The sequence below is a fragment of the Salmo salar genome, chromosome ssa03, assembly GCF_905237065.1.
Source record: "Salmo salar chromosome ssa03, Ssal_v3.1, whole genome shotgun sequence".
NCBI classification, from domain to species: domain Eukaryota; kingdom Metazoa; phylum Chordata; class Actinopteri; order Salmoniformes; family Salmonidae; genus Salmo; species Salmo salar.
This window is the reverse complement of record NC_059444.1, coordinates 30,950,769-31,022,857: the sequence shown is the minus strand read 5'-3', so window position 1 is coordinate 31,022,857 and position 72,089 is coordinate 30,950,769. Positions and strand designations below refer to the sequence as shown.

Here is a 72,089-nt window from a genome sequence, read left to right as displayed (position 1 = left end):
ACACACATTCTCATTCATCCAAGGGGTACATGTAGGTATGTATTATGTCATCCCTGGATCAACATGTCCATCAACCAGTCAGACAGTAGTCTGCCTTGTGACATCATCAACATGTGTAAGATTTGAAATTCAAATCCCAGCCATAATGATAATCTGGGATCAACACAGCTAAATGGCAATCCAGGATCAAACATCCTAAATGGAGATCCAGTTGGCTAGACTGAGCCCGAAAGTTATGGTGAACATTTGTGTGTATGTGTACGTTTATATTTGTGTACATGAGTGTGTTAGGGAGTGTGCTTGGAAGAAGGTACATCCTACATGTGACAGAGACAGATTCATGGTCCCAGGGGTTGTTTTGGTTTGGTTGTCCTGACTTTCCTGAAACACTGATAATCTATTATAGACACTGAGAGGACTTCCAGCTGTACCTTGAGCTTGAGTGTCTAGTTATCCAACATGATGAGGTCCAGACCTCCCTCTTCTTTTGCTGTAGGTCCATTGTGCGTGTGTATGTGTGGCTGGTGTAGCCTACGCCTACAGTTCAGGCACTTGGCTACTTGGTTGTCAGCTATAACAGATCTGGGAGTTTTGTTTATTGTTCTACCTACAGTTCCTGTAACTGAAGAATAATCTCACTCAATGACAGCCCCCCCCCCATCTCTCTCTCTCTCTCTCTCTCTCTCTCTCTCTCTCTACCTATCATTCATGTGGTTAAACTGAGAGTCCAGTCTAGTCCAGATGGCGGATACCACAGGGTAAAAAGCATGTCCCCGTGCAGCTCTTTAATTTGCCAAGTGTTTTACTGCTGTTTTGACCACCCATGGAGGTATTAAAATTATACGCAAGCCACCCAGTAAGATGCCTTTCTTCCTACACATACACAGACATGCTGTACACACACAGTTGTTCCCCTAGAATACAGTTTTGGATGTTCAAGTCATTTTTACAAACACTTACGGAAGTATTTCTTAAAATAAAAAAACATGAGTTTCTCAGCTTTGACCGCTTTGATCTCCAGCAGAGATCGTTTGTCATGTCCAGCAGAGGTCAGTAAGATACAAACTAAATCCATATTTGAACACAATCTGATTTATCTGTACCACCTTCATTTTCTTTTGTTTGCAATCCTTGTTTTTATCAGTAAAACCATAAGGTCACTATTTTCAGTAAATAAAAAACTCAGATATCTATTTTTGGTTATGTTATTTAGGTCAGCAATTTATCTGATAGTTTCTAATAAATTACATTGAAGAATGGCAATTACATATTAACTAAATTTAGTAGCTTACATAATTCACCGTTTTATTACATTGGGATTTTATGAATCAAGAAAACATGTTGTACCAAAGAATACCCAGGCATTTTATCACATCATTTCATAGTATCAGGTCATTTGTCATTGCCTTAACAAACTTTTTCTAAAGCAATTGTAATTATGTTATTATGATATGTTTCTCCTTGAGTAATTGGCATTATTAACAGTCATTGGTTAGAGCCCACGCCTTCATGACAGTTTCGTTTCGGTGTAAGGACAAATGGGTGATGGTGGAACTGCTCTCTGGTCTCTCATGCTAATACTGTGTACCCTGTCTTTCTCCACTGCTCAGACGCCTTTGGTGAGGTGAGAGCTGAATAACAGCTCATAGATGGAAATACTGAAACCTTAGACTCTGCTTCCTGCGAAGGGGGGGGGAGTACCATGGCAAAACTTGTGAATTGCTGTTGTTGTATTTCAAGCCCCTCTCTCTTTGTTTAATAATCTGCTAAATGCTATTTTGACTTCACTCATGCTCTGCAATGTAGACTAGCTCTGGATATCATTAGATAATGTGGAAAATAAAAACAAAATATTAGATAAGGTGTTTTTATGTCAAGTATGTTCGAATTTCAGTTAAATCCTCTCATGCTCCATCATCATAGATCGATAGTTTTTTCTTCTTCTTGAAGACATTCAGTTATTTTTGGAGAGTCTAACTTTTTCTTTTTGAGTCAGTAATACTGCTTTTGGGGATGTTTTTGGGGATGTTCCAAATGGGATCGGTTTACAGTAAATTAATTAGTGTGTGTATGTATGAGGAGTCAGACCTTTTGTCTGTGTGTGTATGAGTCACTGACGTAACCGGGTTATTACAGAGCGTGTAGGTGGGGGAGTCACGTGTTCTCCTGTCTCCTCAAATGTCAAGCCCTTAGAGCCGTGCTAGTGGTCCCCCCCACACACACGCAAAGTCATATATCTGGGTAATTCTACAAGAAAGTCTAGTTCAAATGTGAAATAAATAACCTTTTATTTTAGCCCAGAGATTGAGGGAGAGTGATTGGACTTTTTAATTCACACCAAATCATCCGTGGTTTTGGTTTTGAGGGCCCACAGTGAAAGTAGTGTGGTTGAAGTGTGAGGGAAGTCACTCGCAGGGACCGAAACTCTGGACAATGAGAGAGAGAAAAAACAGGACCCTCATCTTTACTCACACTTCAGTGTACAGAACTGTCTAATTCCTGCTATCTAAATTCATGTTCTAATCAAATCAAATTGTATTAGTCACATGCACCGAATATAAAAGGTGTAGACCTTACAGTGAAATGCTTACTTACGAGCCCTTAACCAACAATGTAGTTTAAAAAAATAAGAATAAGAAATAAAAGTAACAAGTAATTAAAGAGCAGCAGTAAAATAACAATAGCCGGACTATATACAGAGAGGGATACGGGTACAGAGTCAATGTGCGGGGCACCGGTTAGTCAAGGTAATAGATGATAGATGATAACAACAGAGAGTAGCAGTGGTGTAAAAAAGGGGTGGGGGGGTAAATGCAAATAGTCTGGGTAGCCATTTGATTAGATGTTCAGGAGTCTTATGGCTTGGGGTTAGAAGCTGTTTAGACACCTCTTGGACCTAGACTTGGCGCTCCGGTACCGCTTGCCGTGCGGTAGCAGAGAGAACAGTCTATGAATAAGGTGGCTGGAGTCTTTGACAATTTTTAGGGCCTTCCTCTGACACTACCTGGTATAGAGGTCCTGGATGGCAGGAATCTTGGCCCCAGTGATGTAATGGGCCATACGCGCTAACCTCTGTAGTGCCTTGCAGTCGGAGACCGAGCAGTTGCCATACCAGGCAGTGATGTTTAGTCAGGATGCTCTCGATGGTGCAGCTGTATAACCTTTTGAGGAACTGAGGACCTATGCCGAATCTTTTCAGTCTCCTGATGGGGAATAGGTTTTGTCGTGCCCTCTTCACAACTGTCTTGGTGTGCTTGGACCATGTTAGTTTGTTGGTGATGTGGACACCAAGAAACTTTGAGCTCTCAAACTGCTCCACTACAGCCCCGTCGATGAGAATGGGGGCGTGCTCGGTCCTCTTTTTTCTGTAGTCCACAATTAGTTCCTTTGTCTTGAACACGTTGAGGGAGAGGTTGTTGTCCTGGCACCACACGGCTAGGTCTCTGACCTACTCCCTATAGGCTGTCTCATTGTCGGTAATCAGGCCTACCACTGTTGTATCATCGGCAAATGTAATGATGGTGTTGGAGTCATGCATGGCCGTGCAGTCATGAGTGAGCAGGGAGTACAGGAGGGGACTGAGCACGCACCCCTGAGGGGCCCCTGTGTTGAGGATCAGCATGGAGGATGTGTTGTTATCTACCCTTACCACCTGGGGGCGGCCCATCAGGAAGTCCAGGATCCAGTTGCAGAGGGAGATGTTTAGTCCCTGGGTCCTTAGCTTATTGATGAGCTTTTAGGGCACTATGGTGTTGGATGCTGAGCTGTAGTCAATGAATAGCATTCTCACATAGGTTTTCCATTTGTCCCAGTGGGAAAGGGCAGAGTGAAGTGCAATAGAGATTGCATCATCTGTGGATCTGTTGGGGTGGTATGCAAATTGGAGTGGGTCTAGTGCTTCTGGGATAATGGTGTTGATGTGAGCCATGACCAGCCTTTCAAAGCACTTCATGGCTAAAGACGTGAGTGCTATGGGTCGGGATTCATTTAGGCAGGTTACCTTAGTGTTCTTGAGCACAGGGACTATGATGGTCTGCTTAAAACACGTTTGATGAAAATGATGAAAATGTCAGTGAAGACACTTGCCAGTTGGTCAGCGCATGCTCGCAGTACATGTCCTGGTAATCCGTCTGGCCCTGTGGCCTTGTGTATGTTGACCTGTTTAAAGGTCTTTCTCACATGGGCTGTGGAGAGCGTGATCACACAGTCTTCCAGAACAGCTGATGCTCTCATGCATGTTTCAGTGTTATTTGACTCAAAGCGAGCATAGAAGTAGTTTAGCTTGTCTGGTAGGCTTGTGTCACTGGGCAGCTCTCGGCTGTGCTTCCCTTTGTAGTCTGTAATGGTTTGCAAGCCCTGCCACATCCGACAAGCATCAGAGCCGATATAGTACGATTCGATCTTAGTCCTGTATTGACACTTTTCCTGTTTGATGGTACGTCGGAGGGCATAGTGGGATTTCTTGTAAGCTTCCAAGTTAGAGTCCCGCTCCTTGAAAGCGACAGCTCTAGCCGTTAGCTCAGTGCAGATGTTGCCTGTAATCCATGGCTTCTGGTTGGGGTATGTAGTTACGGTCACTGTGGGGACGACATCATCCATGCACTTATTGATGAAGCCAATGACTGATGTGGTGTACTCCTCAATGCCATCAGAGGAATCCCGGAACATATTCCAGTCTGTGCTAGCAAAACAGTCCTGTAGCTTAGCATCTGCTTCATCTGACCACTTTTTTATTGATTGAGTCACTGGTGCTTCCTGCTTTAATTTTAACTTGTAAGCAGGAATCAGGAGGATAGAATTAAGGTCAGATTTGCCAAATGGAGGGCGAGGGAGAGCTTTGTATGCATCTCTGTCTGAGGAGTAAAGGTGGTCCAGAGTTTTTTTCCTCTGGTTGCACATTTAACATGCTGATAGAAAATTGGTAAAACATATTTAAGTTTCGCTGCATTAAAGTCCCCAGCTACTAGGAGCGCCGCCTCTGTGTGAACGTTTTCTTGTTTGTTTATGGAGGAATACAGCTCTTTCAATGCGGTCTTAGTGCCAGCCTCAGTCTGTGGTGGTTTGTAAACAGCTGCGAAAAATACAGGTAGGTAGACAATGTTGTCTACAGATTATCATGAGATACTCTACCTCAGGCGGGCAATAGCTCAAGACTTCCTTAGATATCATGCACCAACTGTTATTTGCAAAAATACATAGTCCGCCATACATTACCAGACGCCGCTGTTCTATCCTGCTGGTACAGCGTATAACCAGCCAGCTGTATGTTGATAGTGTCGTCGTTCAGCCACGACTCCGTGAAGCATAAGATATGACAGTTTTGAATGTCCCGTTGGTAGTTTAATCTTCCGCGTAGGTCGTCTATTTTATTTTCCAAAGATTGCACGTTTGCTAGCAGAATGGAAGGAAGTGGGGGTTTATCCGTTCGCCTACGAATTCTCAGAAGGAAGCCTGCCCTTTGGCCCATATTTCTCCGCCTTCTCTTCACGCAAATCACAGGGATCTGGGCCTGTTCCCGGGAAAGCAGTAAATCATTCACGTCGGGCTCGTCAGACTCGTTAAAGGAAAAAAAGTTACTTTCTGTCATAAGAGACAGTAGCGGCAACATTGTGTACAAAATAAGTTCAAAACTAAGTTACAAACAACGCAAAGAAACAAACAAAACACAATTGGATGGGGACACGTAAAACGTCAGCCTTCTTCTCCGGTGCCATCTTAGCCAGTATGTTTCTGTAATGTTATGTCTGCTGCTTTAGTGAGCATTGCCCATCTCCCTCAACATCATCGAAACGAAGGAGCTGATTTCGGAATTTAGTAGACAGCAGAGGGAGCACGCCACAATCCACATCAACGGGGTGCAGTGGAGAAGGTGAAAAGCTTCAAGTTCCTCTGAGTACACAGCACTGACAATCTAAAATGGTCCACCCACACAGTCAGTGTGGTGAAGAAAGCGCAACAGCGCCTCTTCAACCTCAGGAGGCTGAAGAAATTCAGCTTGGCTCCTAACACCCTCACAAACTTTGACAGATGCACCATTGAGAGAATCCTGTCGGGCTGTATCACCGCCTGGTACGGCAACTGCACCATCCTCAACCACAGGGCTCTACAGGGGGTGGTGCGGTATGCCCAACACATCACCGGGGATACATTGCCTGCACTCCAGGACATCTACAGCACCCGATGTCACAGGAAGGCCAAAAAGATCATCAAGGACCTCAGACATCCGAGCCACGGCCTGTTCATCCAGCTATCATCCAGAAGGCGAGGTCAGTACAGGTGCATCAAAGCTGGGACAGAGAGATTGAAAAATAGCTTCTATCTCAAGGCCATCAGACCGTTAAATAGCCATCACTAGATGGCCTCCACCCAGTACCCTGCCTTGAACTTAATCATTGTCACTAGCTGGCTACCACCTGGTTACTCAACCCTGCACCTTAGAGGCTGCTGCCCTAATTAAATAGACATGGAATCACTGCTCACTTTAATAATGGAAAACTGGTCACTGTAAAAATGTGTGCATACTGTTTTACTAATTTAATATGTAAACTAGGCAAAAAAAATAAACGTCCTCTCACTGTCAACTGCGTTTATGTTCAGCAAACTTAACATGTGTAAATATTTATATGAACATAACAAGACTCAACAACTTAGACATAAACTGAACAAGTTCCACAGACATGTGACTAACAGAAAAGGAATAATGTGTCCCTGAAAAAAGAGTGGGTCAAAATCAAAAGTAACACCCTCCGATCCAACAGATCCCAGACGTGCTCAATGGGATTCAGATCCGGGCTCTTCACTGGCCATGGCAGAACACTGACATTCCTGTCTTGCAGGAAATCACGCACAGAATGAGCTGGAGCTGGAGTCATGCTGGAGGGTCATGTCAGGATGAGCCTGCAGGAAGGGTATCACATGAGGGAGGAGAATGTCTTCCCTGTAACGCACAGCATTGAGACTGCCTGCAATGACAACAAGCTCAGTCCGATGATGCTCTGACACACCGCCCCAGACCATGACGGACCCTCCACCTCCAAATCGATCCCGCTCCAGAGTACAGGCCTTGGTGTAACGCTCATTCCTTCGACGATGAAAGTGAATCCAACCGTCACCCCTGGTGAGACAAAACCGCGACTCGTCCGTGAAGAGCACTTTTTGCCAGTCCTGTCTGGTCCAGCGACAGTGGGTTTGTGCCCATAGGCAACGTTGATGCCAGTGATGTCTGGTGAGGACCTGCCTTACAACAGGTCTACAAGCCCTCAATCCAACCTCTCTCAGCCTAATGCGGACAGACTGAGCACTGATGGATGGATTGTGCGTTCCTAGTGTAACTTGGGCAGTTGTTGCCATCCTGTACCTGTCCCGCAGGTGTGATGTTCGGATGTACCAATCCTGTGCAGGTGTTGTTACACGTGGTCTGCCACTGCGAGGACGATCAGCTGTCCGTCCTGTCTCCCTGTAGCGCTGTCTTAGGTGTCTCACAATAAGGACTTGCAATTTATTGCCCTGGCCACATCTGCAGTGCTCATTGCCTCCTTGCAGCATGCCTAAGGCACGTTCACGCAGATGAGCAGGGACCCTGGGCATCTTTCTTTTGGTGTTTATCAGAGTCAGTAGAAAGGCCTCTTTAGTGTCCTAAGTTTTCATAACTGTGACCTTAATTGCCTACCATCTGTAAGCTGTTAGTGTCTTAACGACCCTTGCACTGGTGCATGTTTATTATTTATTTATGGTTCATTGAACAAGCATGGGAAACAGTGTTTAAACCCTTTACAATGAAGATCTGTGAAGTTATTTGGATTTTTATGGATTATCTTTGAAAGACAGGGTCCTGAAAAAGGGATGATTATTTTTTTGCTGAGTTTATAGTACTGTATTCTAGTCAAGGCCATCCTATTCAACTATTGCTGTACATATACTATTCTATCCTGCGTATTCTACAGCTACACTACATTTTCTATCAACATACTGTAATATATATATATATATATATATATATATATATATATATATATATATATATATATATATATATATATATATATACACTGCTCCAAAAAATAAAGGGAACACTTAAACAACACAATGTAACTCCAAGTCAATCACACTTCTGTGAAATCAAACTGTCCACTTAGGAAGCAACACTGATTGACAATAAATTTCACATGCTGTTGTGCAAATGGAATAGACAACAGGTGGAAATTATAGGCAATCAGCAAGACACCCCCAATAAAGGAGTGGTTCTGCAGGTGGTAACCACAGACCACTTCTCAGTTCCTATGCTTCCTGGCTGATGTTTTGGTCACTTTTGAATGCTGGCGGTGCTTTCACTCTAGTGGTAGCATGAGACGGAGTCTACAACCCACACAAGGGGCTCAGGTAGTGCAGCTCATCCAGGATGGCACATCAATGCGAGCTGTGGCAAGAAGGTTTGCTGTGTCTGTCAGCGTAGTGTCCAGAGCATGGAAGCGCTACCAGGAGACAGGCCAGTACATCAGGAGACGTGGAGGAGGCCAACAACCCAGCAGCAGGACCGCTACCTCCGCCTTTGTGCAAGGAGGAGCAGGAGGAGCACTGCCAGAGCCCTGCAAAATGACCTCCAGCAGGCCACAAATGTGCATGTGTCTGCTCAAACGGTCAGAAACAGACTCCATGAGGTTGGTATGAGGGCCCGATGTCCACAGGTGGGGGTTGTGCTTACAGCCCAACACCGTGCAGGACGTTTGGCATTTGCCAGAGAACACCAATATTGGCAAATTCGCCACTGGCGCCCTGTGCTCTTCACAGATGAAAGCAGGTTCACACTGAGCACATGTGACAGACGTGACAGTCTGGAGACGCCATGGAGAACGTTCTGCTGCCTGCAACATCCTCCAGCATGACCGGTTTGGTGGTGAGTCAGTCATGGTGTGGGGTGGCATTTCTTTGGGGGGCCGCACAGCCCTCCATGTGCTCGCCAGAGGTAGCCTGACTGCCATTAGGTACCGAGATGAGATCCTCAGACCCCTTGTGAGACCATATGCTGGTGCGGTTGGCCCTGGGTTCCTCCTAATGCAAGACAATGCTAGACCTCATGTGGCTGGAGTGTGTCAGCAGTTCCTGCAAGAGAAAGGCATTGATGCTATGGGCTGGCCCAGCCCGTTCCCCAGACCTGAATCCAATTGAGCACATCTGGGACATCATGTCTCGCTCCATCCACCAACGCCACGTTGCACCACAGACTGTCCAGGAGTTGGCGGATGCTTTAGTCCAGGTCTGGGAGGAGATCCCTCAGGAGACCATCCACCACCTCATCAGGAGCATGCCCAGGCATTGTAGGGAGGTCATACAGGCACGTGGAGGCCACACACACTACTGAGCCTCATTTTGACTTGTTTTAAGGACATTACATCAAAGTTGGATCAGCCTGTAGTGTGGTTTTCCACTTTAATTTTGAGTGTGACTCCAAATCCAGACCTCCATGCGTTGATAAATTGCCATTGATTATTTTTGTGTGATTTTGTTGTCAGCACATTCAACTATGTAAAGAAAAAAGTATTTAATAAGATTATTTCTTTCATTCAGATCTAGGATGTGTTGTTTAAGTGTTCCCTTTAATTTTTTTGAGCAGTCAATATATATAAAAGAATGGAATTTAGAAATATAGAAATATTAGGACGAGCAATGTCGGAGTCCGGAGTGTGTGTGTATGTATATATATATATATATATATATATATATATATATATATATATATATATATATATATATATATATATATATATATATATAACACTCCGGACTCCGACATTGCTCGTCCTAATATTTCTATATTTCTTAATTCCATTCTTTTACTCTTAGAATTCTGTGTATTGTTGTGCATTGGTCGATATTACTGCACTGTTGGAGCTAGGAACACAAGCATTTCGCTACACTTGCAATAACATGTGCAAAATATGTGTAAGCGACCTATAACATTAGATTTAATCTGTACTACACTTTAGTTGGATAGCCCATCTATAGGTGCTCAACAAACTATCAATAGACTATCAGTAGCATGTGAGCTGCATGTCTGTTGACTTGCAACATGGAAGCATCTCCCTGTGTGATGCTAGCTCAGAGTGGTTCAACCTGAAAGCTCCTGTCTTGGCTGGCCTGGCCCTACAGTAAATGGAGACCACAGATAGTTTCCCTTCCCATTAGCCTGCCCACCAGTTTCGAGTCATGGGGAACAGGTGTGGTTTCTTCCCACCAGTGAAATATGACAATGGTGACATTTTCCTGACAATCCTGTCCTGACAGTTAGTTCGTACATGTGAAATTATAATAACCACTTTGTAATACACTGAATATACAAACCATTAGGAACACCTGCTCTTCCCATGACAGATTGCCAGCTGAATCCAGGTGAAAGCTACGGTCTCTTATTGATGTCACTTGTTAAATCCACTTCAATCAGTGTAGATCAGGGGTTCTTAAACTTTTTCAGCCTGGGACCCACATTTGAAATTCTGTGTTTTCCTGGGACTCAAGCTTAGGAAAATATTCAACTATATGTAAATATCGATACATTTCATTGCCCTTATGCCTAAAAAAAAAGCAATATAGACAAAAACAAATAACAATGAAATACCCATAAATGTCTTTTCATGTTTATTTTTCCCCATTAAAAACACTCTTACATACCTGTCTTGGTTGGAACTGTTGCTGTTAAAATACAATAAATAATTTCAACCTGAACTGGAATAAACGGATTGATCACATCACACAGATGTATAACAGAACACACACACACACACACACACACACACACACACACACACACACACACACACACACACACACACACACACACACACACACACACACACACACACACACACACACACACACACAGGCTTTTTGATCGTGTAACCCTAAGTAACAGTACAGCAAAACATTTATCAGGCCTACTGTACATCTTACTGTATAAATGATTGTTGATAGAAATTCTAGGTTAAAACTGTTGCTGTTAAAATACATATATTTTTATTCTGAACTGGAATAAACTGATATATCACATCACACAGATGTAGACCAGAAAACACACATACACACAGTCCTAATGAGAGGTGTGTGGCTGGTTGAAGTTTTCAACAAGCATGTCATTCTGGGCTCAGTTTTTGACAGGGCAACTCTTGAGGTCATGCTCAGCATTGACACAGTTTCTGTACATGAGAACCCTGATTTGCATAGGTATGTGGTGCCAAATTGGATCAGAACATCTACTGCTTTCTCAGTCAGGCAAGAGACTGCTTCCTGCTGCAGATGAGCAACCCAGAACTGTGTGTTTGCCTCAAAAAGCATCTTGCTTTAATCAGTTTATTCCAGTTAAGAATAAAAATTCTTACTTGTATTTTAACAGCAACAGTTCCAACCTAGACTTGTTTTCAACAATCATTTCTACAGTAAAATGTACTGTAGGCCTGATAATTTTTCATCTTCATCTGTAATGTTTCTTAGGGTTGCACTATCAGTAACTAGTTAGCTTGCTTTGGCTAACGTTAGCTATTAGCTGTGTAAATTGCAAGGCCAGGGCATTGTTTGAAAGAGAAACTCACATCTACTACTATGAGAGACAATAGTCCCTTATTTCTGCTTATCATCACCGGTTATAAAATTACAACAATGCCTAGCTAGTTGACTTACTTTTCCACTTTCGAAGCACTGTTTCCTGAAGCATTCTGCCCTGTAATGATATAACTCCCTGAGTGTACCGTTATGTTGTGCCTGGATGTTTGGTCATGACATGTCGTTTTATTAATTTGTTCATTTTGAGAGACTCATTACCAAGCACTTCCCCACACAAAACACATTGTGGGCGCTCCTCGTTATTCTCAAAGTTTGAATGAAAGAGACAAAAAGTCATCACTGTATTTGCGTTTCATGACGATTGAGCTGTCAGAACTTGTGGCTAGCATGAGTCTATTTCATGACAGTGGTGGCGAGTGGGAATGACAAGTCAGTGGCTTGAACAACAGCGCTGCAGCATGTGGGTCGCGTAGTGATCTTTAAGAAAACTGCAGAAAAAAGATCCGGTAAACCGCGAAGCACACGGGCATCTCCCTCTACCTCTCCCACTCGCCGAGCTGCCAAACTGAACAGAGACCGCTGCTAAGCACAGAGCTCAATGAACCGAGAGTGCACTTGCACTTGGCCAAATCAATTCCAGTTATTAATGAAATAATTATACGTCGCGACCCACCATTAACAGGTCCGGTAGCGACCCATACTTTAAGAAACGCTGGTGTAGATGAAGAGGAGGAGGCAGCATTTTTTTTTATCCCTGAGGCAATTGAGACATGGATTGTGTATGTGTGTCATTCAGAGGGTCGATGGGCAAGACAAAAGATGTAAGTGCCGTTGAATGGGGTATGTGCCACGTGCACTGGTTTGAGTGTGTCAAGAACTGCAATGTTGCTAGGTTTTATCATGATAAACAGTTTCCCGTGTGCATCAAGAATGGTCCAACACCCAAAGGACATGCCGCCAACTTCACACAGCTGTGGTAAGCATTGGAGTCAACATGGGCCTGCATCCCTGTGGAACTCCTTGTAGAGTCCATGCCCTGAAGAATTGAGGCTGTTCTGAGTGCAAAAGGGAGTGCAACTCAATATTAGGAACGGAAAGTATTCAGACCCCTTGACTTTTTCCACATTTTGTTAGGTTACAGCCATATTCCAAAATTGATTACATTGTTATTTTTCCTCATCAATCTACACACAATACCCCATAATGACAAAGCAAAACAGGTTTTTAGAAATGTTTGCTAATTTATCAAAATAAAAAACTGAACTATCACATTTACGTAAGTATTCAGATCCTTTACTCAGGACTTTGTTGAAGCACCTTTGGCAGCGATTACAGCCTTGAGTCTTGCTGGGTATGACGCTACAAGCTTGGCACACCTGTATTTGGGGAGGTTCTCCCATTATTCTCTGCAGATCCTCTCAAGCTCTGTCAGGTTGGATGGGGAGCGTTGCTACACAACTATTTTCAGGTCTCCAGAGATGTTCCGGACTCTGGTTGGGCCACTCAAGGACATTCAGAGACTTGTCTCAAAGCCACTACTGCATTGTCTTGACTGTGTGCTTAGGGTTGTTGTCATGTTGGAAGGTGAACCTCCGCCCCAGTCTGAGGTCCTGAGCGCTCTGGAGCAGGTTTTCATCAAGGATCTCTCTGTAATTTGCTCCGTTCATCTTTCCCTCGATTCTGACTAGTTTCCCAGTCCATGGCGCTGAAAAACATCCCCACAGCATGATGCTGCCACCACCATGCTTCACTGTAGGGATGGTGCCAGGTTTCCTCCAGACGTGACGCTTGGCATTCAGGCCAAAGAATTCAATCTTGGTTTCATCAGACCAGAGAATCTTGTTTCTCATGGTCTGAGAGTCCTTCAGGTACCTTTTGGCAAACTCAAAGTGGGTTGTCATGTGCCTTTTAGTCAGTGGTGGAAAAAGTACTAATTTGTCATGCTAGAGTAAAAGTAAAGATAGCTTAATAGAAAATGACTCAAGTAAAAGTGAAAGTCACCCAGTAAAATACTACTTGAGTAAAAGTCTAAAAGTATTTGGTTTTAAATTGACTTAAGTATCGAAAGTAAATGGAATTGCTAATGTACTTAAGTATCAAAAGTAAAAGTACACATTTTTTCGTATTGCTCATATTAAGCAAACCAGATGGTACAATTTTATTTAAATGTTTTTATTGGCCGATAACCAGTGGCACACTCCAACACTCAGACATTATACACGACTGTGACAATAATCGAAGAGAATTCTCGGTCGGCATTTGATTGTAAGGAATTCTAGGTCAGGTGAACAAAAGGACTTGAGTTCCTGTAGGTTGTTGTTATTACACCATGAGTCGTTAATCATAAGGCATACACCCCCGTCCTTCTTCTTACCAGAGAGATGTTTGTTTCTGTCTGTGCAATGCGTGAAGAAACCGGGTGGCTGTTCCGACTCTGACAACATATCGCAAGTGAGCCATGTTTCCGTGAAACAGAGAATGTTACAATCTCTGATGTCTCTCTGGAAGGCAACTCGTGCCCTAATTTCGTCTACCTTGTTAACAGGAGATTGGACATTGGCGAGTAATATGCTCGGAAGCGGTGGATGGTGTGCTCGCCTTCTGAGTCTGACCTGGGTCAGCCTCTGGGATATGATCGAATGTCCAGGGTGGAGGTCCGAACAAAGGATCCGCTTTGGGAAAGATGTATTCCTAGTCGTAATGATGATAAGTTGACATCGCTTTTATATCCAGTAGTTCTTCCCGGCTGTATGTAATAACGCTTGAGATTTTCTGGGCTAACAATGTAAGAAATAATACATAAAATAAAATAATACATAAAAGACCAAATAACTGCATAGTTTTCTAAGGACCTGAAGTCCTCCATTATATCCAGCAGCCAAGGAAAAACAATTTATGATAACGGACATATTCAATCTCTCCCTATCCCAGTCTGCTGTCCCCGCTTGCTTCAAGATGTTCCCCATTGTTCCTGTACCCCAAAAAGCGAAGGTAACTGAACTAAATGACTATCGCCCGTAGCAATCACTTCTGTCATCATGAAGTGCTTTGAGAAGCTAGTTAAGGATCATATCTCCTCCACCTTACCTGAAACCCTAGACCCACAGCAATTCACATACCGCCCCAATAGATCCACGGATGATGCAATCGCCATCGCACTGCACATTGCCCTATCCCATCTGGACAATAGGAATTCCTATGTAAGAATGCTGTTCATTGACTACAGCGCAGCCTTCAACACCATTGTACCCTCCAAGCTTAACATTAAGCTCGGGCTGTGAAGGGGTGCATAACTGGTGGCAGTGAAGTCAGACACAGGAGAGCAGAACTAGGTAATAGCCGGAGCAGTTTAATTTTCATAACCAACGGCATAAAGAAAGAACCAACATGGGTACAAAACCCGACGCGCACCAGTAAACATGTGCACAAGCACTTACAACAAACAATTCCACAAAAAGACATGGAGGGTTAAATACACAACACTTAATGAGGGAAATGAGAACCAGGTGTGTAGGAAAACAAGACAAAACAAATGGAAAATGAAAAGTGGATCGACGATGGCTATAAGACCAGTGACGCCGACCGCCGAACGCCGCCCGAACAAGGAGAGGAACCGACTTCGGTGGAAGTCGTGACAGTACCCCACCTTGACGCGCGGCTCCAGCAGGGGGCCTCGAGGACGACCTGGAGGGCGAGGTGCAGGGCGATCTGGACGGAGGTGGTGGAACACCCGCAGCATTGAAGGGTCCAACACGTCCTCCAACGGAACCCTGCATCTCTCCTCCGGACCGTACCCTTCTCAGTCCACGGGGTACTGAAGGCCCCTCGCCCAACGCCTCGAATCCAGTATGGATCGAACAGAGTATGCCGGGGCCCCCTCGATGTCCAGAGGGGGCGGAGGAACCTCCCGCACCTCAGACTCCTGGAGCAGGCCAGCCACCACCGGCCTGAGGAGAGACACATGGAACGAGGGGTTAATGCGGTAATCAGGGGGAAGCTGTAACATGTATCTCACCTCATTCAGTCTCCTCAGGACTTTAAATGGCCCAAAAAACCATGGACCCAGCTTCTGGCAGGGCAGGCGGAGGGGCAGGTTTCGGGTCGATAGCCAGACCCAGTCCCCCAGTGCGAACACCGGGGCCTCACTGTGGTGACGGTCTGCGCTGGCTTATTGGCGCAGCACGGCGCGCTGAAGGTGAACATGAGCGGCGTCCCATGTCTCCTCCGCGCGCTGGAACCAGTCGTCCACCGCAGGAGCCTCGGTCTGACTCTGATGCCAAGGAGCCAGAACTGGCTGATACCCCAGTACGCACTGGAAGGGGGAGAGGTTAGTGGAGGAGTGGCGGAGCGAGTTCTGGGCCATCTCTGCCCAGGGCACAAACGCCGCCCACTCCCCCGGCCGGTCCTGGCAATAAGACCTCAGAAACCTACCCACATCCTGGTTTTCACCCCGTTACTCTCGGGGTGAAAACCCAAGGTAAGGCTGATCGAGACCCCCAGACGTTCCATGAACGCCCTCCAGACCCTCGAAGTGAACTGGGGACCCCGATCAGACACTATATCCTCAGGCACCCCGTAGTGCCGGAAGACGTGCATAAACAAGGCCTCCGTCGATGGGGTGGTAATTGAGTCGCCCAGGGACTGGGAGACTGGTCAGGATCGAGACAAAGATAACCGAAGCAAAGTACAGAGAGATCCTTGATGAAAACCTGCTCCAGAGTGCTCAGGACCTCAGACTGGGGCGGAGGTTCACCTTTCAACAGGACAATGACCCTAAGCACACAGCCAAGACAATGCAGGAGTCTCTGAATTTCCTTGACTGGCCCAGCCAGAGCCTGGACTTGAACACGGTCGAACATCTCTGGGGAGACCTGAAAATAGCTGTCCAGCAATGCTCCCCATCCAACCTGACAGAGCTTGAGAGGATCTGCAGAGAAGAATGGGAGAAACTCCCAAAATACAGCTTGTAGCGTCATACCTAAGAAGATTCAATGCTGTAATCGCTGCCAAAGGTGCTTCAACAAAGTACTGAGTAAAGGTTCTGAATGCATATGTACTGTATGTGATTTCTCAGTTTTGTATTTGAATAAATTAGCAAACATTTAAAAAAAACTGTTTTTGATATGTCATTATGGGGTGTTGTGTGGTACATTGATGAGGAAAAAAATTATATTTAAGCAATTTTAGAATAAGGCTGTAATGTAAATAAATGCATTGGGATGGCACTATGCATAGACATGGAACAATGGTCACTTTAATAATATTTACATACTGTTTAACCCATTTCATATGTACAGTATATATTGTATTCAAGTCAAGGCCATCCTATTAAACCATTGCTGTACATATACTATTCTATCCACGTATTAAAAATCAATTCAAATTGTATTAATCACATGCGCCGTATACAACAGTGAAATGCTAACTTACAAGCCCCTAACCAACTATGCAGTTAAAAAAAAATATGAATAAGAATAAGGAATAAAAGTAAACAGCAGCAGTAAAATAACAATAGCGAGACCATATACAGGGGGGTACCGGTACAGAGTCAATGTGCTGGAGCAATGGTTAGTCGAGGTAATTGCGGTAATATGTACATGTGGGTAGAGTTACTAAAGTGACTATGCGTAGATGATAACAACAGAGAGTAGCAGTGGTGGAAAAAGGGGGCGGGGGGGATCAATGCAAATAGTCTTGATGGCCATTTAATTAGATGTTCAGGAGTCTTATGGCTTCGGGGTAGAAGCTGTTTAGAAGCCTCTTGGACCTAGACTTGGCGCTCCGGTATCGCTTGCCATGCGGTAGCAGAGAGAACAGTCTATGACTAGGGTGACTGGAGTCTTTGACAATTTTTAGGGCCTTCCTTTGACACTGCCTGGTATAGAAGTCCTGGATGGCAGGAAGCTTGGCCACAGTGATGTACTGGGCCGTATACACTACCCTCTGTAGTGCCTTGTGGTCGGAGGTCGAGCAGTTGCCATACTAGGCAGTGATGCAACCAGTCAGGATGCTCTCGATGGTGCAGCTGTAGAAACTTTTGAGGATCTGAGGACGCATGCCAAATCTTTTCAGTCTCGTAAGGGGGAATAAGTTTTGTCGTGCCCTCTTCATGACTGTCTTGGTATGCTTGGACCATGTTAGTTTGTTGGTGATGAGGACACCAAGGAACTTGAAGCTCTCAACCTGCTCCACTACAGCCCTGTTGATGAGAATGGGAGCGTGCTTGGTCCTCTTTTTCCTGTATTCCACAATCATCTCCTTTGTCTTGATCACGTTGAGGGAGAGGTTGTTGTCTCTGATCGCCTCCCTATAGGCTGTCTCGTCGTTGTCGGTGATCAGGTCTACCGTTGTTGTGTCATCAGCAAACTTAATGATGGTGTAGGAGTCGTGCCTGGCCGTGCAGTCTTGAGTGAACAGGGAGTACAGGAGGGGAATCAGCAAGCACCCCAGAGGTGCCCCTGTGTTGAGGATCAGCGTGGCGGATGTGTTGCTACCTATCCTTACCACTTGGGGGCGGCCCGTCAGAAAGTCCAGGATCCAGTTGCAGGGGGAGGTGTTTAGGCCCAGGGTCCTTAGCTTATTTATTTAAACTTTTTTTAACCAGGAAGGGCTCATTGAGATTTGAAATCTCTTTTTCAAGAGCGTCCTGGCCAAGAAAGGCAGCACCAAGTCATTACACAATTACACACAGACAACATGAAAAACTACAGGTAATATAGTAAAAAACTATATAATTCACAAGAGTATAACAAAATCACAAAACAGCTAATTAAAAACATTAACAGGTCAGGATATCAGCCTCAAAATCCTTCATCAATGATTTAAAAACACCAATCGGGACAAGTTCTTCCAGTTTGAAAGTATTTTCTAAGGTGTTCCAAGCCGATGGTTCGGACATTTGGGCTTTGGTGACAAAAGGGATGGCACTGTGATAGACTGCATCCAATTTGCTGAGTAGAGTGTTGGAGGCTATATTGTAAATGACATTGCTTAAGTCAAGGATCGGTAGGATAATCAGTTTTACTAGGGTATGTTTGGAAGCAGGAGTGAAGTATGCTTTTTTGCGAAATAGGAAGCCGATTCTAGATTTAATTTTGGAGATGCTTAATGTGAGTCTGGAAGGATAGTTTACAATCTTTTTTATTATTTTTTATTTAACTAGGCAAGTCAGTTAAGAACAAATTCTTATTTTCAATGATGGCCTAGGAACAGTGGGTTAACTGCCTTGTTCAGGGGCAGAACAACAGATTTGTACCTTGTCAGCTCAGGGATTTGAACTCACAATCTTTCAGTTACTAGCCCAACACTCTAACCACTAGGCTACCCTGCCACCCCAGTTTCCAGTCTAACCAGACACCTATGTATTTGTAATTGTCCACATATTCTAAGTCAAAACCGTCCAGAGTAGTGATGCTGGACGGGCCGGCAGGTGCGGGCAGCGATCGGTTGAAGAGCATGCATTATTTTTACTTGCATTTAAGAGCAGTTGGAGGCCACGGAAGGAGAGTTGTATGGCATTGAAGCTCGTCTGGAGGTTAGTTAACGCAGTGTCCAAAGAAGGGCCAGAAGTATACAGAATGGTGTCGTCTGCATAGAGGTGGACAACAGGCCCTCCGATTTGACACACTGAACTCTGTCTGAGAAGTAGTTGGTGAACCAGGCGAGGCAATAATTTGAGAAACCAAGGCTGTTGACTCTGCCGATAAGAATGTGGTGATTGACAGAGTCGAAAGCCTTGGCCAGGTCGATGAAGACAGCTGCACAGCATTGTCTTTTATCGATGGTGGTTATGATATCGTTTAGGACATTGAGCATGGCTGAGGTGCACCCATGACCAGCACGGAAACCAGATTGCATAGCAGAGAAGGTAAGATGGGATTCGAAATGGTCGGTGATCTGTTTGTTAACTTGGCATTCTAAGACCTTTGAAAGGCAGGGTAGGATAGATATAGGCTTGTAACAGTTTGGGTCTAGAGTGTCTCCCCCTTTGAAGAAGGGGATGACCACAGCAGCTTTCCAATCGTTGGGGATCTCAGACGATACGAAAGAGAGGTTGAACAGGCTAGTAATAGGGGTTGCAACAATTGCGGTGGATAATTTTAGAAAGAGAGGGTCCAGATTGTCTAGCCAGCTGATTTGTAGGGATCCAGATTCTGCAACTCTTTCAGAACATCAGCTATCTGGATTTGGGTGAAGGAGAAATGGGTTGAGGTTTGGGCAAGTTTCTATGGGGGGTGCAGGGCTGTTGACCGGGGTAGGGGTAGCCAGGTGGAAAGCATGGCCAGCCGTAGAAACATGCTTATTGAAATTCTCAATTGTCGTGGATGTATCGGTGGTGACAGTGTTTCCTAGCCTCAGTGAAGTGGGCAGCTGGGAGGAGGTGCTCTTTTTCTCCATGGACTTTACAGTGTCCCTCAACTTTTTGGAGTTTGTGCTACAGGATGTAAATTTCTGTTTGAAAAAGCTAGCCTTTGCTTTCCTAACTCCCTGTGTATATGTGTTCCTAACTTCCCTGAAAAGTTGCATATCGCTGGGTCTATTCAATGCCAATGCAGTACACCACAGAATGTTTTTGTGCTGGTCAAGGGCAGTCAGGTCTGGAGTGAACCAGTGCCTATATCTGTTCCTGGTTCTACATTTTTTGAATGGGGCATGCTTATTAAAGATGGTGAGGAAAACACTTTTAAAGAATAACCAGGCATCTATACTGACGGAATGAGGTCAATATCCTTCCAGGATACCCGGGCCAGGTCGATTAGAAAGGCCTGCTTGCTGAAGTGTTTTAGGGAGCATTTGACAGTGATGTGGGGTGGACGTTTGACCGCAGACCCATTACGGATGCAGGCAATGAGGCAGTGATCGCTGAGATCCTGGTTGAAGACAGCATAGGTGTATTTAGAGGGCAGGTTGGTCAGGATGATATCTATGAGGGTGCCCGTGTTTACGGATTTGGGGTTGTACCTGGTAGGTTCATTGATCATTTGTGTGAGTTTGTGGGTATCTAGTTTAGATTGTAGGACGGCTGGGGTGTTAAGCATGTCCCAGTTTAGGTCACCTAACAGTACGAGCTCTGAAGATAGATGGTGGGCAATCAATTCACATATGGTGTCCAGGGCACAGCTGGGGGCAGAAGGTGGTCTATAACAAGTGGCAACAGTGAGAGACTTGTTTCTGGAAAGGTGGATTTTTAGAAGCTCGAATTGCTTGGGCACAGACCTGGATAGTATGACAGAACTCTACAGGCTATCTCTGCAGTAGATTGCAACTCCGCCCCATTTGGCAGTTCTATCTTGTCGGAAAATGTTATAGTTAGGGATGGAAATTTCTGGACTTTTGGTGGCCTTCCTAAGCCAGGATTCAGACATGGCAAGGACATCTGGGTTGGCAGTGTGTGCTAAAGCAGTGAGTGAAACAAACTTAGGGAGGAGGCTTCTAATGTTAACATGCATGAAAACAAGGCTTTTACGGTTACAGAAGTCAAGAAATGAGAGCGCCTGGGGAATGGGAGTGGAGCTAGGCGCTGCAGGGCCTGGATTAACCTCTACATCACCAGAGGAACAGAGGAGGAGTAGGATAAGGGTACGGCTAAAGGCTATAAGAACTGGTCATCTAATACGTCCGGGACCAGATAGTAAAAGGAGCAGGTTTCTGGGTGCGGAAGAATAGATTCAAGGCATAATGTACAGACAAGGGTATGGTAGGATGTGAATACAGTGGAGGTAAACCTAGTCATTGAGTGATGATGAGAGAGGTTTTGTCTCTAGAGACATCATTTTGACCAGGTGAGATCACCGCATGTGTCACGAATTCCACCGAAGGTGACTCCCCTGCCTGCTCGGGCGGCGCTCGGCGGTCGTCGTCACCGGCCTACTAGCCGCCGCTGATCCCTTTTTCCTTTTCGTTTGGTATGTCTTATTGTTTGCACCTGTTCCCCATTTGGTTCTCTTGATATATGGTTATTTAAGCCTGTTTAGCCCGCCCAGGTTTGTGCGGGATTTTTTGCGTCAGTGTGTTTTGTTATTGGATGTGCTGGCGATCGTATAGTGTTGTTTTATGTGCGTGCTGTGCACCTGTTGTTTTTGGGCACCTCGCATTTTCACGCCGGTTGTGTTGGCATCGACCGTTTTTGTTGTGTTACGGAATAAACACATTATCTCCTTACCTCTGCTCTTTGCGCCTGACTCCTACCACCACTCCTAGCATTTACTGACAGCATGTGTGGGAGTTGAAACAAAATGGCTAGCTAAGGCATATTGAGCATTGCTGGAGGCTCTACAGTGAAATAAGACAATAACCACTAACCAAAACAGCAATGGACAAGACATATTGACATTAGGGAGAGGCATGCGTAGCCGAGTGATCATAGGGACCAGTGGGTAGCTAGGCAAGCTGGAGACACGGCAATTCAGACAGCTAGCGGGCCGGGGCTAGCAGAAGGGCCTTAGGGGGACGTCGCGACGGAAGAAGTCTGTTGTAGCCCCCTCGGACGGTTACGTCGGCAGACCAGTCGTGTTGGATTGGCAGTAAAAGGGTCCAGGCCAATTGGCAAAATAGGTATTGTAGCCCAAGAAATTGGCTGATGGTCCTCTTCATCTAACAGTCCGATGTGCACTAGACAGCTAGCGGGCCGCGGCTAGCAGGCTAGGGGATGGGCCTTCAGGGGACGTCACGACGGAGGAGCCTGTTGAAACCCCCCGGGCAGATAACGTCGGTAGACCAGTCGTGTTTGAATCGGCAGGGCTCCCTGTCGGCAGTAAAAGGGGTCCAGGCCAATTGGCAAAATATGTATTGTAGCCCAAGGAGTGGCTGATGGACCTCTTAAGCTAGCCGGGAGATGGGCCTAGCACGAGGCTAGTTCCAGGCTCACTGATGCTTGCTTCGGGACAGAGACGTTAGCCAGAGACGGAGACGGATAGCAGATAGCTAGCTGCGATGATCCAGGTGAAAAGGTTCAGAGCTTGCGGTAGGAAACCGGAGATGTGGAGAAAAAGCAGTCCGGTATGCTATGGGTTGAAACGCCCTGTGCAGACTGGCAGGAGTTGACCGGGCTAAGGTTAGCTGATGACCGCTAGTAGTGGCTAACTGACTACTAGCTAGTAGCTAGTTAGCTGGCTAACTTCTGTTGGGGGTTCCGGTTCTAAAGTATAGAAAATAGCAGATCCATACCACATTGGGTGAGGCGGGTTGCAGGAGAGTATGTTGAAACTGAGGTTAAAAATATAAAAGAATATATACGAAATATATACGAAGGAAAAAATATATATATACACGTGACAAGACAAAGACTTCTGAACTGCTACGCCATCATGGATGTTGATCTCAAACACTGAAAGGAAGCATTCATATATAAAATATCCCCATAGTCTAGTAGTCATAAATGTAGCTGATACTGGCCTCCTTCTGGCTCCTAAAATAAAATCCCAACTTCAGCTTCAATTTTTTTGTAAGTTGTTGAATATGCAATTTAAAGGAGAGGCCGTCATCAATTAAAATTCCAAGATATTTATATGAGGTTACAGTCTCAATCTCATTGCCCTGACAGGTAGTATTAGGTGAAAGGTTCAGAGGTCTATTTCTTGCTTTAGAAAACACCATTTGTTTTGTTTTATCAGTATTGAGGATACGCTTCAATTGACACAAGGTATGTTGAACAATGTAAAAAGCAGTTTGGAAGTTCTGGAAAGCTTTTGTGAGAGACGAGGCCCAACAATAAATAACAGTATCATCAGCATAAAAGTGAAGTTGCGCATTTTGTACATTTTTGTCTAAATTATTTATATAAATAGTGAATAAGAGGGGACCAAGTACATAGCCCTGGGACACACCATTACAGACAGACAATTTAACAGATATGAGCCCATCAAATTGTTCTATCGAACAGATGCAACTGCATGCTCTGCAACAGTACATGTCCTACCATCGACAATCTCTGCCTCGGTATAGCATAATCAACTGTATCAAAGGCCTTAGAAAGATCAATAAAAAGTGAGACACAGTGCTGTTTTTTGTCAAGGGCTTCAGTGATATCATTTCAAATCTTAATGGCTGCTGTAATTGTGCTATGCTTCTTCCTGAAGCCTGATTGGTACATTGATAAAATAGAGATAGTATATAAAAACTCTTTTAGCTGTTCACTAACAAGGGTTTCAAGTATTTTTGCCAGGGGTGACAGCTTTGAGATTGGCCTATAATTATTTTAAAAGTTGGATCTCCCCATTTCAAAAGTGGTGTAGGACAAATGCTGATTTCCAGATCTTTGAAATTTCATTACATTCCAGGGTTAGATTGAACAGATCTGTAAGTGGTTCAGCTATGAAATCAGCTGCCTGTTTTAAAAAGCAGGGATCAAGAAGATCAGGACCTGCAGGCTTTCTGTGATCTAAGGATTTCAGGGCTTTATGTACCTCCTGCACTGAGAATGGCAAAAATCTAAAGTTTGACCAGCTCTCGCTGGTTCATCCACACAGGCTTGTACAGAGACAGAGGACACTGAATCCAACAGCCTACCAGATGATACAATGTGCTCATTGAAACAATTCATCATTTCAGTTTTGTCATATACAGCAACAGAGTCCTTCAATACACATTATGGTAATTCATTAACATTACTGTTTCCAGACATAGACTTAATAGCCTTCCAAAACCTTCTAGGGTCATTCAGGTTATCAGTTGTGACAGACATAAAATATTCAGACTTGGCCTTCCTGAGAAAAGAAGAACTGCCTAAAAAGAAGCCAATCAGCATCAGAACATCATTTCCTTGCTTTAGTCCAGGATAGATTACGTTTATGAATAACACAAGACAGCTCAGAAGAAAACCATGGATTATCCCGCCCTTTAACTCTAAACCTGCGCAATGGGGCATGTTTGTTTACTATTATTTATGAGCTTTGAGGGCACTATGGTGTTGAACACTGAGATGTAGTCAATGAATAGAATTCTCACATAGGTTTTCCTTTTGTCCCAGTGGGAAAGGGCAGTGGGGAGTGCAATAGAGATTGCATCATCTGTGGATCTGTTAGGGTGGTATGCAAATTGGAGTGGGTCTAGGGTTTCTGGGATAATAGTGTTGATGTGAGCCATGACCAGCCTTTCGAAGCACTTCATGGCTACAGACGTGAGTGCTATGGGTTGGTAGTCACTTAGGCATGTTACCTTAGTGTTCTTGGGCTCAGGGACTATGGTGGTCTGCTTAAAACATATTGGTATTACAGACTCGGACATGGAGAAATTGAAAATGTCAGTGAAGACACTTGCCAGTTGGTCAGCGCATGCTCACAGTACATGTCCTGGTAATCCGTCTGGCCCTGCGGCCTTGTGAATGTTGACCTGTTTAAAGGTCTTTCTCACATCGGCTGTGGGGAGTGTGCTCACACAGTCTTCCGGAACAGCTGGTGCTCTCATGCATGTTTCAGTGTTATTTGCCTCGAAGCGAGCATAGAAGTAGTTTAGCTCATCTGGTATGCTCATGTCACTGGGAAGCTCTCGGCTGTGCTTCCCTTTGTAGTCTGTAATGGTTTGCAAGTCCTGCCACATCCGATGAGTGTCAGAGCCGGTGTAGTACGATTCAATCTTAGTCCTGTATTGACGCTTTGCCTGTTTGATGGTTCATCAGAGAGCATAGCGGGATTTCTTTTAAGCTTCCGGGTTAGAGTCCTGCTCCAAAAGTGGCAGCTCTAGCCATTAGCTCAGTGCGGATGTTGCCTGTAATCCATGGCTTCTGGTTGGGGTATGTACGTATGTTCACTGTGAGGATGACGTCATCCGTGCACTTATTGATGAAGCCAATAACTGATGTGGTGTACTCCTCAATGCCATCGGAGGAATCCTGGAACATATTCCAGTCTGTGCTAGCAAAACAGTCCTGTAGCTTAGCATCTGCTTCATCTGACCACTTTTTTATTGATCAAGTCACTGGTGCTTCCTGTTTTAATTTTTGCTTGTAAGCAGGAATCAGGAGGATAGAATTAAGGTCAGATTTGCCAAATGGAGGGCAAGCTTTTTTACACAATTTTAATCAGAAGAATCTCCTCTTTGTAATTATGTAAGTCTGGGCAGCGAGCTTGGTTGTCATTGATCACTAGACCAGAAATAGCCAGAAGTTTTCATTTTTTCCCTACTGTACCATCGATGTGCGGATGTTTAGTTTACTTATTTATTTTTGCCCTAAGAACAGATTGTAGTGGTAAAATAAAAAGGGATACATTTTTGGTGCCATTTAGGGGAAGTGGAATTCTAAGCATCACCAGTCAGAAGAGGATCTGCAAAGGTTTGTTTCAATTCATCTGCTATGGCCTCATGCTAGTGTTCCAGCTCAGCCAACGTTTTCAGCCTTGGGTGAATTTTGACTCATTCTATTGTCTAGCCTACTGTTGTCAATAGTTGTCTCAGTAACATTCTATTAAAATGGATATTTGCATAGTGGAGTCTTTTGTTAAGACATGTAGCTAGATAGCGCAACAATGAACCATAATCCCAACTCATGATGTTACTACCCTGCATGAATCTGCAGGTAACTAACCAACCAGGTTCAATGTTAGCTAGCTAACATTAGGCTATAGCTAGCAAAACAAATGGCTCTGAAATACGAATAATATTACTACACAGATCATACATGTAACATTAGCTAGCTAGCCAGCCAGCTAATGTTAGCTAGCTAGCTAACAGTGCACTTTTACTTGAAATGAAAATGACCTTCTGGCAAAATCAGAAAAGTGTAATATCTGAAAATGTAGCTAGGTAGACTATCTTACCCGTAGACATGGATGGACGCATCTCCCTCTCTCATGGATGCCACGGTTGCCCTTAGTTTGAAAATGTAATCCGGAGACAGGTGTTTTCTCCATCTCCTTGGCTATCATACTCGAATTCCACTGATTTCAAAACTCGGTCCTCCAGAAAGTGGAGAGCAACACTTATGCAGTTCTACTACAATATCTATATATATTTTTAAAGCTGCTTTAGACAGGATTACCTACACATACTGACTAGTTCAAATAGACAGAAGCGTTCTACACGGCAGACCAATCCAAACTCGTCTCTCGGCATGTCCAGCCCACTCATTATCTCAGCCAATCATGGCTAGCGGGAAGGTTGCTGGCTTTTCTCTGGCTAAACCAACTAGGCTTGTAATTTAACAATTTTATTCGTATTTACAGATGGCATACAAGTTTGTTATTAAGGCACATGAAAGTTCACAAGCTCCAGAAGCCATTTCTGTCAAAAAAAATGCATTTTGATAAAAATATACAAATATTACGTTCAAATGGCTCTCGTGTGAAGTAGTGACCTGCGACATATGCCTTATTTCCTGAAACGGGTCACATATTTGGTAGATAGTGGAAACGCCAACCAGATGCTTCACATTTATACATTCGGTGAAATATCTGTCTCATTGTTCTGTCTGTGGCTGTAGTATGAATCTGCAGGTAGCTAAAGCTAACCAACTAGGTTCAACATAAGCTAACTAGTTAACATTAGGCTATAACTAGCAATGCAAATGGATTTCTGAGACAAAAATAATATTACTATACAGATCATACACGTAACATCAGGTAGCGAGCCAGTAAGCTAACATTTGCTAGCTAGCGAACAATGAGCTTTAACTTGCAATGAAAATGACTTTCTGACAAAATTTGAAAAGTAAAATACCTGAAAAATGTAGCTAGACACTTATCCGTATACATGGATGAACGCTTCACTGCAGACTGGAACCACTTTAACTAATTAAGACGTCCTGTGTCTTTTCCATTTTATTTGTAGCTAGCTACAGCTTATTTGGCCCGTTGTGTCATGTCACTCCGGTTCACACTGATTGTGTGCAGAAAGTAGTCCATCACAACTTTTTCCCACAGATCTTGTCTATAGTGCCTGCTAAATTCAGGGCAACAATGTTGTTGAGAACAGTAGCAACCCTTTTGCAGTTCTCCATGGCTGATGTTATCTCTTTCAAAAAAGCCGCCGTAGCATGGATTATCAACACATACTGAGCAGCTCATGTTATAGACAGAAGCGTGCTACATGGCAGATCAATCTGAACTCATCTCTCAGCATATCTCAGCCAATCATGGCTATCGGAAGGTTCCTGTCTTTTTTTCATGGCTAAACCAACTAGGCTCATAATTTAACCAATTTATTCGTATTTACAGATGGCATACAAGTTTATTATTAAGGCACATGAAAGTTCACATGCTCCAAAAAGCATTTCTGCCCAAAAAAGGATTTTGATATAAAAAAAAGGTTTTTCCTTAAAATGCCTCTCCTGTGAAGTAGTGACGTGCAACATATGCCTAGCTTCTGGAAATGGGTCACATTAAGCCTCTTCTCCCTTTCTCCTGAGGGCTACTCCACTTCCTGTGCACCTGTGACTGGTGCTTCCTGCTTCTGTCAGTCACCCTCTGCTTCACATTGGTCCTCGTCCCCTCAAACCGCATCCTATACACTGTCAGAATGTCACATGCAGACACACATATGCACACCCGCCCGCACACACACACACACACATACACACAAACATACACAAGCACATGCATCCCTCTCTCGTTGAAAACAAGTGTTAGCAAGAGAGAAAATGAAGCGGGAGACAAAGAAAGAGAGAGAGATGGGGAGAGAGAGACAGGGGCAGGCTACCTCCGCCCCCATACCACTACCACAGGTCAGGGGGTGTTGTGGGTTTCCTACAGATGTCACCGGAAAACACACTATCTCTTGTGATAAGCCTACACACACCACACACTTTGTAGCTATAATGTATCAAGGATCACGTGGGAACCAATGCTAGGGTCAGCCTAAATCCAATCACTTCAATTATCTACAGCTACAACAGAAGTGCAATGTAAAGATTTACAAATCAAAAGACTTATTCAGTTTTCCATATTGTTTAAAAAAAGACAAATAAATGATGATTACAAACGTAATTGTAAGGCTGTACAAACTAGGGTAGATACTTCCATCTTTGATCATCTTTGGCTCAAACTGTTGACACTGATGATGGAGGCACAGTCCAGTCTTACGTTGAAATCACAGTGAGGCATTTTAGTCCAAGACCTGAGTATACTGTATACATTACAGTAGTTGTGAAGTTAAGCTCATTGGTCTATCTACATGCATGTCCATGGCTCCTGAGGCATGTTTGTATGTGTTACTCCTGCATGTGTTGGAGGGTCCTCTGGTAGTCTCCTGAAGCTGGAGGGGAGCTCTCTGTGTGTCCCTGGAGCTCATAGTCCCTAAGGTAGTGACTGCTGTTCTGCTGGGTGAAGTACAACAGGTCCCTGGCAAACATTGGCTCCACCTGCAACACATACAGAGGTCACACTATGAATGATGAATGACAATGAATAAAGATTGCTTACATTTACCAAATCTCTCCCTACCCCTCTAGTTTCTGCAAATCTGTAATGTGTAAGCAATATGCACTGCACTGTTTATATCAATCCGGGCCCTACAGATCTACAAACATTGATGAGTTGGGGTCAAGGGGGAGGGAGCGATTTGGAACCTGTTGATAGAGTCCTTCCTTTCACATCATGACTAACAAGGCTAAGCAGGCTATAGAGAAATCATTTAGTTTAAACCTTTCTCATTTTGGACTGTTATTGTAATGCATTAAAACAGTGAAAGTATGTGGTGTACTGTACCTGTGCTGTGATCATCTTGGTCTGGCGTTGGGGATCTGGGTACTCGTCGCCAAAACACAGCACCACCTGATGCCTGGGCATGGGACGGCCATGTTGGGCATACCCCTGCAGCTCTGGAAGGAGGGAGGGAGTGTACAATGAGTTTCTCACTTTATTTCACCCCAAATCACCAGTTTGCCCTCTAACAGCTGAAAACAGCTATTTTGCTCATGAAGGACGGACCTTCAGCTGAAGTGGGCTGGGTATTGTGAAACAGTAGCACTGCAAGGGACATGCTATGCTGAGAGAATAAGGTTCACAGAATCAGAAAGAGGAGTCAGTGAAATCTTTTTCCAGTCATTTGTAAGGAAGTCCTTGGAGTGAAAAATGAGTGGTGCACCTGAAAACCTTGGCTGTTTCATGGAGAGACTCCACGGACAGGCCGCCGCTAAGAACGTGACAAGTCTTTTACCCACTGATACCACAGTATGGAGAGGGAATTTACATTCTATAGTACGCCTCCTCCGATCATCTTCATCATCATCCTCACCCCCATTATCATCATCATAATCAGCGTCATCATAAGCATCACAATCAAATACTGTTTCTCACCAGTGAGGAACTGCTGAGTGTCAAACAGCTTGCAGGTCTGTTCTTTCTCCAGTTTGTTGGGTTTGTCCGTGTACGGGGCCAGCGGGCCCTCCCAGTACACTCGGCTCTGGCAAAGCCGCTTGGCATAGAGCCCATCTGACGCCATCCACAGGAGTACGCCCCTCTCCAGGACATTGGGTAGCTTCTCCGCCCCCCTCCTCTGTGACTCGGGGTAAGGGGACGGGAACAGCACCACTTCTGCACCGCTGTACAGCTTGTCCTCAGGGCAGGTGGAGGACGGAGAGGAAGACGAGGAAGAGGAGGAGGAATAAGAGGTGATCTGGCAGCCTTCAGGACCAGAGGTGGTTACCTTCTTGACCAAAGCCTCACGGTAGAACAGGGACACATGCAGTCGGAAGTCTGGAGGAGAGAGGGGGGAGGTTGTTAGAGAATAAACAAGTGATTCCAAATAAAACAAGATGGACAGCTGTCTGAAAACGAATGTATAAACAGTGTATATAGAAAGGAAGTGAATGAGGGAAGTTAGCAAACTACTGAACTTTACGACTTTCATAATCAGGTTACTTTAACTGTAGTGGTCTCTACAGTTACCCATCTAAAACATTAACAATATACTCATAGAAAACACTTAATATGAAAACAAACAACTAACCTTATTAAAACCCAGATTAGGGAAGTAATTGTCCTATAAATAGCTTCTAGTTTCTAGTGGTTGGTAACAAGAGATAACAATTCAGTACACTCCACTACATCTTACTACTCCTGCCCTTTGTGTCCAGCTGTCATTGCCCTGTTCGGTGGTGTAGCAGTAGCATTAGCTTCAGCAGCAGCAGCAGTAGTAACTAAGTAATGTAGTAGTAAGAGAATAAATATGTCTTTACCAGAAAGGGTGGCCATGTTGTGGTCCATTGTAAATGCTGTGGGGTGGGACTCTGAGGAGGAGTATGAATAGAAGGAGCCAGTGAACTGATAACCTGGGAGGAAAAGATGAAAGGAGTATCGTTATTAACCAATTAATTAGTGTTTACAGAGTACATTTAATCGCGGATAAAGCACTACACCTTCTTGTCATGATTTTATCTCAGGAGGAACCTGACTAGAGCATGTCAAATAATGCCCTCAATATTTTGTAGAAGTGGCAGCCACCAAAGCCTTCACTGTCAACCTAAAGCTTTTTTTACAACATGTGTGTTTGTCATACAATAGTACACTGTTTTATATATATATATATATATATATATATATATATATATATATATATATATATATATATATTCTACCAGTCAAAAGTTTGGACACACATACACATTCAAATATATTTTATATTTGAGATTCTTCAAAGTAGCCACCCTGTGCCTTGATGACAGCTTTGCACACTCTTGGCATTCTCTCAACCAGCTTCATGAGGTAGTCAGTCACCTGGAATGCACCTGGAATGCATGAGAAACAAGATTCTCTGGTCTGATGAGACCAAGATTGAACTCTTTGGCCTGAATGCCAAGCATCACGTCTGGAAGAAACCTGTTACCATCCCTACGGTGAAGCATGGTGGTGGCAACATCATTCTGTGGGGATGTTTTTCAGAGGCAAGGACTGGGAGACTAGTCAGGATCGAGGGAAAGATGAACAGAGCACAGTACAGAGAGATCCTTGATGAAAACCTGCTCCAGAGTGCTCAGGACTCAGGAGTGCTCAGGGGCAGAATGTCAGATTTGTACCTTGTCAGCTCGGGGATTCAATCCAGCAAGGCCAGAGGGGGTGTGGTATGTGGCCAATATACCACGGCTAAGGGCTGTTCTTATGCACAATGCAATGCGGAGCGCCTGGATACAACCCTTAGCCTTGGAATATTGGCCACGTCCCACAGACCCCCAAGGTGCATTATTGCTATTATAAACTGGTTTCCAAAGTAATTAGAGCATTAAAAATAAATGTTTTGTCATGCCCGTGGTCAGCCAATCAGCATTCAGGGCTTGAAACACCCAGTTTATAAATATATGTACACAGTACACTGAAAAAAATATATAAATGCAGCATTAAAGTGTTTGTCCCATGTTTCATGTGCTGAAATTAAAGATCCCAGAAATGTTCTGTATGTACAAAAAATGTATTTCTCTCAAAGTTTGTGCACAAATTTGTTTACATCACTGTTAGTGATTATTTATCCTTTGCCAAGATAATCCATCCACCTGACAGGTGTAGCATATCGAGAAGCTGATTAAACAGCATGATCATTATACAGGTGAACCTTGAGCTGGGGACGATGAAAGGCCACTCTAATATGTGTAGTTTTGTCACACAACATAATGCCACAGATGTTTGAAATTTTGAGGAAGTGTACAATTGCCATGCTGACTGCAGGAATGCCCACCAGAGCTCTTGCCAGAAAATGTAATGTTTTAGAGAATTTGGCAGTACTTCCAACCAGCCTCACAACCATAGACCCTGTGTAATCACGCCAGCCCAGGATCTCCACATCCGGATTCTTCACCTGCCCTATGGTGGCGGTGGGGTTATGATATGGGCAGGAATAAACTATGGACAACAAACACAATTTCATTTTATCGATGGCAATTTTAATGCACAGAGATACCGTGACGAGATCTTGAGGCCATTGTTGTGCCATTCATCTGCCGCCATCACCTCATGTTTCAGCATGATAACGCACGGCCCCAAGTCGCATGGATCTGATCACATTACCTGGAAGCTGAACATGTCCCAGTTCTTCCATGGCCTGCATACACACCAGACATGTCACCCATTGAGGATGTTTGGGATGCTCTGGACTGGATCGACATGTACGACAGCGTATTTCTCTTCTCGCCAATATAGAGCTACTTCGCACCGCCATTGAAAAGGAGTGAGAAAACATTCCACAGGCCACAATCAACAGCCTGCTCAAATCTATACGAAGGAGATGTGTCGCGCTGCATGAGGCAAATGGCGGTCACACCAGATACTGACAGGTTTTCTGATCCACACCCCTACCTTTTTTTTAAGGTATCTGTGACCAACAGATTCATATCTGCTTTCCCGGTCATGTGAAATCCATAGATTAGGGTTTAATGAATTTATTTCAATTGACTGATTTACTTATATGAACTGTAACTCAGTAAAACCGCTGAAATGTTTCCTTGTTGCGTTTATATGAAGGTCAAATAAATCAATAAAAATAAATATACTGTGTAATCTTATCTCTCCATTACCTGTTCTTTCCTATAATCAGTGCCCACCCCATGACCGTGGCCATGCTATGCCATGCCTCACCATTATCTGTGTGTGGCCCGGTGTGCCACAGTCGGCTGAGTGGCGGTGGGTAGTGGCACTGGCTGTACTGCAGCTCAACGTGGGGTGGCTGGTGGTGCTGAGGCTGAGGTTGCTGCTGGTGGTCTTGTGTCTGGCTGTACTCCTTCCACTCCTTCCTCTCCTGGGGAACTATGTAGCCGCCAGACACCTTGGGACAAGCCAGGGGGAGAGGAGACAGCTGTTAGTCAGATAGTGGTGGGTTCCTGATCCACACACAGCAGGAAGAGAGAGAGCTGTGAAGAACTTTGAAGCTCTTAAGACCTTTGAAGCTACATGTTGCAGGGGTAAACGAATGACGTTACCTGGCTGTGTAGAGTTGGGTACAGAGAGTGCATGGGGTAGTTGCTCTCTGAGCTCATATGTAACGTTGTCTCTGACATCTTGATCGCTACATTACAGAAATGTAACATTAGACATCACACATAGAACTCTCTATATTCCAATCTACAATGCACAATGCAAAATGATGTGGCGGTCCCTCAGAAATGTGTGTGATCCTCAATAAAAAATGTCACTATAGTCAACATTATTAGAGCCTTTTCAACAGAGCTCACATGCTATTCAGCCCCTTTTCAAATAGTTGAATACAACAACTATACAAGCTTGCGATAACATCTTTTGATTCAAGAGTTTGAACCCCCATGTTGCAGGTTTGGTCTCTACGAGTCACTCCTGAGACTGCTTAATGAGAGTGACAAAGGGGTCTTCTGTCTAGCCTTCAGCCTTCGTTATGCAAGGTTAAGTGTGTATGTTGTGCATTCTGCACTGGTAAACCGAAGCCCTCTAAAAAAAGCTCAGAGGCCTTTTTGGTAGATGCATCGGCTTCCTCTCGGCTTCCTGCCTCATTAGACGATGGAGGCAAAATGAAACATTGCTGGCTGTATGTGTGTCTACTCGGGTGTGTTAAGAGTTAGCCAGTGTTTTCATTACCTTTGACATATGAAATCTGTGACATCACCTGCAGGTAGTCTATATCATTTAATTATGGTACAGTAGACATTTCTGACAGCAGTTTACACTCGTGACATGGACTTGACTTTGGAAATACAGCAATTAGATGAACAAAACTTGCCTCTCTTAGCTCCCTCCGGTATGATTCTGTAGACTTTGTAAGGGTCTGATATATCAAGTTGGCTTCTCTCCACCAGCTCGTCAAAGTCATTACTTTTGTTAAGAGCACATCGCAGTCTGGTCTTCCATGTGGGGGGGTCTGGTTTGTCCACTCCTTCCCTGTGTTTCCCTTTGAACAATGCCCAAGCCTGCAATAATCAACAGCATAATAAATTGACTGATTTACACTTTCTCTCTGCATTCAATTTAAATGTATCTGGCAATAAGTAAGGCATTATTAGGCCTGCATCAAAATCAACATGTATTGGTCTTTGTCTTAAACAAATATCCATTGCCTTGAACAAAGATGATCACTTGTTATAATGTACAAAAAAAACAACAGGTAGTCTATAGAAAATAATGTAAATTACACCTGCCCGAGTAGACTAGGTATGGAGAGTGAATTGAGTGACTGAATATGATTGAGTTAGCAATACTTTATGGGGTACCTGCACACTATATTCAATATTCACCAGTTGTATATAGTAACTAAATAGTAGAAGAAAAAAACTGTAGAGAAGTATGGTGAAGTGACTGCGTGGGTCCAAACGCACCTTGAAGAGTGCAGCATCCTCGTCTCGATTGTAGTCCTGTTTGCCCGCATGTTTCCACGGGATCCTGAAAATGCTTTTCTCGCCATTCTCCCAAACCAGTCCGGCATAGCTACTGCTGTTAATCTGATCGATCAGCCACTGTCTAAGTTTCCCGTTGCCGCAGCTCACTGACAGACCGCTGTCCCCCTCTAAGTTCATCTCTGTCAAAAAGCACATGCAATAGAAGGATGGGCATAAAGATAATGTGCGTTGCAATAAGGTCGTTATCATGCAATGCAAAACAATGTCAGTTGATGCTGAGTGATGAAGGTTAATGTGATCAGGGAAGTCATACTTTTATAAAAATGCCATGCTTTCATGAAATGAAGCTATAATATCACAACTTATTTGATAGTATATATTTTTTGGATGAAATATGCACTAAAACATTTATTATTATTTACTTTTGAATTGCATAAAAATAAATCACATAGAAAATAGTTAGGCCTTAATTTAAGAATGAAACCCTTCTGGATGTCTTGGGTTATTTGAATTCAAAGACAATGGAATTCATATTTTGTAGGCTCATAAGTAAAATCAGAAAAACAGTGTTATAATCACATGAATAAAATAAATAACGTAATGGTCTTAAGTGCATCAACATCACTGCATCAACTTCAGAACATTCTCCTCTCTTATGTTTCCTATATAGCCTACTGTGAGTGAGAATAAACTCCTTACCTCTAACCATGTGAGCTTCTCTGACAAGTGATGAAATCAATTTCACTGACACTGTTCTCAAGTGAGAGCATCGGGTGCCCTATTCATATAGTTAGTCACATCTTGATGTGTCGGTGCCGCGACTGGGAGGAGCTGCAGTTCTCTGAAGCTTATCGAGAACAACCTACAGTCGGTGGATGGGGAATCCCTCTCGAGTGGCAAACACAGGAAGCAAACGTCACCATGGAATGGAACAATTACCTGTGTCAATATCAAAAAAGAAACTCCCTAAAATCATAATTATGTCAATAGATTCCATTACCATTATATGGTTATGCTTTAAATACTGTATTATAAAGTCCTAAAATAGAATTGTTCTTGTGCTGTTGTTTTCATAATATAGTTATATGGCAATTAAAATGTAGTCAATCCTCCTGCAAGTTAATTACAGTAGCCTATTACAATGATGAAAATAGGGGATATTTTAGTGTGTTTTCATTTCATTCACAAATACAATATAGCCACCATTTTGTTTTACTGTGGTTATACTGCTGCCCTCCAGTGGTTGTGTAATGCACATAAACTTAAATATCAACTGGGTCTAATTCATAGACTGCATGCTATATCTATTGGAGAAGGGCTAGATTATAGGTAGGTGCGTGGGTAGGTAGGCAACAGATAAATTCAAATGCATCACTTTTCAGAGCCAGTGTCACGCATGTCCAGCTCTCTGTATCCCTCCAATGCTGACAGAGGGTGCTGAAAAGGTTGTTTTACTGCTGTCATGCAAGGCTTCCTTTGCATAACACACAAACAGGAAATAGACCCAGAAACATATATAAACAGAGCAGAGCATGTCTGTCTGTCATCACACTGTATCTGACAGCATAGCAGACCTACCGGTTGTTAATAACCATTTCATCTCAGTCATAATTTCATCTTTAATCCTTTTATTAATGCTGAGCGTGCCATATATAACTAAATACTGTACATACATTAGGGGTAATAAAACCAGTGGTTTTAGCCATAATGAAACATCAATAAACATTCTCTAAATGGTGCATCCATCGGCCCATCCTCCCCCAGTCTTCTCCAGTAGAGGGACAACAACAGAGCGACTGGTCTAACAGCGTACTGACAGAGAAAGAACCCCCCCCCCCCACCCACCCTTTAGGGGCCAGAGTGGTATCATCCCACAGTGCAAGCCTTCAGACCTGGATAAGGGATCTCAGGTACCCTGCAATCCTGGAGGGGTGGACGGCTCAACATTCACCTCCATCCCATTGGGTTTGAAACTCTTGGCCAACAGGATGCGGATGTCATCCTCGTCGTTGAAGGGCCTCTCTTTGTATAATTGCCAAAGCCACTCCCCGAACTGCAGAGACATACAACAAAATACAGTATGTCAATATTCTTGTCTATTGAGGAAGGTGTATTCTCTTTCTAAAGTAACTACAGCATAGCCTGACTCCTCGCTCTGAAAGCTTTAATGCTTAAAGGCCCAGTGCAGTCAAAAATGGGATGTTCCTGTGTTTTTTATTGCACGTTATGAGGCTGGGATAATACTGTGAAATTGTGAAAATGATGATAATGCCCTTTTAGTGTAAGCGCTGTTTGAAAAGACCGCCTGAAATTTCTGCCTATTTTGGTGGGATGGAGTTTTGATGACATCACCAGGCAGTAAATTAGTTAATAGACAAATAAGAAAGAGTGTTCGAAACATGGCCAGATTACCAAACAGGCACCTGGACTCCATGTGATAGCAAAATGTGTACAATTGCAGGGGAAGCTTTTCTTGTTCCTTTTTGACCATTCTAATTGAAAACAATCACAGTAAGGTACCTAACTGTTACCCGGAAATGACTTGTTACCCGGAAATGATTTGATATTGAGATAAAAACGGCTGCATTGGACCTTTAACACATTCATTTTTAATGATAAGTAACTTTTTATTGAACTTCCATTTTCCTCCAAGAATTACATTTTGCCATCTATCCTTCTTCTATCCCCCTTTGTATTGACCTGGTCAGCGTGATTGGTCTCAAACTCCTGGAGCTGGCGCTGGAAGCCCAGGTTGGGCCCAGCACAGGGCCGAGCCACCCTCACAGCAGCCAAAGCCTCCTGCCAGCCCAGCCCTGTCACCGTCATGATGTAGGCCACCACCAGGGTGACACTCCGAGACACACCCGCCAGACTCCATGGAGAGAGGGATGGACGGTTAAGGAGAGATGGATAGGAGTGGGTATGGCCATGATAGAGATAAAGGACATCAGCAGAAGGTCATATTAAAAGACAATACATTGAATTGGAAGTCAAAGAAACAGGGTGTGCTGTGGGGGCAACATTAGAGATTGAATATCAAGGAAGGTCTTCCTCTGTATTTCTCAGAAGACCCTCAACCTCACCAGATATACCTCAGATAGGTTAACAAACACAACACATTCAAATCAAGATTGTTGTTTGGGGAAGTTCAAGAATAGCATTCTGCGTTATCTCTCTGTCTTCTGCTAGCCATAGTCACACATGGGTTCACTTGTGAGCACTCAGTTAAACCCAGAGATACAGTAGCAGTTGGACAAATAAAGTTGTTTTGTATTTTATAAAGTTTCTCACCAGTGGACCAGACAACCCTCTCCTTTGAGACGTGACTCGTGAATGAACGTGATGCTCTGTTTAAAAGTGCATTCTCCTGAGAATGACACAAATACAGGTTATGTAAGGTCATAAGCAGGTCGTAAAAAAAGTTACAAACCAGTTGCCATTCCCATAATGGTAACACAATTGTATCAGTTGTGGAAGAGAAAACACATAGGACAAGTAACACTTAAGTCGCCAAAAAACGGGCCCCCCTCCCTAGTCATAAACACTGGGGTGATGAGTGGTTAAAGGTGTGCGAGCGGTGAAGGGTATGCGTGATGAGAGGGCCATAGCGGTGAGGATGGGTGTGTTCTACTAAGCTCTAGGGCCATCCATCTATCCTCCTGACAAGACCAGGATGAGAAAGTGTTGTCTGTCTCCATCTCTGGTTAGTCAGTGCCAGTTTCATATTTCGCCTGCAGGTTTCACACCGCGCTGGAGCGTCGAGGCGTGGGGGTAACAGGGGTTACCGTGCAGATGGACGAGGCAACGCTGCAGTACAGACTTCCTGTTCCTTCCTGCATATCAGAGGACCAGACCTCCAGCATTCTACACACTTAACCAGAGTAAATGTGTGTGTGTGTGTGTGTGTGCGTGTGTCTGTGTCTGTGCCTGTGTGCGTGTGTGTTTCAGCATTATCTATCCACCTATCTATGTATGTATAATATATGTTGTTATGGGTGCTCAGTACATCTCTGCATATATTTGTGTCTTAATCTTAGTGTGTAAAAATCCCTCCATGATTTCTCAATAAGAAATAAGAAGCTGAATCACCTTGTCATCTAGTCATTTATTCAGTGCTTTGATTCACAGTTAAATGGTGAAAATGTGAAGCACATCATTTTCATACTAATAGAACGTGAACTAGAGACGCCCACACAGAGTGTATCTGATGGATAGAATGGATATGAATGGTCTACCTCGCTTAAGTCCTGTGCTGTTCTGTTCTGTACCTGGTAGCCTTGTGTACTATGTGGTGCTGTGTGTTGGGGTACTTACAGGTTTTGTGTGGGCAGGTCTACTGCTGAGATGCACAGATAGGTCATCCCCTGCAGGACAACAGCCAACTGTTAAACGGTCTAACACAATCACAATCTAATAGGCAAAGTAGGACAACAGCCAACTGTTAAAAAGGTTTAACACAATCACAATCTAATAGGCAAGGTATACCAACAGGATCATTGGAAACACCACTCACTACACACTATTACATCCATGCTGAATCCTCAGTCTTTACAAGTGTTTCTGCAAACAGCAAGAACCATTATGTAAGTTTACACACAAGGGCTTTTCCTATAGGCTGGGTTTGTGAGGGCGTGACTGCAGCTGTAGTGAGGAAGTGGTGGAAGGGGACAGACCTTGCTAGTTGCTAGAGGGAGTAGTAGAATGCGAGAACACCAAGTTCCACACAAGCTCGAGCCAGAGCACTGGGTCAGAAACTCAAATGAAACTCCTCTCCGCCTAATCCCCCGCCTATAGTCTCCCACAGAGCTCATACAGGCTCCAACAGATTATTTCTATTGAAGTCATGGGAACCTGGTTGGTTTGGGATGGGGCATAGTCTAATGCTACACGGTAAGCCATACTCTCATACTGCAGTCCGGAATTACCTGACAGACAGGTCCAGGGGCAAACACGCACCATACTCTTCCCATGACTGTCATACGTGCAATTTATTTCCTTAAACAAACTGTGTGTGCATATTTCGATGATAAACATGATTTATATGTTTACCATCCATCTAAATTGGATTTTGAAACTGGATTTTAAGTGTGCATGATACGGGATGAGCATTAATGAATGTGTGTAAATGCATGCGTCGGGTATCATTACATCATGTGTACATACATTCATATAATAACCTCATGCGTAAAACATTTCTGAGGTGGTATTTAGCTTTGTTCTAGTAAATGGTCCCCTGGGAATTGTTTTCTTACCGGCAGGATAGGGGCTGCACTATCACGGATGGAGAGGATGTGTGTGATGTTGTTCCTCGCTAACTGTTCCCTGTCCCTCGCATCTGTGAGAAAAAAGTACCCAATGACAATCAACAAATATTTATAGAATGTTCTCAAAATGAATGTGCCACTGAAATGTACTGGAAGGGAAACAGTGGCGGGGTGTCTTCGTTTGTCTTATCCTTAGTTCAAGCCTTTGACCAGCAGAGTGGGGGAAGAAACACATACCTTTGAAGTTTCCCAAGTACAAATCAGGCAGGACCTATGGGAAGGTAAGCATAGAATATTAATGTGTGACCAGTTGTATACATTAATTTACTGGTGTACATAAACCTAACATAATTACAACAAGCATTTCATTCATTGCCCAAATAGCTCAGCTAAGTACCGTAAATTCCGGACTATAAGCCGCAACTTTTTTCCCAGGCTTTGAACCTCGGGGCTTAAACAATGACGCGGCTAATATATGGATTTTTCCCGCTTTCATTTTTTTTTTTTTAAAACATTCTGTGACGTGCTCAGTTTTTTGCCGGCATGAAGCTTTTATTAGACCAATGAAATTGCCGAACGGGTTAAGGTCAAACAACTTTTTTGTTTACTGTTTAGATTAAATCGAGCTCTTGGTCTTAAAAATCGATGATAAGACGTTGGAAACAGCAGCGTGAGAAATGGACTCAGTGCAAAAAGACAACTACCGGTAAAGCTTACTGCTAATGTTTTATTTTTTGTTTCAAGCCGTGTTTCGTTGAAGCCTATTTACTTTTGTTACAAGCCGTGTTTCGTTAAAGCCTATTTCTTTTTGTTACAAGCCGTGTTTCGTTAAAGCCTGTGTAAAGTTAATTTGTTTCAATGTACCGGTAGGCACCTGCGGCTTATAGACATGTGCGGCTTATTTATGTTCAAAATATATATATTTTTTTAATTCAGTGGGTGCGGCTTATATTCAGGTGCGCTTCATATTCCGGAAATTACGGCAACCATATTACTACTCAAAATACACGCCCCCTGGCGTATTCTACCATTATTGACAGGAAAGACGAAACTCAAATATATAGACTGTGTACTCAAGGAAAGACAACATGGAGGTGCAGGGACGGTATATTTAGTTTGACACCAAAGACTAGAGGAGAGTGAGCTCAGACAACTGATACGTGTCACTCTGACTCCACACAAAATAATGGTGATAATAACAAATGTTAATGGGGATCTGTGTGTGTGTGTGTGTGTGTGTGTGTGTGTGTGTGTGTGTGTGTGTGTGTGTGTGTGTGTGTGTGTGTGTGTGTGTGTGTGTGTGTGTGTGTGTGTGTGTGTGTGTGTACGTGGTAAAAGTCTTTATCCCTCATCCCGCAGCTGGAATAACACTGATGAGGGCTGCAGAAATGTTATCCAATTGAAATGAGTTGATGACACCTGTTGTGTACAACAAGTACCAAGCCAACATTTGAAAAGGTCAATCGCTAAAGTATTCATGACATGTAACCTACAGTATGTGATAACACACAGCAATGCATTACACCCAGAACAAGTAATATCACCAAACCATGTGGTTTGTTTTCGATGGAATTTGTCCACTGTGTAGCCAAGGAGTTGGAATGTAAAAGCACCACGCCTACAGACCGGGTGTGTGTGAAAGCTGCTTTGATAGACACCTAGATTAATTAAAGTGTACAGTGTACAGTACATAGAGCAGCAAACTGACAATCTTCTGGCATAAAGTGGAAATGATATTATGCAATTGTGTACCTGATTCAATATAATACATTAGGTGTAATATGTTTTTACAGCAGCAATAGAACTCACACATTAAACACAGTTGACAACGCGTTCTTGATTGACATCATATAATTAATTGAAACCTGCGGTCTACAGAACTAGCGTACTCGAAGACCGGGCGTAAACTTTGCTGGGAGCGCATGCACATGCACGATATATCAACAAATAACATACCTTATTGAGCCCATTACCCATTGAAATCAAAGACATCTGTAAAACCAACGAATGGAAGGAAAATTACGTAATATATTGCTGTACTCTTGTCTCGAGAAGTATACTGCTCAAAAAAATAAAGGGAACACTTAAACAACACATCCTAGATCTGAATGAAAGAAATAATCTTATTAAATACTTTTTTCTTTACATAGTTGAATGTGCTGACAACAAAATCACACAAAAATAATCAATGGAAATCCAATTTATCAACCCATGGAGGTCTGGATTTGGAGTCACACTCAAAATTAAAGTGGAAAACCACACTACAGGCTGATCCAACTTTGATGTAATGTCCTTAAAACAAGTCAAAATGAGGCTCAGTAGTGTGTGTGGCCTCCACGTGCCTGTATGACCTCCCTACAACGCCTGGGCATGCTCCTGATGAGGTGGCGGATGGTCTCCTGAGGGATCTCCTCCCAGACCTGGACTAAAGCATCCGCCAACTCCTGGACAGTCTGTGGTGCAACGTGGCATTGGTGGATGGAGCGAGACATGATGTCCCAGATGTGCTCAATTGGATTCAGGTCTGGGGAACGGGCGGGCTAGTCCATAGCATCAATGCCTTCCTCTTGCAGGAACTGCTGACACACCCCAGCCACATGAGGTCTAGCATTGTCTTGCATTAGGAGGAACCCAGGGCCAACCGCACCAGCATATGGTCTCACAAGGGGTCCGACGATCTCATCTCGGTACCTAATGGCAGTCAGGCTACCTCTGGCGAGCGCATGGAGGGCTGTGCGGCCCCCCAAAGAAATGCCACCCCACACCATGACTGACCCACCGCCAAACCGGTCATGCTGGAGGATGTTGCAGGCAGCAGAACGTTCTCCACGGCGTCTCCAGACTCTGTCACGTCTGTCACGTGCTCAGTGTGAACCTGCTTTCATCTGTGAAGAGCACAGGGTGCCAGTGGCGAATTTGCCAATCTTGGTGTTCTCTGGCAAATGCCAAACGTCCTGCACGGTGTTGGGCTGTAAGCACAACCCCCACCTGTGGACGTCGGGCCCTCATACCACCCTCATGGAGTCTGTTTCTGACCGTTTGAGCAGACACATGCACATTTGTGGCATGCTGGAGGTCATTTTGCAGGGCTCTGGCAGTGCTTCTCCTGCTCCTCCTTGCACAAAGGCGGAGTTAGCGGTCCTGCTGCTCGGTTGTTGACCTCCTACGGCCTCCTCCAAGTCTCCGGATGTACTGGCCTGTCTCCTGGTAGAGCCTCCATGCTCTGGACACTACGCTGACAGACACAGCAAACCTTCTTGCCACAGCTCGCATTGATATGCCATCCTGGATGAGCTGCACTACCTGAGCCACTTGTGTGGGTTGTAGACTCCGTCTCATGCTACCACTAGAGTGAAAGCACTGCCAGCATTCAAAAGTGACCAAAACATCAGCCAGGAAGCATAGGAACTAAGAAGTGGTCTGTGGTCCCCACCTGCAGAACCACTCCTTTATTGGGGGTGTCTTGCTAATTGCCTATAATTTCCACCTGTTGTCTATTCCATTTGCACAACAGCATGTGAAATTTATTGTCAATCAGTGTTGCTTCCTAAGTGGACAGTTTGATTTCACAGAAGTGTGATTGACTTGGAGTTACATTGTGTTGTTTAAGTGTTCCCTTTATTTTTTTGAGCAGTGTAGTTCTCCAAACGCTTTCCCAAAATCTCCCCAAATTGCGAGCGAGGACCTCACACAGTCCGCAGCAGCGTGGTGGTGCCAAATAGTGATGGGTCGTTCACGAACGAGTCTGCTCTCAGAGCCGTTTCTTGTAGGTGAACGTTGGGAGCCGGCTCGCATATCAGAAGAGCCGAATCTTTTTAAAATGAAGATATGAATAATCAAAATATTTAAATGAGTAGAATTAACTAACTCAAAGATCGAAAAAATAAATTAAATAATATAAGCCTAAATGCTCATGCGCACACACATTCGTTCTGACTGTCTGCTCAGACTAACAGCCTCACCTGTTGTTCCTGTCAATCAGACACGCAGTGTCAACCAATGAACCAAAGATGCATGAGGGAGGGCCGAGCCAACTCACTCACAGTCACACACTTAGCAGCTGAGGAGAAAGAGGAAGGACAGCTGTGAAAACGACAGCTGGAAAATGAGTCGGAAGCACAGTAGCATTTGGATGCATTTTTATAATGTAGACAATGTTAGAGCACAGTGTAGAATTGTCCAAAACAAAATCTCATATAAAGCTGGTTCTACGCACAACCTACACCGGCATATGTGATCTGTGCACCCAATTGTGAAGCTAACTGTAGCGGAGCTTCGAGAATCTAGCGGGCCTGCTAGTGATAGTGGTGGAGCCAACACCTCCATACGTGGAGATGTATCCACTCAGTCAAGTAGGCCTACTCCGCGACCCACAGCTACGCAGTCTTCTATGGACCAGTTTATGTCAAAGTCTATGTCTGTAGCAAAACAAGGCCAAAATTGATATTGCATTGGCTAAAATGATTGCCACCGATTTCCAGCCATTTTCGATCATGGAGGACAGAGGTTTTAGAAATTATAGCAATAGTCTCATTCCAATGTACACAATTCCAAGCAGGAAAATTCTTTCAAAATCACTTATTCCACAACTGTACGAGAGCACACAGGCTTCAGTGCGGGAAAGAGTCCAAAAAGCTACTGCAGTTTGCCGTACCACTGACTGCTGGACATCAAGGGTAACCACTTCTTACCTGTTGGTTACATGTCACTTCATTGAAGATTTGTTGATGTCTAGCTGTCTTCTGGACTGCTTTGAGTTCAGGGACAGACACACCTCAGAGAACTTGGCAGAGGAACTGTTGATAGTGGCCAGAGAATGGCAAGTAGATGGAAAAGTGGTCTGTTGTGTTAGCGACAATGCAGCTAACATAACTAAAGCCATGAACATTTTAAAATGGACCCATCATCCATGTCTTGCCCACACAATCAACCTGATTGTAAGAGATGCTCTGAAGGTGATGAAGCCCACTGTGGACAAAGTGAAAGAATCTGTGGAATACTTCCACAGGAGCACAGTAGGTGCTGAAAAACTAAAGTCTACACAACGCCAGATGGGGATGCCTGAGCTGAGGCCTAAACAAGACTGCACTACAAGGTAGAATTCCACATTTTATATGTTGAAGTGGTTTCTTGAGTCAAAGGATGCCATCATCTCTGCCCTGGCCATTGTCAATGCACCTGTTGATGCTCTGACCCAAGAGGAATGGGAGGTGGTGGAGGAGGTGTGCAGAGTCCTGGAACCCTTTGAGCAGGTCACTGTGGAGATAAGTGGAGAGAGGTACCGTAAGCAGTTATTACTACATCATTATTTAATCCAGTATTATATATGTATATGAGCAGTAGATGAGAATGTAGTATCAGTAGACAAAACATGAACTAATAAGTTACTGTTCTCTCTTTTCAGCTACGTGACAGCCTCAAAAATGATACTCCTGTGTAAGGGTCTGCAGCAAATCACAGCCAGCCGCCAGAGAGAAGCAAATGTAACCACAGGACATGTGACAGAGTTGATGGACACCCTATGTCCATCAATGGACAGAAAGTTCTACAGAATGGAATATAAATCATATGCAATCAGAAACCGCTGCACTTGACCACAGGTGTAAGAAGTTAGCCTTCAGTGATGCCAGAGCGATTGATGAGGCTCTTCAAAGAATCTCAGCAACAGGGAGGGACAGCCCCAGCAGTCAGCTGGCTCAGGCACCAGGGCAACAGGAAGAAGAGGAATCAGATGGAGCAGAAGCACCAGTGTAACAGTATAGCTTCCGTCCCTTTCCTCGCCCCAACCTGATGCTGCAGTTTTGCACATTGCTATTTATTTTTCTTTGATATGGTGCAATATTCTATTATGTTGTTCAGATTGGATTCATTTTTAATTGCTACATTTATATGCACTTTGTTTCTATACATTGAAAAATATATACTTTAAATGCACATGTTTAATAGCATCCTTCTTTTTTACATTTATTTCAATTTGTGGGATGTTGCATTTTTGCAAATTGTTATTTATTTTTCTTTGATATGGTGCAATATTCTATTATGCTGTTCAGATTGTATTCGTTTTGAATGGTCAGTTTTATATGGACTTTGTTTATATACATTAAAAAGTTAAACTTTAAATGCAAATGTTTTATAGCATTCTTCTTCATAACAAACCAATGCATTTTTAAATACATTGTGGTTAAGGTAGAGTATGATTTCATTTAATCATTTTATTAGAATTACTTTAACACCAATCATAGACGAACTATCGCAAACTGTTTGACTTGAAAAAATACAAAACATATTTTTTTGAAAGAGCAGTTTGGGAGCCGGAATGCCCATCACCAGTGCCAAAGCTCCCGATCTTTCCAATGCTTCCTGGGATATGTAGTGTTTTCTTATCTAGAGAGGTCTGCGCTCTGCAAATTAAGGACGGTACTCTTACTCACTTTTTGTTTACCCTCTATGTCATAGACTTGTAAAACAATGACTTGGTCCCACCTCTGGTAGTGAGGTCAGGGAGTGTGCCAGCCTGCCGAAACCGCTCCCTTCGAGCAAAAGGTATAAAGGATGGGTTAAGAAGTTAACACGTTAGACCAGAAAAGTGTGAAGCTGCAGCTGCGCGTTTAAAATGGTTTGAACTTTGAATCTCAACATGAGACGATTAACTCACCTCATGGACAATCACTGGCAAACCCAGGCATTTCAAGTAAATACTTTCATGATTTCTTTCTCAAAGTGGGCAGCGGTTCATGTGCAAAGTATTTTTTTTAAATATATATTTCACCTTTATTTAACCAGATAGGCCTGTTGAGAACAAGTTCTCATTTACATCTGCAACCTGGCCAAGATAAAGCAAAGCAGTGTGACAAAAACAACACAGAGTTACACATGGGATGAAGAAATGTACAGTCAAAAACGCAATATAAAAGTCTGAATATAGTGTGTGCAAATGAAGTAAGGAGGTAAGGCAATAGATAGGCCATAGTGGTGAAGTAATTACAATTTTGCAATTAACACTGTAGTGATAGATGTGCAGATGAGGTTATGCAAGTAGAAATACTGGTGTGCAAAAGAGCAGAAAAACAAAAACAAATATGGGGATGAGGTAGGTAGTTGGAAGTCAAGGTGTCTGAATACTTTCTGAATGCACTGTATATACAAAAGTACGTGGACACCTCTTCAAATTTGTGGATTTGACTATTTCAGCCACACCCTTTGCTGACAGGTGTATAAAATCGAGCACACAGCCATGCAATCTCCATAAACAGACATTGGCAGTAGAATGTTCTTACTGAAGAGCTCAGTGACTTTCAACGTGGCACCGTCATAGGATGCCACCTTTCCAACAAGTGAGTTTGTCAAATTTCAGCCCTACTGTAAGTGCTTTTATTGTGAAGTGGAAACGTCTAGGAGGAACAATGGCTCAGACACGAAGTGGTAGGCCACACAAGCTCACAAAACGGGACCGCCGAGTACTGAAGTGCATAAATATAATCTGTCCTCAGTTACAACACTCACTACCTATTTCCAAACTGCCTCTGGAAGCAACGTCAGCAAAAGCACTGTTCGTCAGGAGCTTCATGAAATATGTTTCCATGGCCGAGCAGCCGCACAGAAGCCTAAGATCACCATGCGTAATGCCAAGCGTCGGCTGGAGTGGTGTAAAGCTCGCCGCCAATGGACTCTGGAGTGGTGGAAACGCGATCTCTGGAATGATGAATCACGCTTCACCATCTGACAGTCCAACGGACAAATCTGGGTTTGGTGGATGCCAGGAGAACGCTACCTGCCCAAATGCCTAGTGCCAACTGTAAAGTGGTGGAGAAGGAATAATGGTCTGGGGCTGTATTTTATGGTTCGGCCTAGGATCCTTAGTTCCAGTGAAGGGCAATCTTAACACTACAGCATACGATGACATTCTAGACGATTCTGTGTGGCAACAGTTTGGGGAAGGCCATTTCCTGTTTCAGCATGACAATGCCGCTGTGCACAAAGTGAGGTCCATACAGAAAAGGTTTGTCGAGATCAGTGTGGAAGAACTTGACTGGCCTGGACAAAGCCATGACCTAAACTCTTCGAACACCTTTGGGATGAATTGGAATGCCGACTGTGAGCCAGGCCTAATCGCCCAACATCAGTGTCCGACCTCACTAATGCTCGTGGCTGAATGGAAGCAAGTCCCCGCAGCAATGTTCCAACAAGAGTGGAGGATGTTATAGCAGCAAATGGGGGATCAACTCCATATTAATGTCCATGATTTTGGAATGAGACCAGCAGGTGTCCACATACTTTTGGTCATATAGTGTATGTAAATTAGATATTGATGTGTTTAATTTTTTATAAATGAGCATAAATTCCCCAAAATATGTTTTCACTTTTTTATTATGGGATATTATGTGTAGATGGACGACAAAAGAATAAATGTAATCCACCCAACACGACCAAATTCACATAGAAATGTGTGTTATTTACTGTATCTGTCATTCTCATGTGCACTATTTCTATGCTCGCTGTTTAATTAAGTTTAATTTGTGCGTCTTTTACTTTCTGTTTTATACAGCAGCTTCAAACAGCTGAAAATACAAGATTTTTGTTTATGGAAAATATATTTCACATCGGTTTAGAAAGTACAAGGATTCTCTAGACTATACTTGCTTGTTTGTCACATAAACTGAAATTAGGTGATCTATTAGAATTTTAGCAACCAGGAAACGGCAGAGCGATTTCTGCATTGTGCATCTTTAAACCAAACTGATTAACTCTATTACATATGGCAGATGATAAGATCCAGTAAAACAGTGGAATGGCAGGGTTACCGTAATGACCATGACTCATGAAAGAGAACCCAGAGCCATAGCAAACGATGATGTGAAATACTTTGTTGTGGCTTTAGTGTGTGGGGACAGACAGAGAATGTAGATGAGGTCGGGGGCGTTTACAGCGTACATCATCCTCCAGATCTAGGCCTAGGTCGAACTCCGCATGTTTCAGTCTAGTCACATGTCACCCACACAGTCAGATGCGCTACAATTCAGGTGGTTTCCCATCCTGGTTTCAGAGAAAATCTTATTTTATCAATGGATCATAATCTCTTGTTTTGTGACTGCATTTTTTTTTTTTTTTCAGTGTGATTTGGCTGTGTTGAGTCCTTTTGACGGTAAGTGAGTGTCTTGTCGTGTATTTCTTACTTTCTGTAATGTACTCTGAAATAGATCATTTAAACAATTCTGGTTATTTTAGGGTTTGCTATTTTTATATTGTATTATTGTATTACATTTGCTGCCTGTGTGTTTCACTGTCACAAGTGTTGTTAATATACTGTATGTCATTACTTGATAAGTCAAAAAGGTTAAAGTAGTCATAAAAAGTAAAACTGAGACTGTGTCCAAAAACAAAACCTTCTGGTAACGATCCTTATAAAAAACAATCTAGTGCAGTCTGTCTTTCACAATGCCATGGCTGATATATACTTGCACAGCATGACCCATTATCTATCAATGTCCATTGACTTCCAGGAACAGCCAGGCTATAAGTGGTAAAGTGGCCTACATGATTCACATGACCATGACCCTGTCTCTCTCTCTGAGCAATCAAGAAAATCTTCACATCCATATTGGACAGTACACGTTTCAAGAATTAGGATAGCCTACTGTCTTCATAGACAAACACATACACACAATCAATGTTTCCTCTGCAGTGCATTTGGAAAGTATTCAGACCCCTTTACTTTTTCCACATTTTGTTACATTACAGCCTTATTCTAAAATGGATTTAAAAAATATAATTGTCATCAATCTACACACAATACCCCATAATGACAAAGCAAAAAATGTGTTTTTTTAATCTTAGCAAATTTCAGAAAATAAATATATACTGAAAGTCTGAGGTCCTGAGTGCTCTGGAGCAGATTTTCATCAGGGATTTCTCTGTACTTTGCTCCGTTATTCTTTGCCTAGTCTCCCAGTCCCTGCCGCTGAAAAACATCCCCCACAGCATGATGCTGCCACCACCATGCTTTACTGTAGGGATGATGCCAGGTTTCATCCAGACATGACGCTTGGCATTCAGGCCAAAGAGTTCAATCTTGGTTTCATCAGACCAGAGAATCTTGTTTCTCATGGTCTGAGTCCTTTAGGTTCCTTTTGGCAAACTCCAAGTGGGCTGTCATGTGCCTTTCACTGAGGAGTGGCTTCCGTCTAGCCACTCTACCATAAAGGCCTGATTGGTGGAATGCTACAGAGATGTTTGTACTTCTGGAAGGTTCTCCCATCTCCACAGAGGAACTCTGGAGCTCTGTCAGAGTGACCATCATTTCGAGTCTCATAGCAAAGGGTCTGAATACTTATGTAAGGTATTTCTGTTTCTTATTTGTAATACATTTGCTAACATTTCTAAAAACCTGTTTTTGCTTTGTCATTATGGAGTATTGTGTGTAGATTGATGAAGGAAAAAAAATGATTTCATCTATTTTAGAACAAGGCTGTATTGCAACAAAATGTGGAAAAAGGTATAAGGTCTGAATACTTTCCGAATGTACTGTATGTGTATACATCTTCACACACACACACACACACACACACACACACACACACACACACACACACACACACACACACACACACACACACACACACACACACACACACACACACACACACACACAATATCATTGCGGTCAGGGCTAAAATGTCTTCTCAGCTCCCTCACAATATGATGTTGCAGCAACAGGAAGTGCCACACAACACTCTCTGTTAAACCGTAGGCTGGAGAGGTGACTTGAAGCTGTATGCTGTAATACTTAGACAAAGATGGATCTTTAGAATTACAATCACCCTATAATGTGCAACTCCCAATAGTCAGGAGGTGTGTGGTTGTGCATAGGCCTATGTAGTAAGACGTTATATTCTCTTTGGTAGATTAATTGTGAGAAAATGTATTCCACCAGTAGGTGGTGATAGTGGTCTATTTTTACTGGGCTATCTTTATTGTCCCCCACAATCAATCGGGAGGGAGACTGTGGATGACACAATAGCTCAGACAGCACTGGCCTGATTTAGACAAAACCTGTCATAGAGATCTGGCATTTACAAAATTACACTGACTGGTCAGAAAGGGGCACGATAACAAGCGACTGAAAATGCTAACTCCCCTCACCCCATTTGATCTAAGGTTAGGACATAGAGTACATAAATCCCTCTCCTCACAAGGAACATATTTGCCTCTGGACCCATGAGGTCCGCCATGATGGATTTTCCGCCATTTTTAATTTTGTGAAAAACACTTAAAACGATAGTCCTCTGGGACTGAATGACGGCTCTGCACGAAAATTGATATGTGTCATTTAAGGACAAATCTCTCTCAAAGCAACATTTCCCAGACTAGTACCTAAAACAACATGGCAGCTATTGACCAATAAATATACACGTGGCTGATGCACATTAATGCATATAAATCAGTCACAGACATTCGGATTGTAACAACATATATTACATATGTTGCAAACACTGTCAAGACTCAACATATGCAAGAACATTCATAGCTAAGTAATTCCATGAACATGTGAATTGTTTTGTGACAAAGAAAAGTTGTCTAACTGTGACATCATTGTGTGTAACCTAGCCTATTGCACAGGCTAAGAGTCTGTCTTTAACCAAAATGTTCAGCTGCATTCAGACTTTAACATAAACCACCAAAAATAAATGGTTGAAATCTGGTCTGGACGTCTTATAAGCAGATCATTACCAGATCAAGACGTCTTTTTGGTTGATATCTGGTTTTTGGTTGAAATCTGATTGAACAACTGACCAGTTATATAAATGCTGTTGCAATTATAGACATCAATCTATATAAACATGGGCATATTGTTTGTGGGCCATACACCCATTGCATATAAGACACTAGAACCATTACAATTATTAAAGTAATTTTTCAGCAGGGTTTGCATGATTCAGCACTTGGCAAACATCAGCTGGCAGAGTGCAACAAAAGCAGATTAGGGTATCATGGCATAACGTACCCAGTCAACACAATGGGCCTAATCCGAGACTTTGGGGACTCTGGGTGCTTCATGCGGGCCAAGCTCTTCCAAGGTCCAGCAGAATCATATTTTTCAGGAGTAGGGCCATTTTAGATTTTTTATTCGGCAGGTGTTGAAATACCAATTTTTTTAAAACAAAGAAATGTGATATATTTCACTCCCAAGTCATGGAATTTGCTAGTTCATTAAAAGCAAAACAGTTGTGACAGTCTCTATGGTCCTATAGCTATCAGAGATGGTCCCTAATTTAGAAAATCTCAGATGCTATAAATGCTTTTGCTTTTACTACAGGCTATGCCAGTGTTTTTCGTAGTTGCAGTCCACCCAATTGAAAAGGGCACACTCACTTTCATAACATTTGTTCTAGGCTACCAGCATGTAAGATAAACATGCACAATAATACAGGATACATTTACAAAAATGCACTGCCATTAAAATACAGTAAAACTGCAGAATAATGAAATAATGGTTGTTTAATTAATGACATCTGATAGCTTGATGTTGGCTTCTGATGGTCATCTTTTATCTGTGTTAGCTAATTGCACTTTTTATTGTGCTGCACATTGTCTTCTGTTCCACTGAATGCTGTTTTGGAGTTCTATTATGACTAACTCAAATTGTTTTCAGAATTTAACAAATAACATGCAGGCCTCTGTCTTTTATTTCAATTGTAACGGCTGTCTGAGGAAGAAGTGGACCAGAGTTAGGGTTCGGCGGAGTTAGGGTTCGTCATATTTAATTACACGAACACTATGCAATGTACAAAAACAACAAAACTGACAGCCAACACAGTCCTGTCAGGTGCAACCACAATGACAAGCACAATTACCCACGAAACACAAAGGAAACGTAGGCAACTTATGTGTGACTCCCAATCAACCACAACCCTCTACAGCTGTGCCTGATTGGAAGTCACACGGCCAAAATCAATGAAACAATAAAACACACACACTCCCTTCTGCCACGTCCTGACCCAACTACACCCTCAACTGGTCAGGACGTGACAGTACCCCCCCCTCAAGGTGCAGACCCCGGGATGCACCTAAAAAAGGAAAACACAAGAAAATCCCACAACAAAATATAACACCTAAACAATAAGGGAGGGAAGGGAGGGTGGCTGCCGTCACCGACGGCACTGTGCTACACCCTCCCTCCCCAACCCACCTATCCTGGAGGTGGCTCAGGTGCAGGACGTGGACCTCGCTCCACCTTCGGCGTTGCCCACTTTGATGGCGCCGATAGCTGCGCCGGGCAGACGGGCCACTCGGGCTGACCCTGGCAGACGGACCACTCGGGCTGGGCCGGGGGGCAGGAGGGCCACTCTGGCAGTTCCGGGCAGTCTGGCCACTCTGGCAGTCTGGCCACTCTGGCAGTTCCGGGCAGTCTGGCCACTCTGGCAGTTCCGGGCAGTCTGGCCACTCTGGCAGTTCCGGGCAGTCTGGCCACTCTGGCAGTTCCGGGCAGTCTGGCCACTCTGGCAGTTCCGGCTCAGGATTCACCAGGCTGGGGAGACATAACGGAGACCTGGCTCTGGGCGCAGGCCCTGGACTCACCAGTCTGGGAAGACCCGCTGGAGGCCTGGTTTGAGGAGGTGGCACAGGAGAGACCAGGGTGGAGAGACCCACTGGAGGACGGGTCCGTGGAGGAGACACGGGCTTGACCAGGATAGGGAGACCCACTGGAGGACTGGTCCGTGGAGGAGGCACGGGCTTGACCAGGATGGGAAGACATGCAGGAGGCTTGGTTCTGGGCGTAGGCACAGGACGTGCAGGGCTGGGAAGACAGGCAGGAGGCCTGTTTCTGGGCGCAGGCACAGTCTTTACCAGACAACCAGCACGCACCTCAGGACGAGGATGGAGAGCTGCCTCAGGTGACATCATTCCCACGACACGCTCATTAGGGCGAATGCCGTATTTTATGCACCATACTAGCAGCTCTCTCATCTCTCTCTCTCTCCTAATTTCCCCATTAACCCCGTCACAGTCTCTGCCTCATATCCCTCGCTCACCTCCAATGTCATCCCGACTGGCTCTGGTTCCGACCTCAGCTCCACCGACTGTCCCGTGTGCCCCCCCCAAAAAAATTATTGGGGCTGCCTCTCGCGCTCGTTGCGCTCTCTCTCCTCGTAATAGCGCCTCTCCGCTTCAATCTCCCACTGCGGGAGGCGATAATCCCCAGCCTGAGTCCATGGTCCCTCTCCGTCCAGGATTTGTTCCCAAGTCCATTTGTCCATAACGCTGTACTCCTGCTGCTCCTTCCTCCTCCGCCGCTTGGTCCTGGTTTGGTGGGTAATTCTGTAACGGCTGTCTGAGGAAGAAGTGGACCAAAATGCGACGGAGTTAGGGTTCGTCATATTTAATTACACAAACACTATGCAATGTACAAAAACAACAAAACTGACAGCCAACACAGTCCTGTCAGGTGCAACCACAATGACAAGCACAATTACCCACGAAATACAAAGGAAACGTAGGCAACTTATGTGTGACTCCCAATCAACCACAACCCTCTACAGCTGTGCCTGAATGGAAGTCACACGGCCAAAATCAATGAAACAATAAAACACACACACTCCCTTCTGCCACGTCCTGACCCAACTACACCCTCTACTGGTCAGGACGTGACATCAATATCCTACTACAATCCACCAGAAATTACACAACCCTTTTTTTTACCCCTGAATTTGACTAAATAACTATTATAACTATAATTTTTTTCCCTTGTAGCTTTTAAGCAATTAACATAATGCATGCAGTCATTTTATTCTAATTTCAGTAGCTAAATAGGAGGTAGGCATATCAGTTCCAGATAAAATGTGGATTGGAATATTTACCTTCTGCACAGTAATAGATCTCTGCACGCAGGCAGCCTGCTTGCTCAAGCACATTGTCAACATTCCATACAGCAGGATGACCATACAGCAGTTGGGACAGAGGGCCCTGTAGGATACACAACAACACAGCTTTAAGAAAGTTTCAAAAAATGTACACAAAATGTACTGCTAAGTGGTAGTCTGTGGTTTTCCTGCATTCTTGTTTTACTTTTGTGAGTAAAGCGGTGCTGGGGAGAAGAACGTCAAGGAAAGATTTGCTAGCTACAGTGCCTTCAGAAAGTATTCATGCCCCTTCACTTATTCCACATTTTGCTGTGTTACAGACTGAATTCTGAATGGATTACATTTTCTTTTTTTCCCCCTCACCCATCTGCACACAATAACCCATAATGAAAAAGTGAAAACATGTTTTTGGAAATGTTTGCAAATTTATTGAAATTGAAACACAGAACTATCTCATTCACATGAATATTCACACCCCTGAGTCAGTACATGTTAGAATCACCTTTGGCAATGATTACAGCTGTATTTGTATTTATTATGGATCCCCATTACTCTTCCTGGGGTCCAGCAAACTTAACCTCTATGGGCTATGTGGGACGCAAGCGTCCCACCCCTGGTACACCCTATCAACAACAGGTGAAATATCAAGAGCGCCAAATTTGAAAACAATTAAATGTCATAATTCAAATTTCTCAAACATACAACTATCTTACACCCTTTGAAAGATAAACATCTCCTTAATCTAACCACGTTGTCCGATTTCAAAAAGGCTTTATGGCGAAAGCATAAAGTTAGATTATGTTAGGACAGTACATTGAAAATAGCTGTGTGTAATGTTTTGTCAATGCAAAGACACGCGTCACCAAAAGCAGAAAACCAGCTAAAATTATGCACTAACCTTTGACAATCTCCATCAGATGACACTCCTAGGACATTATGTTAGACAATACATGCATTTTTTGTTCTATCAAGTTCATATTTATATCCAAAAACAGCGTTTTACTATGGCATTGATGTTGAGGAAATCTTTTCCCTCCAATACCGCCAGTCAAATCAGCACAACAAATTAAATAATTACTATTCGAAAACATTGGTAAAATATTATATTGTCATTCAAAGAATTATAGATTTACATCTCTTGAACGCAACCGGATTGACAGATTTAAAAATAACCTTACTGGGAAATCACACTTTGCAATAATCTGAGCACTGCGCCCAGAAAAATACGCTTTGCGATACAGACTAACCGCCATGTTGGAGAGATCTAAAATCGAAAATACTATGTAAATAATCCATTACCTTTGATTCTCTTCATCAGATGTCACTTCCAGGAATCCCAGGTCCATAACAAATGTAGTTTTGTTCGAAAAAGCTCATAATTTATGTCCAAAAAGCTCTGTGTTGTTAGCACATGATCTAAGCCCGCCGGACTTGTCTTCATGAAAGAGGGGAGAAAAAATATTTACGTTCGTTCAAACATGTCAAACGTTGTATAGCATAAATCATTAGGGCCTTTTTCAACCAGAACATGAATAATATTCAAGGCGGACGATTGCATTCTCTTTTAAAACGTATTGGAACGAGAGTACCCAACATGAACTCGCGCGCCAGAGTCTTGTCGGCCACCACCGTTCCAAGGCTCTTGTTCGTTCAGTTCTCACAGCAGAAGACTCAAACCACTTTGTAAAGACTGGTGACATCTAGTGGAAGCCATAGGAAGTGCTCAACGATTAATAAGCCCCTGTGTGTTTCAATGGCATAGGTTTAAAGGTAATTCAACACATCAGGTATCCACTTCCTGTCAGAATTTGTCTCAGGGTTTTGACTGCCATATGAGTTCTGTTATACTTACAGACACCATTCAAACAGTTTTAGAAAATTCAGAGTGTTTTCTATCCAAACCTGAACAATAATATGCATATCCTAGCTTCTGAGTTGGTGTAGTAGGCAGTTAAAAATGGGCACATATTTTTTTCAAAATTCTCAATACTGCCCCCTATCCCCAACAGGTTTTAAGGCAGTTTATACAATTCTAAAACATTACAATACATTCACAGACTTCACAACACACTGTGTGCCCTCAGGCCCGTACTCCACCACTACCACATATCTACATTACTAAATCCATGTGTATGTATAGTGCGTATGTGTGTGTGTGTGTGTGAGTATGCATGTGTCTGTGCCAATGTTTGTGTTGCTTCAGTCCCCGCTGTTCCATAAGGTGTTTTTGTATCCGTTTTTTAAATCTAATTTCACTGCTTGTGTCAGTTACTTGATGTGGAATAGAGTTCCACGTAGTCATGGTAACTCTCTAAGGGCTTTGCACACCTGGATTGTGCAATATTTGCACATATATAATTTTTCTTCTTATTTTTTTATTTTATCAAGTTCTGTCAAGTTGGTTGTTGATCATTGGTAGATAGCCATTTTCAAGTCTTGCCATAGATTTTCAAGCCAATTTAAGTCAAAACTGTAACTAGGCCACTGAGGAACATTCAATGTCGTCTTGATAAGCAATTCCAGTGTATATTTGGCCTTGTGTTTTTGGTTATTGCACTGCTGAAAGGTGAATTATTCTCCCAGTGTCTGTTGGAAGGAAGACTGAACCAGGTTTTCCTCTAGGATTTAGCCTGTGCTTAGCTCTATTCAGTTTATTTTTAACCTAAAAAAAAACTCCATAGTCCTTGCCGATGACAAGCATACCCATAACATGACGCAGCCACCACTATGCTTGAAAATATAAAGAGTGATACTCAGTGATGTGTTTGTGTTGAGTTGGATTTTCCACAAACATAACACTTTGTATTCAGGACATAAATATTTTTTCTTTAGTTTTACTATAGTGCCTTGTTGCAAACAGGATGAATGTTTTGGAATATTTGTATTCTGTACAAGCTTCCATCTTTTCACTCTGTCATTTAGGATAGTATTGCTGTCACGCCCTGATCTGTTTTACCTGTCCTTGTGATTGTCTCCACCCCCTCCAGGTGTCGCTTATTTTCCCTGGTGTATTTGTCCCTGTGTTTCCTGTCTCTGTGCCAGTTTGTCTTGTATGTTCAAGTCAACCAGCGTGTTTTTCCGGTGCTCCTGCTTTTCCATTCTCTTTTACTAGGACTCCCGGTTTTGACCTTTGCCTGTTGTTCTGGACTCCATTCCCACCTGCCTGACCATTCTGCCTGCCCTGACCTCGAGCTTGCCTGCCATTCTGTACCTCTGGAACTCTGAACTGGTTTTGACCTTTTGCCTGTCCACAACCATTCTCTTGCCTCTTGCCTACTCTCTTTTGGATTGTTAATAAACATCTTGGACTCTGCCTCCTGTGTCTGCATCTGGGTCTCGCCTTGTGCCCTTATAATTGTGGAGGAACTTTCATGCATACTCCCTGCTTTCCCACTCCGGTGCTCGACGGTGCCAGTTTACTAACCACCGGTCCTGGCAACCATCATTACGCATACCTGCATCCATCATTACGCACACCTGCGCCCCATCATTATGCCCAACTGGACTTCATCACTACCTTGATTACTTCCCCTTTATCGAGCACTCGGTAGCCTCACTCATCAGGCAGCATTAGTTCTGTACTCTTGTCCAGACGCTTCTCTTGTTTTGTATCTCGCCATGTTCGTTATTATTAAACTCACTAACTGCACCTACTTCCTGACTCCCTGCGTCTCCGTTACAAATTCAATTAAGTTTGCTGACAACACAACAGTGGTAGGCCTGATCACCGACATCGATGAGACAGCCTATAGGGAGGAGGTCAGAGACCTGGCCGTATGGTGCAAGGATAACAACCTCTCCCTCAACGTGATCAAGACAAAGGAGAAGATTGGGGACTACAGGAAAAGGAGGAATGAGCACGCCCCCATTCTCATCGATGGGGCTGTAGTGGAGCAGGTTGAGAGTTTCAAGTCCCTTGGTGTGCACATCACAACAAACTATCACGGTCCAAAAACACCAAGACAGTCGTGAAGAGGGCACGCCAAAGCCTATTCCCCCTCGGGAGACTGAATAGATTTGGCATGGGTCCTTAGATCCTCAAAAAGTTATATAGCTTTGCAACCAGCATCCTGACTGGTTGCATCACTGCCTGCCTCCGACCGCAAGGCACTACAGAGGGTAGTGCGCACGGCCCAGTACATCACTGGGGCCAAGCTTCCTGCCATCCAGGACCTTTATACCAGGCGGTGTCAGAGGAAGGCCCTGAAAATTGTCAAAGACTCCAGCCACCCTAGTCATAGCCTGTTCTCTCTGCTACCACACGGCAAGCAGTACCGGAACGCCAAGTATAGGTTCAAAAGGCTTTTTAACAGCTTCTACCCCAAAGCCCCCCCACCCTTTCTACACTGCTGCTACTCTCTGGTTATTATCTATGCATAGTCACTTTAAGTCTACCTACATGTACATATTACCTCAGTTACTCGACAAACTTGTGCTACCACACATTGACTCTGTACTGGTACCTCCTGTATATAGCCTCGCTACTGTTATTTTACTGCTGCTCTTTAATTATTGTATATATTTATATTTTTTATTTTCTTATTTATCTATTAGTTACTCTCTGGGCTAGGCGGGACGAATTCGTCCCACCTACGTAACAGCCACTTTAAGCCTGTGGCGCGATTTTCAAAACCTTAAAAATCCTATTACTTCAATTTCTCAAACATATGACTATTTTACAGCTATTTAAAGACAAGACTCTCGTTAATCTAACCACACTGTCCGATTTCAAAAAGGCTTTACAACGAAAGCAAAACATTAGATTATGTCAGCAGAGTACCAAGCCAGAAATAATCAGACACCCATTTTTCAAGCCAGCATATAATGTCACCAAAACCCAGAAGACAGCTAAATGCAGCACTCACCTTTGATGATCTTCATCAGATGACAACCCTAGGACATTATGTTATACAATACATGCATGTTTTGTTCAATCAAGTTCATATTTATATCAAAAACCAGCTTTTTACATTAGCATGTGACGTTCAGAACTAGCATACCCCCCGCAAACTTCCGGGAATTCGCTAACATTTTACTAAATTACTCACGATAAACGTTCACAAAAAGCATAACAATTATTTTAAGAATTATAGATACAGACCTCCTCTATGCACTCGATATGTCCGATTTTAAAATAGCTTTTTGGTGAAAGCACATTTTGCAATATTCTAAGTACATAGCCCAGGCATCACGGGCTAGCTATTTAGACACCCGGCAAGTTTAGCACTCACCATAATCATATTTACTATTATAAAAGTTTGATGACCTTTTGTTGTCTTCATCAGAATGCACTCCCAGGACTGCTACTTCAATAACAAATGTTGGTTTGGTCCAAAATAATCCATCATTATATCCGAATAGCGGCGTTTTGTTCGTGCGTTCCAGACACTATCCGAAATGGTAAAGAAGGGTCGCTCGCATGGCGCAATTCGTGACAAAAAAAATCTAAATATTCCATTACCGTACTTCGAAGCATGTCAACCGCTGTTTAAAATAAATTTTTACGCCATTTTTCTCGTAGAAAAGCGATAATATTCCGACAGGGAATCTCCTTTTCGGCAAACAGAGGAAAAAATCACAAAGGCGGGGGCGGTCGGGTCACCGCCTAAGCCCAGTGTCCCTTGATCGGCCACTTGAGAAAGGCGATAATGTGTTTCAGCCTGGGGCTGGGATGACGACATTCTGTTTTTTCCCGGGCTCTGAGCGCCTATGGACGACGTAGGAAGTGTCACGTTAGAGCAGAGATCCTTAGTAAAAGATAGAGATGGAAAAGAAGTTCAAGAAATGGTCAGACAGGCCACTTCCTGTAAAGGAATCTCTCAGGTTTTGACCTGCCATTTGAGTTCTGTTATACTCACAGACACCATTCAAACAGTTTTAGAAACTTTAGGGTGTTTTCTATCCATATGTAATAAGTATATGCATATTCTAGTTACTGGGTAGGAGTGGTAACCAGATTAAATCGGGTATGTTTTTTATCCAGCCGTGTCAATACTGCCCCCTAGCCCTAACAGGTTAACTCATTGTTCTTAAAACTGCATTGTTGGTTAAGGGCTTGTAAGTATGCATTTCACCTGTTGTATTAGGCGCATGTGACAAACACAATTTGATTTGATTTGTTTTGAACTCTGTGAAGCATTTATTTGGGCTGCAATCTGAGGTGCAGTTAACTGTAATGAACTTATTCTCTGCAGCAGAGGTAACTCTCAGTTTTCCTTTCCTGTGGCAGTCCTCATGAGAGCCAGTTTCATTATAGCGCTTCATGGTTTTTATGACTGCACTTGAAGAAACTTTGAAAGTTCTTGAAATTTTCCAGATTGACTGACCTTCATGACTTAAAGTAATAATGGACTGTCATTTCTCTTTGCTTATTTGAGCTGTTCTTGCCATAATATGGACTTGGTCTCTTACCAAATAGGGCTATATTCTGTATACCACCACCTCCTGTAACAACACTACTGATTGGCTCAAATGCATTGAGAAGGAAAGAAATTCCACAAATTAACTTTTAACAAGGCACACCTATTAATTGAAATGCATTCCAGGTGACTACCTCATGAAGCTGGTTGAGAGAATGCCAAGAGTGTGCAAAGCTGTCATCAAGGCAAAGTGTGGCAACTTTGAAGAATCTCAAATCTAAAAAAATATGTTGATTTGTTTAACCCTTTTGTTTGGTTACTACATGATTCCATATGTGTTATTTTATGTAGAAAATAGTAAAAATAAAGAAAAACCCTTGAATGAGTAGGTGTGTCCAAACTTTTGACTGGTATAAACACTACCGGTCAAAAGTTTTAGAGCACCTACTCATTCAAATATGATTTAGCCACAGAAAACGCCAGCAACCTTCCCGCTAGCCATGATTGGCTGAGATAATGAGTGGGCTGGACATGCCAAGAGATGAGTTTGGATTGGTCTGCCGTGTAGAACGCTTCTGTCTATTTGAACTAGTCAGTATGTGTAGGTAATCCTGTCTAACGCAGCTTAAAAAATATATAGATATTGTAGTAGAACTGCATAAGTGTTGCTCTCCACTTTCTGGAGGACCGAGTTTTGAAATCAGTGGAATTCGTGTATGATAGGTAAGGAGATGGAGAAAACACCTGTCTCCAGATTACATTTTCAAACTAAGGGCAACCATGGCATCCATGAGAGAGGGAGATGCGTCCATCCATGTCTACGGGTAAGATAGTCTACCTAGCTACATTTTCAGATATTACACTTTTCTGATTTTGCCAGAAAGTCATTTTCATTTCAAGTAAAAGTTCACTGTTAACTAGCTAGCTAACATTAGCTGGCTGGCTAGCTAGCTAATGTTACATGTATGATCTGTGTTGTAATATTATTCGTATTTCAGAGCCATTTGTTTTGCTAGCTATAGCCTAATGTTAGCTAGCTAACATTGAACCTGGTTGGTTAGCTACCTGCAGATTCATGCAGGGTAGTAACATCTTGATTTGGGATTATGGTTCATTGTTTAGCTAGCTAGCTACATGTCTGAAGAAAAGACTCCACTATACAAGTAACCATTTCATTAGGGCGAGTAAAATGGTCAGAGTGAGCTGTTCTCTCATTTGTGTCTGGAAGTAGCTAGCTAACGTTAGCCAGTTAGCTAACCTAACAACAGCAGTCAAACACCCAAGCTATCTAACGTTACACGTATGATCTGTCTAGTAATATTATTCATATCTCAGAGTCATTTGCTTTTTCAGTTATAGCCTAATGCTAGCTAACATCGAACTTGGTGGGTTAGCCACCTGCAGATTCATGCAGGTAAGTAACATCATGAGTTGAGATTATGGTAAATTGTTTAGCTATCTACACTACCGTTCAAAAGTTTGGGGTCACTTAGAAATCTCCTTGTTTTTGAAAGAAAAGCACATTTTTGTCCATTTAAAATAACATCAAATTGATCAGAAATACAGTGTAGACATTGTTAATGTTGTAAATGACTATTGTAGCTGGAAACAGCAGATTTTTTATGGAATATCTACATAGGCGTACAGAGGCCCATTATCAGAAACCATCACTCCTGTGTTCCAATGGCACGTTGTGTTAGCTAATCCATATTTATCATTTTAAAAGGCTAATTGATCATTAGAAAACCCTTTTGCAATTATGTTAGCACAGCTGAAAATTGTTGTTCTTATTAAAGAAGCAATAAAACTGGCCTTCTTTAGACTAGTTGAGTATCTGGAGCGTCAGCATTAGAGTGTTTAGTTTGAGAAACAGATGCCTCACAAGTCCTCAACTGGCAGCTTCATTAAATAGTACCTGCAAAACACCAGTTTCAACGTCAACAGTGAAGAGGCAACTCTGGGATGCTGGCCTTCTAGGCAGAGTTCCTCTGTCCAGTGTGTGTTCTTTTGCACATCTTAATCTTTTCTTTTTATTGGCCAGTCTGAGATATGGCTTTTTCTTTGCAAATCTGCCTAGAAGGCCAGCATCCTGGAGTCGCCGCTTCACTGAGAATAATTTACGAATTTACAAATGCTCAACACCCGTTGAATATGGCCGGTGTCAGTAAACGTTGGCAAAAAATCGTCATTAAATTGTTGCCAGCAGCACAGTTGCAGTCACCAAGAGCCTAACCAGCTCTGTTAGGGCGAGTAAAATGATCAGAGTGAGTTGTTCTCTCATTTTTGTCTGGAACTAGCCACCGTTAGCCAGTTAGCTTGACTGCTTTTGTTAGGACAGAATGCTTGGTCTACCCTTAAAGAAATGGGTGTGGCTAAAGCTTAAGCGGGTGTGGACTGATGCTGAATGGGTGTAGATAAAAGTAGGTGTACCAAAAAAAGGCTATTTTCTCAAAAGTGAGCTTTTCAAGTTTATCAACTTTCAAAGCAGAATTACTTTTCCATTGTTCCTCAACTGTTGTGTATTATATACAATTTTCAAGCTCTGAGTGTCTACTTTCATCAAATGTAAAAAACAATTTCAAATTTTGCTCCATAAGATCGAGCCGGTCGGTCACAAATAGTCAGGGTGGCCATTTGACTAATTGTTCAGCTGTCTTATGGCTTGAGGGTAGACGCTGTTAAGGAGCCTTTTGGTCCAAGATTTGGAACTCTGGCACCGCTTGCCGTGCGGTAGCAGAAAGAACAGTCTATGACTTAGGTGACTGGAGTCTTTTACAATTTCTTGGGCCTTCCTCTGAAACCGTCTAGTATATAGGTCCTGGATGGCAGGAAGCTTGTCCCCAGTGATGTACTGGGCTGTACGCACTACCCTCTGTAGCGCCTTACGGTCGGATGCCGAGCAGTTGCCATATCAGACAGTGATGCAACCGGCCAGGATGCTCTCGATTGTGCAGCTGTAGAAACTTTTGTGGATCTGGGGACCCATGCCAAATCTTTTCAGTCTCCTGAGGGGGAAAAGGCGTAGTCGTGCCCTCTTCACGACTGTCTTGGTGTGTTTGGACCATGATAGTTTGTTGGTGATGTCGACACCAAGGGACTTGAAACTCTCGACCCGCTCCACTACAGCCCCGTCGATGTGAATGAGGGCGTGTAGTGTAGTCCACAATCAGCTCCTTTGTCTTGATCACGTTGAGGGAGACGTTGAGGGTTGTTGTCCTGGCACCACACTGCCAGGTTTCTGACCTCCTCCCTATAGGCTGTCTCATCGTTGATCAGTCCTATCACTGTTGTGTCGTCAGCAAACTTAATGATGGTGTTTGAGTCGTGCTTGGCCACGCAGTCATGGGTGAACAGGGAGTACAGGAGGGGACTCAAAGTGCTGGGGCTCAAAGTGACAGTCTTTTACAGCCTCATCCACAGAGTGATGCAGACATTTTTGCATCTCTGTTATATGGCTGTTTTCAGTTCCATCTTCAAGCCTCAATCTATGGGGGCATCCATTACTTTCAATCACAGCATCCATGAAATACCCAGTGATGAGCCTAGGGTCATTGTTTGACTTGAAGCCTTCTAGCCATATCATTTTATGTGAAAACCTGTCGATGCGTCCACTGTAACATATTCCATAAGGTTTTAACTTGTCGTAACCATCCACGTGCCAAACATAATTTGGGCCACAACTGTTACACAGTCGCTTGCTCAGGTGGTTCCTTGCTCGCTGGTTGACACACTCACCATCCAAGATGGCACAGAAGTTGACGGACAGTTTCCATGTTGGTATCTATTTGGTCCGTTCAAAATTTCTGTTGCATCCACCAGTAGCCATGTTGTCGACATGATATTGGAAGCTGCTGTTGTAAAATGGACAGCACCTCTGCTTCATCTGTTTTGTTTTAAACCCGCCAGAGCTGATTCCTACTTAGAACTCTCTCTAGGGTTCAAAGACTTATTGGTATGTTGTGTGAGTCCTCCAAAAACATTTCATTGTTTGTGAATCCACGCTGGAAGTACTCCTCAATGATATTGTCCATTGCCTATGTAGGAAGTGTAGGCCCTTATCAGGGTCACCAATAAACCCCAACCAATCAATGTAGTTTAATAGACACATGGAGTCTTGAGATAGGTAAAAAAAAAAAAGTTTGTAAAGAAAATTAGTTAACCCCCCCCAATTACACATATTATTACAGCACAAAAGCACCACAATATTATCAACGCTGTCAGAAAACATATACATTTTATATTTATTGTCCAAAACAGGACATGGAAACACACACCCACACACACAATGTGTAGCCTAATTGATTATAGGATGTCTTACATGGAAGGTTATTGCTGTGCTGATCTCTGCAACATGAATACATGGAAATCACCAAACAATGCTACAAATGAAGAAACATATCCTATATATAAGATCTACTATCTAAAAATCTCAACTGCACAGGGCGGGGTTCAGACCCAGGGTCTCGAGCTTAACGGTGAGCTTGGAGGGTACTATGGTGTTGAATGCTGAGCTATAGTCAATGAACAGCATTCTTACATAGGTATTCCTCTTGTCCAGGTGGGACAGGGGAGTGTGCAGTGCGATGGCGATTGCATCGTCTGTGGATCTATTGGGGCAGTAAGCAAATTGAAGTGGGTCTAGGGTGTCAGGTAAGGTAAGGTAGAAAAGATAAGATCCTTGACTAGTCTCTCAAAGCACTTAATGATGACAGAAGTGAGAGCTACTGGGCGATAGTCATTTAGTTCTGTTACCTTTGCTTTCTAAGTTACAGGAACAATGGTGGACATCTTGAAGTATGTGGGGACAGCAGACTGGAATAGGGAGAGATTGAATATGTCCGTAAACACTCCAGCCAGCTGGTCTGCACATGCTCTGAGGACGCGGCTAGGGATGCCGTCTGGCCCAGCAGCCACTTCAATGTCTTACTTACGTCGGCCACAGAGAAGGAGAGCCCACAGTCCTTGGTAGCGGGCCGTGTCATTGTGTTATCCTCAAAGCGTGGCACTGTCTTATCCTCAAAGCGGGCAAAGAAGGTGTTTAGCTTGTCCGGAAGGAAGACTTGGGTGGTTTTCCTTTTGTAGTCTGTGATTGTCTGTAGACCCTGCCTACATACGTCTCGTGTCTGAGCCGTTAAATTGCGACTCCACTTTTTCTCTGTACTGACATTTTGCCTGTTTGATTTCATTATGGAGGGAATAACTACACTGTTTTAATTTGGCCATATTCCCAGTCACCTTGCCATGGTTAAAGGCAATGGTTCGCACTTTCAGTTTTGCACGAATGCTACCATCTATCCACGGTTTCTGGTTAGGGTAGGTTATAATTGTCAGTGGGTACAACATTTCTTATACACTTCCTGGTAAACTCAGTCACCACCGTATCAGTGTATTCGTAAATGTTATTCTCGGAGGCTACCTGGAACATATCCAAGTCTGCGTGATCAAAACAATCTTGAAGTGTGGATTCCGATTGGTCCGACCAGTATTGAATAGTCCTTAGCACGGGTACTTTCTGTTTGAGTTTCTGCCTATAGGAAGGGAGGAGCAAAATGGAGTCGTCATCAGATTTGCCAAAGGGAGGGCGGGGAGAGCCTTGTTGGCATCCCGGAAGTTGGGGTAGCAGTGGTCGAGAGTTTTATCAGCGCGAGTACTACAGTCAATGTGTTGATAGAACTTCAGTAGAGTTTTCCTAAAATTTGATTTGTTAAAATCCACAGCTACAAAAAATGCGGCCTCAGGATATGTGGTTTCCAGTTTGCATAAAGTCCAATGAAGTTCTATTGAGGGCCGTCGTGGAATTGCCCTGCGGCGGGAATATACATGGCTGTGACTATAACCGAAGAGAATTCTCCTGGGCGGTAATACTGTCAGCATTTGATTGTGAGGTATTTTAGGTTTGGTGAACAAAAGGACTTGAGTTCCTGTATGTTATCACAATCACACCATGAGTAGTTAATCATGAAACATACACCCCTGCCCTTCTTCTTCCCAGAGAGATATTTATTTCTGTCTGCATGATGAACTGAGAACCCAACTGGCTGTACGGACTCGTAGAGTATATCCTGAGAGAGCCATGTTTCCGTGAAACAGAGTATGTTACAATCCATGAAGTCTCTCTGGAAGGAGATCCTCGCCCAGAGCTCGTCAACTTTATTATCCAGAGACTGAACATTAGCGAGTAATATACTTGGAAGCGGTGGACTAGAAGTCCACTCCGAATACCTGTTCTCCGCCACCAGTGTTTTAGATCAGCCTCTCGAATCAGTTACATTTCCTTGGGGGGTACAAACAAAGGATCCGATTCAGGAAAGTCGTATTGCTGGTTGTAATTCTGGTAATGCTGGTGAGTTACCTCTGCTCTGATATCCAAAAGTTCTTCCCGGCTGTATGTAATTACACCCCAAAAAAATCTGAGCTAATAATGTAAGAAATAACACATAACAAAATGAAATAGCACAAAGTTGCCTAGGAACTAGAAGCACGGCTGCCCTATCTGTTGGTGCCATCTGGACTTCCTGGTGGTGAAGGTAGGAAACAACACCTCCATTTCACTGATCCTCAACAATAGGGCCCCACAAGGGTGTGTGCTCAGCCCTTTCCTGTGCTCCCTGTTCACCCATGACTGCATGGCCACGCACAGCTCCAACTCAATCATCAAGTTTGCAGAATACACAACAGTAGTAGGCCTGGTTACCAACAATGATGAGACAGCCTACAGGGAGGAGGTGAGGGCCCTGGGAGTGTGGTGCCAGGAAAATAACCTCTTACCCAACGTCAACAAAACAAAGGAGCTGATTGTGGACTTTAGGAAATTGCAAAGGGACCTCCCCCTATCCACATCGACGGGACCGCAGTGGAGAAGGTGGAAAGCTTCAAGTTCCTTGGCACACACGTCACTGACAAACTGAAATTGTCCACCCACACAGACAGTGGTGAAGAAGGTGCAACAGCGCTTCTTCAACCTCAGGAGGCTGACGAAATTTGGCTTGGCACCTAAAACCCTCACAATATTTTACAGATACACAATTGAGAGCATCCTGTTGGGCTGTATCTCTGCCTGGTATGGAAACTGCACCACCCGCAACCGCAGGGTTCTCCAGAGGCTGGTGCGGCCTGCCCAATGCTTCACCGGGGGTAAACTAACTGTCCTCCAGGACACCTTCAGCACCCAATATCACAGGAACGCCAAAAAGATCATCAAGGACAACAACCACCCAAGTCACTGCCTGTTCACCCCGCTATCATCCAGAAGGCGAGTTTGTTACAGATACATTAAAGCTGGGACCGAGAGACTGAAAAACAGCTTCTATCTCAAGGCCAGCAGACTGTTAAATAGCCATCACTAGCACATTAGAGGCTGCTGCCCTATATACATAGACCTTAAATCACTGTCCACTTTAATAATGGAACACTAGTCACTTTAAAACCTCTACAGGGTCGGTGTCCCCGCCACGGGACGGTTAAGCTAATGTAGGCTAATGTGATTAGCATGAGGTTGTAAGTAACAAGAAAATGTCCCAGGACATAGACATATCTGATATGGGCAGAACGCTTCAATTCTTGTTAATCTAACTGCCCTGTCCAATTTACAGTAGCTATTACAGTGAAAGAATACCATGCTATTGTTTGAGGAGAGTGAACAATTATGAACTTGAAAATGTATTAATAAACCAATTAGGCACATTTGGGCATTCTTGATACAACATTTTCAACAGATATGCAATGGTTCATTAGATCAGTCTAAATCTTTGCACATAAACTGCTGCCATCTAGTGGACAAAATCTAAATTGTGCCTGGGCTGGAATAATACATTATGGCCATTCTCTTGCATTTCAAAGATGATGGCACATGTTTTTTTTGTATTACCTTTTACTAGATCAAATGTGTTATACTCTCCTACATTAATTTCAAATTTCCACAAACTTCAAAGTGTTTCCTTTCAAATGGTATCAAGAATATGCATATCCTTGCTTCAGGTCCTGAGCTGTGCTCACTTGAACATGAAAGTGGCTCTGTGGTCCTTCTTGCTGGCAAATTTTGTCATGAAACTTTGTCATTCTCTGGATTTATGGTGCTTCAAGGACAACTGGGAACTCTGGGAAAAAAACAAGGTTGAATCATGACGTCAGTGATCTTCAGGTCAGAGCTCTAGAAAGAGGCCCGAGTTCTCGAATTGGAATTCTGAGTTGGATGACCGTTCAAAGCGTATTTTCCCAGTCAGAGCTCAGAGTTAGTTCCCTGTTGTCTTGAATTCACTGAAGTCTGAGATTTCTCAGTTCCCGAGTTTCCAGTTGTTTTGAACATGGCATAAGTAATACTGGATTGACAGCATGGCCAATGTATTCAACCTTTTCTGGCCCGTGGCATGTAAATGTTTATTCTTTTAAGCTTGGAAAAGAGACCCTTTTTGTGGGTAGAACTGAAAAAGCATGTGCGAGCAAGGAGGCCTACAAACCTGACTCAGTTACACCAGCTCTGTCAGGAGGAATGGGACAAAATCCCCACTTATTGTGGGAAGCTTGTGGAAGGCTACCCAAAATGTTTGACCCAAGTTAAACAAGTGTATGTAAACTTCTGACCCACTGGGAATGTGATGAAAGAAATAAAAGCTGAAATAAATAATTTTCTGTACTATTATTCTGACATTTCACATTCTTAAAATAAAGTGGTGATCCTAACTGACCTATGACAGGCTATTTGTATTAGGATTAAATGTCAAGAATTTGTTAAAAACTGAGTTTAAATGTATTTGGCTAAGATGTATGTAAACTTCCGACTTCAAAAAAAGAAATGTCCTCTCACTGTTAACTGCGTTTATTTTCAGCAAACTTAACATGTGCAAATATTTGTATGAACATAACAAGATTCAACAACTGAGACATACACTGAACAGGTTCCACAGACATATGATGAACAGAAATGGAATGATGTGTCCCTGAACAAAGGGGGGGTCAAAATCAAAAGTAACAGTCAGTATCTGGTGTGGCCACCAGCTGCATTAAGTACTGCAGTGCATTTCCTCCTCATTGACTGCACCAGATTTAAAAGTTCTTGCTGTGAGATGTTACCCCACTCCTCCACCAAGGCACCTGCAAGTTCCCGGACATTTCTGGGGGGAATGGCCCTAGCCCTCACCCTCTGATCCAACAGGTCCCAGACGTGCTCAATGGTATTGAGATCCGGGCTCTTCGCTGGCCATGGCAGAACACTGACATTCTTGTCTTGCAGGAAATCACGCACAGAACGAGCAGTATGGCTGGTGGCATTGTCATGCTGGAGGGTCATGTCAGGATGAACCTGCAGGAAGGGTACCACATGAGGGAGGAAGATGTCTTTCCTGTAACGCACAGCGTTGAGATTGCCTGCAATGACAACAAGCTCAGTCCGATGATGCTGTGACACACCGCCCCAGACCTTGACGGACCCTCCACCTCCAAATTGATCCCACTCCAGAGTACAGGCCTCGGTGTAATGCTCATTCCTTCGACGATAAACGTGAATCCGACCATCACCCCTTGTGAGACAAAACCGCGACTCGTCAGTGAAGAGCACTTTTTGCTAGTCCTGTCTGGTTCAGCGACGGTGGGTTTGTGTCCATAGGAGACGTTGTTGCCGGTGATGTCTGGTGAGGACCTGCCTTACAACAGGCTTACAAGCCCTCAGTCCAGCCTCTCTCAGCCTACTGCTGACAGTCTGAACACTGATGGAGGGATTGTGCGTTCCTGGTGTGTTGTTGCCATCCTGTAACTGTCCCGCAGGTGTGATGTTCGGATGTACCGATCCTGTGCAGGTGTTATTACACGTGGTCTGCCACTGCGAGGACAATCAGCTGTCTGTCCTGTCTCCCTGTAGCGCTGTCTTAGGCGTCTCACATTACGGACATTTCAATTTATTGCCCTGGCCACATTTGCAGTCCTCATGCCTCCTTGCAGCATGCCTAAGGCACGTTCACGCAGATGAGCAGGGACCCTGGGCATCTTTATTTTGATGTTTTTCAGAGTCAGTAGAAAGGCCTCTTTAGTGTCCTAAGTTTTCATAACTGTGAGCTTAATTGCCTACTGTCTGTAAGCTGTTAGTGTCTTAACTACTGTTCCACAGGTGCATGTTCATTAATTGTTTATGGTTCATTGAACAAGCATGGGAAACAGTGTTCATTTTTGGGTAGTGAAATAAAAAGAAAAACTATTTCGTATTCCTGCGCCTGTCTCCAATCAGTATTCAACGTGACACTACCCAACTAGTTTGGACAAGTTGGTTTGTGTACATTGAAGGAGTTGTCTTTCTTGGGCTTGCACAATAGTTCAACAAAATGTTTTTGATCGCTTGATGACTCAGTTATAGCTTCCAAGTGCAAAAACTGTTTACCAAACTATAAAACCCATAGTAACAAACACTATTGCACCTCAGTGCTGATTGGTCCAAATATTTTTGTTTATTTTAGGACTTTTGTTTGAATGGGTTATAGCTTTTACCTCTGTAAATCTCTATCTCCCCCCACTCTGCTTTCCCATCTATTTCCCTGACAATCCGCTCTCGTAACCCACTACACTGAAGAGTTTTGTGTCGAGGTTTTTTGGTACATGCAGATTGTGTTGTACGTGCAAGTTGTGTCCAATAAATGTGTCATTGTGAAAGAAAGGTTTTGTCATACTGTACTTTAATGTTTTTGAACAACCTAATATTTTGATTTGCATGGACTTCATTCAATTAGATGTTACCAGTTGAAGTAACTCAGTTAAGTTACTCCAATCCAAGAAATGGTTTTTCTTGAAGCCTAATTATCAAATGAAAGTTTAATTGTCACGTGCGCCGAATACAACAGGTGTAGACCTTACAGTG

The 72,089-nt window shown here is 43.4% G+C and overlaps 2 protein-coding genes across 4 annotated transcripts; both read right to left on the bottom strand.

The window, feature by feature from the left end:
- Positions 1-26,676: 26,676 nt before the first annotated feature.
- On the bottom strand, positions 26,677-35,640 carry LOC106599909 (interferon regulatory factor 4). The gene is made up of 9 exons (XM_014191260.2): positions 35,468-35,640; positions 34,748-34,947; positions 34,156-34,342; positions 33,386-33,471; positions 33,045-33,231; positions 30,659-30,751; positions 29,778-30,176; positions 29,187-29,299; positions 26,677-28,840 (listed from the first exon to the last, which is right to left on the bottom strand). Exons 1-9 carry the CDS (start codon positions 35,475-35,477, stop codon positions 28,691-28,693), a joined length of 1,425 nt encoding a protein of 474 aa, XP_014046735.1. The 5' UTR covers positions 35,478-35,640; the 3' UTR covers positions 26,677-28,690.
- Positions 35,641-36,388: 748 nt separating this feature from the next.
- LOC106599645 (dual specificity protein phosphatase 22-B-like) lies at positions 36,389-40,171 on the bottom strand. Of its 3 annotated transcripts, XR_006769102.1 has the most exons (5): positions 40,021-40,171; positions 39,083-39,132; positions 38,060-38,135; positions 37,469-37,640; positions 36,389-36,821 (listed from the first exon to the last, which is right to left on the bottom strand). XR_006769102.1 is itself a non-coding variant. In XM_045714720.1 (4 exons), exons 3-4 carry the CDS (start codon positions 37,592-37,594, stop codon positions 36,675-36,677), a joined length of 273 nt encoding a protein of 90 aa, XP_045570676.1. In that variant the 5' UTR covers positions 37,595-37,640; positions 38,060-38,135; positions 39,083-39,315; the 3' UTR covers positions 36,389-36,674. The 3 variants fall into 3 exon arrangements, 2 of the variants coding, with proteins under 2 accessions (XP_045570676.1, XP_045570677.1); XM_045714720.1 differs by lacking the exon at positions 40,021-40,171 and having other exon boundaries at positions 39,083-39,315; XM_045714721.1 differs by lacking the exons at positions 38,060-38,135; positions 39,083-39,132; positions 40,021-40,171 and having other exon boundaries at positions 37,469-38,052.
- Between the last annotated feature and the right edge of the window lie 31,918 nt (positions 40,172-72,089).

Bases quoted from the DNA above. Each gene is read 5' to 3' on its own strand.
- LOC106599909 (XM_014191260.2), bottom strand. The intron at 33,472-34,155 runs GCAAGTTTTGTT...TCTGTAATGTAG, and splicing joins ACCGGAGGGAGCTAAGAGAG to CGATCAAGATGTCAGAGACA. The intron at 30,752-33,044 runs GTGAGGCATGGC...TTTTCCTCCCAG, and splicing joins CGGGCCACACACAGATAATG to GTTATCAGTTCACTGGCTCC.
- LOC106599645 (XM_045714720.1), bottom strand. From the start codon at position 37,594: ATGACGGTGACAGGGCTGGGCTGGCAGGAGGCTTTGGCTGCTGTGAGG. The intron at 36,822-37,468 runs GTCAATACAAAG...ATGTCTCTGCAG, and splicing joins AGACCAATCACGCTGACCAG to TTCGGGGAGTGGCTTTGGCA.